The 72,089-nt window shown below is 33.3% G+C and overlaps 1 protein-coding gene across 1 annotated transcript; it reads right to left on the minus strand.

The window, feature by feature from the left end:
- Positions 1-34,716: 34,716 nt before the first annotated feature.
- On the minus strand, positions 34,717-49,418 carry LOC129308520 (uncharacterized). Its single transcript, XM_054949664.1, has 15 exons — positions 49,263-49,418; positions 48,875-49,051; positions 48,734-48,785; positions 48,536-48,643; positions 43,865-43,949; positions 42,871-42,925; positions 41,988-42,386; positions 40,392-40,451; positions 39,363-39,461; positions 39,168-39,278; positions 38,741-38,812; positions 38,505-38,621; positions 37,936-38,085; positions 37,561-37,661; positions 34,717-35,209 (listed from the first exon to the last, which is right to left on the minus strand). Exons 1-15 carry the CDS (start codon positions 49,323-49,325, stop codon positions 34,879-34,881), a joined length of 1,980 nt encoding a protein of 659 aa, XP_054805639.1. The 5' UTR covers positions 49,326-49,418; the 3' UTR covers positions 34,717-34,878.
- Positions 49,419-72,089: the final 22,671 nt, after the last annotated feature.

Raw genomic sequence — 72,089 nt, forward strand, 5'->3', positions numbered from 1 at the left:
TCCAAGGACTTCGTATAAAAGGAATACCCACTAATATCATAGGCACTCTAATGTATAACATCAAAGTTAGGACCTCCTGCCAACCATTTAACTATATCAAGAACACTACTTTTATTCAAAATTTTCTACTTGAACCAGTCTACAAAAGTCCTATTATACTCTTTCAATAACTTTTTTTTTTAGTCATTCTCATTTGATAATTTTTTTCCTTTAGAAGTTCTTTATGAGAAGATATGTACAACACACAACAACAACAACAGCAAGCCTTTATCCCACTAGGTGGGGTCGGCTACATGGATTGCAAGACGCCATTATGCTCTATCATTTATCAAACTTTTAGGAATATTATTAATTAAGAGATCACGTTCAATAACTTCTAAGAGTGTTCTCTTAGGCCTTCCTCTACCTCTCTTAATCAGACTCAAAGTTATATGTTCCACTCTTCTCACTGTGCCTCCCTTGGTCTTCTTTGTACATGCCCAAACCATCTCAACCGATTTTCTACCATTTTTTCCTCAATAGGTGCCACCCTCACTTTTTCGCGTACGTGCTCATTTCGAATTTTATCTTTACGTGTATGTCCGCACATCCATCGTAACATTCTCATCTCTGCTACTCCAACTTTATGCTCTTGCTGTCCCGTTAGAGCCCACATTCACTACTATATAATATTGCCGGTCTGATAGCAGTGCGATAAAACTTTCCTTTAAGTTTATTAGGCACCTTACGGTCGAAAATAACTCCTTTAGCTTTTCTCCAATTAAACCACCCAGCTTGAATTCTATGTGAAATATCTCCACTGATTTCGCCATCATTTTGAATAATGGCTCCCAAATATCTAAACTTTTCTACTTGAGGTATAATTTGATCTCCCAATTTCACTTCCAAATTATTGTTGAATAGTCCTTTACCAAATTTACAATATAAATATTCTATCTTACTTCTACTCAGACGAAAACCTTTCGACTCCAATGTCCTCCTCCATAACTCAAGTTTGCAATTAACCTCTTCTCTTGTCTCTGCTATAAGAACTATATCATCCGCGAAGAGCATACATTTGAATTTCCCCTTGAATATGTTTCGTCAAAACATTTAAGATCAAGTTGAACAAATAAGGACTCAGGGATGATCCCTGATGTAGTCCAATCTTTATAGGAAAATCCTTTGTTTGACCACTAGGCGTTCTTATACTAGTTTTTACCCCCTCATACATATCTTGTATGGCTTTAATATAAGCAATCCGTACTCCCTTTTTTCTAATGCTTTCCAAAGCACTTCTCTTGGTATACGGTCATAAGCTTTTTCCAAATCAATAAAAACCATGTGTAGATCTTTATCTTTACAACGATACTTTTCCATTAATCCCCTTAGTAGATAAATCACCTCTGTAGTTGATCTACCTGGCATAAAACCAAACTGATTCTTAGAAATACTTGTCTCAATCTCAACCTGTGCTCAATTACTTTCTCCCACAATTTCATTGTGTGGCTCATGAGTTTAATCCCTCTATAGTTAGTACAATTCTGAATATCTCCTTTATTTTTATAAATAGGAATTAATGTACTTCTCCTCCACTCATCAGGCATTTTCTTGGACCGTAAAATCACATTAAATAACTTAGTTAACCATCTCACCCCTTCTTCACCTAAACATTTCCACGCTTCGATAGATATACAATCAGGTCCGTTGGCTCTACCATTTGCCATTTTCTTAAGAGCTTCCTTTACCTCCTTATCACGTATTATTCGATAGAATGACAAATTTTGTTCTCCTTCACCAGTTACTAAATCCTCCAAGTTACTAGATGAACCCTCTCCATCATTAAAAGTTTAGAAAAGTAAGTCTTCCATCTATTTTTAATTTCATCATCTGTAACTAAAGTTCTTCCCTCTTCATCCTTAATACACCTTACCTGTTCTAGATCTCTTGATTTTCTTTCCCTACTCTTGGCAATCTTATAAATATTTTGCTCTCCTTCCTTCGTCTAAGCTCTTATAAAATTCTTCAAAAGCTTTAGAACGAGCTTCACCACAGCTTTCTTAGTTTCCTTCTTAGCCATACGGTACCTCTCCCAATTTTTCTCATTGTTACACAAATGTATGGCTTTAAAACAGTTCTTCTTATACTTGATTTTGTCCTGTACACTATTATTCCACCACCAAGACTCCTTATCTCTCGGACCAGAACCTTTTGATTCTCCCAAAACTACTTTTGCAACCTCCCGTATCTTTTTAGCCATATCCTCCCACATGATGTTAGCACTTCCCTGAGATTCCCAAATTCCTTTATCCAAAAGATTTCGCTTGAAAACATCTTGCTTCTCACCTTTTAATTGCCACCACCTAATCCTTGGTGCTACTACTTGTCGACGTTTTTGGATTTTACTCAAAATACACACATCAAGGACTAGGACCCTATGTTGTGTCGTTACATCATCTCGGGGATCACCTTGCAATTTTTACAAAGTCTTCTATCTGTGTTCCTAACCAAAAGAAAATCAATCTGTGACCTTGAGGCTCCACTTTTGTAAGTGATGAGATGCTCATCTCTCTTCTTGAAACAAGTGTTGGCAATCTTAAAATCATACACCAATGAGAAATCAAGAAGAGTTTGTCCTTCATTGTTTAGCTCTCCAAAACCAAAACCACCATGCACCCTCGCATACTGACCAGCTTCCCTCCCGACATGCCCATTAAAGTCTCCTCCAATAAAAATCTTTTCACTCTGTGGTATACGTCGAATCAACCCCTCCAGATCCTCCCAAAATAATTCCTTAAGACTGGCTTCTGTCCCGACTTGTGGCGCATAAGCGCTAACAATATTAACAGTCTCACGTCCAATTATCATTTTTAAGGAAATAATTCTGTCTCCAATTCTGCTAACTTTTACAACGTTCTTCTTCCACTCCTTATCTATAATGATGCCTATTCCATTGCGTGCACTTACTTTTTCTGTATACCAAAGTTTGAAACCTTGAATATCCTTAGCTTCTTCTCTACGCCATTTTGTTTCTTGCAGGCAAAGGATATTGATTTTCCTTTGAATCATAACCCCTACAACCTCTATAGATTTACAATTCAATGTCCCAACATTCCAAGTACCAAATCTAATTTTGCTCTTATGGACTAACTTCTTTAGCCGCGTGCGTCCAGAATGACGCGGTAGCCCTTGCTTATTTAACACTACATTCGGGCGTCGATTCAGCGGCTCTAACTCACTTATCACTGTGCTCGAGCCATGCAGCACGTTACTTACGGGCAACGACCTAGCATTAACATTATAACGTCTATTGTCCATGTTCATGATAGATTCAATAAAGTTTTACATTGGCTGTTGATGGCCTAACACAACCCTCCTCCTTTACTCGAGCTTGGGACCGGCTATAAACATAGGCGGAGTTTATGAGAAGATATGTAATCTTTAACTTCATCAATATTATTCAAGATATATAAATGTACTTCTTGTAATTCATTATGATTCATGCTCCTCACTAATACTCTACGTGTGCCTTGACCATATTGCCTTTTCTCATGACAAGATTTAGGAAGTTCAATTGATTCTATACTTGACAACTAATTAGAATAAAACTCCATAGCTTTTTCAACAACATATTTCTCAGCTATCGATGCTTTGGGTCGAAGTGGATTTTTGACATACCCTTTTAGTATTTTCATGTATCTCTCAACTAGGTACATCCATCATAAATAAATAGAACCACACAATTTTACCTCCCTTATTAGATGCACTATTAAGTAAACCATAATGTCAAAAAATGTAGGAAGAAAGTGCATCTTAAGTTGGTACAGGATAGTACAAGCTTATTGTTCTAACTCTTCCAATTTATAGGGATCAATAACTTTACTACATATAGCATTGAAAAAGAAACAAAGTCTAGTTATTGTAAGTCTTAAATCTTCTTTCAATATACCTCAAATAGCCAAAGGTAATAGCTCTTCATCAAGACATGGCAATCATAAGATTTTAAGCCTACCAGTTTCAAATCTTTCACAGATACAAGCTTCATAATATTTAAAGAATACCCTAAAGGAACTTTGATTCCATGTAAACACTCACAAAAACATATTTTCTCAGATTTGCACAATGTATGAGAGGCTGGGGGACAATAAGTTTGTTTACCTTCTAGTCTTAGGCGTAAGTCTTCCTGTATTCCTATTTCTTTCAAATCTAGTCTTGCATTCACATCATCCTTAGTCTTACCTAGTATGTTCATAAGCATTCTAATAATAGTATCACACATGTTTTTCTCTATGTGCAAAACATCAATACAATGTTTCACTTAAGATTGCACTAATATGGGAGGTCAAAAAAGATAGAACTTTTTTTCCATATGCTTTTTGCACCAGTATTATTTTAAGTCTCACCAAAGACAATAGTAATATTTTTCACCCGTTCATACACTTAATCCCCAATCAAAGCATCCGAAGGATCATTGTGCTCTTGGTGACCATGAAAAGCTTTCTTCAATTTACGATACGAGTGATCTCGTCTAAGAAATCTCCAATGGCCAAGTAGACTATCTTCCTTCCATGTTGAAGTTGATGGTAGTTTGTGCTTTCTTCATAAATTAGACAAGCTTTATGACCTTTCACACTATAACCATACAAATTTTCATATATAGGAAAATAATTTATAGTATAAAATATTAAAGCACATAACATAAAATTCTCCTTTCAATTTGCATCAAACACTTCCACACCTACCTCCCACAACACTTTCAAATCTTCAATAAGAGGTCTTAGGTAAATATCAATATCATTTCTAGGTTGTTTTGGTCCTAAAATTAATATGGATAGCATCATGTACTTCTATTTCATACATAACCTAGGTGATAGATTGTAAATCACTAAAAGAATAGGCTATAAACTATGCATACTACTAAGACTACTATAAGGATTTATTCCATTAGTAGAAAGTATGAGCCTCTTGCCATATTTAGGAAACAATTAATCAATTTTCTTCTACTGAGGAGAATCAGTTAGATGTCGAAGTTTTCCATCATATATCCTCTCATTTACATGCCACATCAAGTTCTTCACATCATTAGTATTTGCAAACAAATACTTGAACCTTAGTTTAATTAGAAGCTACCATATGACCTTTGTAAGAGCCTCCTTCTCTTTGTACTATGGTGCCTTAGATTTTGGACACTTCTCCTCCCCTTCAAGCTCTTTTTTTGTACAACACACAATCATTAAGACATGTGTGTATTTTTTTATACTTCATACCTATTGGATACAAGATCTTCTTAACATCATAATAATGATTTGGTAGCGCATTGCCTTTAGAAACATTATTTAAAGTAACTCTAGCAACCATGTGAAACTTTGGTTACTCCACCCAACTCTTGTCATTAAGGTAACTAGTTTTAACACCCCAAATAACAAACTAAAATTAGTGCACCCTGCGGATATAGGCTTCTCTGTATCAGTGCACAAGTTATCATACACATGTGCTCATTTAAAAGCCTCTTCCCCAATATCATGAATCATGTCCTCTAATCGATTTTCATTCATTTCTACTTCATCATCAAGATTATAAACTTCCACACATTGAGATGTGTTACCATAATTTTCCAATCGTTCACCATGCCAAATCCATATCGTATAATTCTTGTAAATCCCATCACAAACCAAGTGCTCTCTTATTTCAACAACACCTAGTCTCCTCTCATTCAAATAATTAACATGAGGATAATAGAACCTCTCATTACTGTCATCAACATTTTCTTAGCAAATTCTAAAAATTCTTTCACCCCATTATCATACTCATCACTCGTTCATCTAGCATTCATCCAACTAAACTCCATTTGTCACCTCCTAAAGAATATAACTAATATTATGACCTTCAAACTATTTCAAGAAACTAAATTCCTAATTAACTTAATATTTGAAAAAATTTGGTAGAGTCTCCCCTAAAAATTAGATCTCTTAAGAATTTAAAAAAAATTAACAAGAGAAAATTGATAATTTTAAACCTAATAAATGATCACATGCAACAACCTAAGGCCTTATGAAGCCACTGACAGTACTTCTAGCAATAATCAATATCATTAAAAGCTAATTTAAGTAATTTAGAGGAAAGAATGAATTTAAAAGAAATTTTGACAGTCTCCCTAAAAATTGGACTCCTAAAAGTTTTAGAAAATTTTACATAAGAAAATTAACAATTTTAAACCAAATAAATGATCACATGCAATAACCTAAGGCCTTATGAAGCCACTAACAGCACTCCCAGCAACAATCAATATCATAAAAAACTAAATTTAAGCATTATAAAATTGAAAAATTCATATTTCAAAAAATTAAGAGACATACCTTGGGTGGCAGCTTCAACAACGGCTGGCACTGAGAGAGTGAGGATGGGAGAAGGAGTGGTGGTGGATAGATGGGCAGAGATACTAAGGAGGGGAAGAGGGAGGGGGAGCAGAGGGGGAGAGGTAGGGGAAGGGGGGCTGGGACAAGGAGGGGCACAGAGGGAGAGGGGGAAGGAGGAGCTGAGGGGAGCGGGCTGGGACAGGGCGAGCCAAGGGGGAAGGGGGTTGGGACTGGGAGGGAGCATAGAGGGAGAGGGGGAGGGGGTTGTGATAGGGATGGGGCACCAAAGAGGAGGGTCGCGAGGGAGGGGAAGGGAGAGGGATTGCTGGGTAGGGAAAGGAGGGGCGGTAAGAGGGAGGGGAAGGGGACTCTAAGAGGGAAAGGGAGACGAAGGGCAGGAGGTGAGTGGGAGGGGGAAGGGTCGGGGGACGCAGAGAGGGGGGAGGGGGAGGAAGGAAGGAGGAGGAAATGAGAGAAAGAGAGGGGGTCAAAGCAGAGCAAAAGAAAAATGAAGGGGAAGGAGACAATGTAAGTTTATGCGAGAGGAAAAGGGAGGGTAATTTAAAAAATTTTCTACATCGGGTGAAGAGCCACGCATTGTAGAAAATACATATTCTACATTGGGTGGATCCTTACCTAGTGTAGAAAATAAACTTTCTACATCTGGTGAAGGCCACCTGATGTAAAAGCTGTCAAATACTTCAATATAACTACATTGGATAAAGGGCCACTGCTTTAACTTTTTATACCGTTTGCCTTCCCATCGATGTAAAAAATACCCCATAAATTTCATATTTTATACTAGTGTTAGTATGTTTTAAAGTTGGACTATAGGTTTTAGATGAACCCTATCTTTAAATTTACACATTAGGAGTATTGTAGGTTATAAATTAGTGTTGTCTAGTTTCATGGAAGCTGAATAAAATTAATGGGATATTGTTAGGATGTTGGTTTAACCAACGATAAAGATTAAGGATTGTGGGTAACTTGATTAGGTCAAGAAATTCCTATGTTAGAGTTAATAATTAATTATTATCATGTAATTATGTATATTATAGTTTGTTGGAGTTTACTTGAACTTGAGGAGGCTTGAAAAGTGGTGTAAATCCATAGCAACCTTTTTAGTAACAAAATGGTTGGGGTGACAAGATAATCTACCTTATTTGTAGACTTGTTAGATCATATATGAGGTTTTATAAATTGTGCATCTAACTATGTAATTATATGCATGTATACGTATATGAGTGATAAATGGCTTTTTTTATATATTTTTATCCTTTTAATTTAGACTTTTAAATATTTATTTGAGGCTAATTGAGTTTAATTAGATATTATTTAATTTTACTAGCCAATCTTCAACTTTTTAATTTTAACAACCTAAATCTTAAATTTAAAAAAATAAATGATATCTTTGATATTTTTGCACAATTGCTATTTTATTTTATTTTATTTGTACAGATTTTTTAGATTTAATTTGGATGATATTGATGGAGATTATTTTGGATAGAAGAGTATAGGGTATACTTGAAGATCAAGCTAAGAATCAAATTTTAAAAGCTTTATGTTAATTATTTACTTTTTTTATCTTTTAATATATTTTTCATTTATGGTTATTAAGGGTAGTTTTGTCATTTTAATTAAATTATTAGGTTTATATTTGTTGTTAGATACACATGAGGTCGCACATCACTTTTAACATGGAAAACAAGAATAGCGTTGGTGGTGGAAAAATTTAGAGAAGAGCAAAGACGTGTGCAATCGCAAACCTCTTTATCTTCTTCAATTTCAATTTCCAGCCTATAATGGCAATGCTCATTTCATTTTTTATTGGTATGATTTATAAGTTTTAAGGTATCGAGAATTTTTTTTTTTTTTGATGTAATCAATTACAAACCATAATCTTAAACTATAATCAAAGTCTTTAATGTTCTGGAAAGGTTTTATTTTAATTTTGTTCCAATCTTTCTCCCTACTTTTGAATTTTATACTTTAATTGCTATTATTGATTAGAGTAGTTTCAAGGTTTTGCTTGACATATAATGGATTGATATTGTAACATAAGAGCAATTTGGCTTGGATTGAGTAATTATTCATGCTTTGTTTCTAGTATGATTAATATAGAAATAGTTGTTAGGTTATAGGTTAAGGGAGATTTCAATTAATTCATAAGTTAATTTCTTATTTAATTTTTGAATGATGATTCAAGAAATATATATTAAAAATAATAATAATAAAGTTAAATAAAATTAATTTATTTTGTAGGTGAGGAAGATTACATTTAGGTGATTGGGTTGTAATTGATTGCGTTATTTGTGCTTGGTAATTTTCTTAGTCAAGCTTGCTTTATTTATTTAATTTTAATTTATTTTTTAAAAATTAATTTCACAAAAAAATACCCCCTATTATTTAGCTTTTTATAATCTTAATTCATTAACTCTTAAAGAGATGACTTATGTTACATCCTGAATTTCTAATCCTGTGTTAATGACTGATTAGGGATGAAATAGTGATTTAATACAGGGATTGTAGTTTTAATAGTGAAGTGATATATTGACTCATTGGGATATTATATGAACATATGAGTAGAAGAGTGGGGTCCTGAAGCAAAACGTGTGAGCAGAGTGAGGATTTTCTTCACTATGCCATACACCGCAACAAGTGGCAAATGCGCCGTGGCCTATAGAGCAGAAATTAGATTAATAGGGATGTGTCCAGCTCAAAAAAAAGGAAAAAACATGGGAGGAGAGGTCTGGTATGGAGAAGAGCCAAGGCTATGCTAAGGCAAGCTAAATCAGGAGCAAGGACGGTGTTTTCGACTCGTTGCTTTATCGGGTAAGTCACGTACTGCCTTAACTTTCAAATCTACCATACTTTCTCTTAGTTTTAACTAATGAGAAAGTGAATTCAAGAGTTTTAAGAAGTTGATTTCTCACCCAATAGCAATAAAATGTTCTCTAGAGTTAAACTAGTGCTTTATAACTTGTTAAAGTCGAAACGATAAATTTTGAAGCTTTAGGCAAGAATTGCCGTAATCTAGAGAGAGAATAGTGAGAGAAAAATTTGCTAGACAATGTTAAAGCTTGAAATGAGGGGTGATTAGTGGTAATGCGCATATCAAGTGTGAAATGTGGATTTGATAGTAATTAAGTGTTTAATTATGATAATTGGCACTTTTGGTCAATATAGGAATTGACTCTGAATGTCAATTCTATGTAGATTCTAGTGTGTGATGCATGAATTATCAGAGAAGAGCTTAAATAGGGTTGAAGTTACATGGATAACCCTTTTTATCGAATAGAAGGGTTGAGATAACTATATAGTTTATTATGTTTATTAACTATTATAACTGTGTAGCAGTGAATGTCAAATGTTTAATTATAATTTATGAGTTTTTAGTATGAACTCTACATTGTGAAATGAATTTGAAAAGTTATTGATCTCAATGGATATATATATATATATATATGTTGTGAAAAGATGTATAAGTTGTGAAAGAGCGTGATCATAGCGGGTGGGAGTTCACCCAGGATATGTGGGATTATGTGTGTATAGAGATTTATGAGGTAAAAATTCATATGGTTGGGCTAGTACCAAAAGACATCTGGTACAGCATTTTACGGGCTATTACCATGGGTGATCCGGTACAATATCTTATGGGACTGTTACTATGGGACATTCGGGTAGTCTGGCAACTCCCTAATACCTGTTAAGGTACGGTTAGGGGTCAACGACACCTCTATCACAAGTGTGAAGAGGGAAAACCATAGTCTGTAAGTGGATTAGATTACCTTTGGCTGGGTGTTTCAACCACCAAAAGTGAGCTTGGGTCAACAAGTGATTGATCTAGAAGAGCCTATGGTTTCGTGTCGGGGACCTTTGGAGGATTGGTGGATAGTTGATCATGCTATAGTGTAAAAGTGTTTGAAATGTGATTTATATGCAAAAATGATAATTTAGTATTGATATGTTTTATATATATATATGTGTGTGTGTGCTATATAATATTTTCAATTACTTTGGCATTGTTATTTGTGGTAATAGACATTTAATGAGCTATATTTGGTTATTGAGATTTTATCTCACCTGTGGTTATTTACATTTTTCAGGTTCTGGTGCTAATAGGTCAAAGGTAAAGGATATAGGCTGAGTTGACATCTCTTGCCTAAATCTTTATAGGATATGGTGTAATGAATTTAGTCAATATTAGTCTTGTATATGTAGTTGCCATAGGATTTATACATGTGCATAAGATATGATTGTGGTGTGATTTGTGATTTTGAACTCCCTAGCCCTTGTATGTGTGTGAATAATGAAATGACTAAAAGGGCTAGTAGATGGATGTAATTATGTGTATATGAAATGGGTAGAGATTTTATAGAGTGATTTGGCCATATATGAGACTAGAAAAGTGAAAATGTGATTTTGGCCTAAAGTGTGAAATGGGCAGACTATAGGCCAAAATTATGTATTTGTATTATATTGCGCATGTGTATGGTCAACTAGTTGTATTTTGTCTATTTGGACTTAGTCAAGGCCTAAAAAGTGACTAATGACAATTGGTTTCGAATTGAGACACTTAAGTGAAAAAAATTTGATAGAAAATGGTCAAAGTGCACTTTAATGTTTAATTTTTTATAGAAATATTAGATTGGGATGAAATAGTGTCATTTGTTAGATGTCAAAACAAGCTTCGTGTGGGCGCTTAAGCCATTCCCAATCGAACTTCGTATGTGAAAATGGCGCGCATCTAAATTTCATATCAGAAACTGTCATTTGATAGCAAATTTAGGTGTGAGTGCTTCGACGCATGTACTCACATGCCATGTAACATCCTGAATTTCTTAATCCTAAGTTTAGAGGTTAATCAAGGGTAAAGTGAAAATTAAAGTGGGATTAGAGATTCGGATGATTAATTGGTATTTTGACTTGTTTGTGCATTGTATGAACAGATATGGATGATAGCAGTGCATTTCGGGTCGTCGAGCAATTCCGCATGGTAAGAATAAATCCCACTGTGCCACATGCCGCGGTGCATGGACCAAAAATTCACTTTATAAGTCATGAATTTCAAAAAATTTTAGATAAGAGAATTTGAAAAACACACAAAACAAAGATAGGAGAAGGGCTGGGGAGTTAAGTCATTTTGGAGTGTTGAAAGGTGATTCAGATTGATAACTTGCCAGGTAAGCTACATATAATTCTTCCATTCTATATAAATTTCTTTAAAAATAAGTTATAGAAAAATTGAATCAATGGAATTTGAGGGGTTTGTTTCTTGTTCAGTAGTAATAAAAAAGTTCTTGGAAGTTAAATTAGAGCTTTGTGACTGGTTTAAAGCTGAACGGTAGAGCTTTAAACCTGGAGGCTAATTTTAGCCTTTAGAGAGAGAAAGTTAGGGCAAAATCTAATCTAAGTGAAATAAGACAGTTGAGTGGTACAAAGTAGTAATTGGGTAGTCATGAACTTAAAATGGATAAATGAAAAAGAGTATATGGATGAATATAGCCCTAAATAGTTAAAATGAGTTTTTGGTCAAAATGGACCAAATAACTAAAATGTGCCAAATGTGTTCAGATTGGCATATTGGGCGAGTGAGAAGAAAAAGGAAGCTTGAGATAAGCTTGTACGATAGTCGAAATCCATGGGTAACCTTTCTAGTGACAAAAGGGTTGAGGTAACTAAGTAACTTCCTTTGTTTGACTATTTATTGTAACTATATGCTAGTATGCTATGTAATGCATGAACTGGTTTTGAATTAAGCATGTTTTGTGGCATTGAGTGATCATGTGTGTAAAATGCTTTTGGTTAAAATGAGTATTGAAATTGTGTTTGTAATGTAAAGTGATATATATATATATATATGTTATGTATAAGAAAAAGTAAATGTGAAAAGGGAACCTTAAATTGCTTAAGAAAGCATAATCTGAGTAGTGAGAGTTCACCTGAGTATAAGGGATGATAAAGACCATATGGCAAGGTTTCCTTAGTATCCTGTTAGGGTATGATGTTGGAAACAATTCTCCTTATGCCTTAAAAGGTGCTATGTTGGAGAAGATCTCCTAAGTGCCTATTAAGGTACTCTGTTAGAGATGAGAGATTCCTTAGTATCTTTTTGATGCGGGTTGGAGTTAACGATGCCCCATTGTGTGTGTTAGGAAAAAATCCTAGTCCGTATTGTGTGTTAGAACATCTTTGGCTGGGTGATTCTACTATTGCAAGTGAGCTCAACACTAATGAGAGTGTACATTAGTCTGAGATGAGCCTATGGTTTTACGTTGGGTGATTTAGAGGTTTGGTTGGTAGAGATTATGTTAGTATTTTATGATATGATGAAATATCTTAAGATAGCATGGAATCCTTTGGGATTGATGAAAAGTGAAAAATGAAATGTGATATGATGTAACTACTACTTTGTGAGATTTTAATGGTATATTATGTTTACTTTTATATTATTGCATGTAATAGTCAATAGGAGAGAGTTATCCTGTTATTGAGATTTTTATCTCACCCTGTGGTTACATGTTTACTGGACCAGGAAGTGATCAAGCCAAGGGAAGAGAGTCTCGATTAGCTTGAGTTGTGAAGCCGTGTGCTTTGAGGTTGTGTAATGAACTGAAATGAAATAATGTATATATAAGCATATATGGGTTGCCATAGGTTGCATGCATGTATTGAATTGAGTTCTTGTGAAATCAAGCCTCAATTATGTGTATATGTGTTGTTTGAGATAAAAGGGGCTTTGATTTGAGTATGTTTGTGTTGCAACGATTATGTGTTAGTGAATCTTAAGCTAAAGGACAAATTATGGGGAAATGAGTAATTTAGGGGCTAAGATTGTATTGTGGATACGATTACATATGTATGAGTTGAGAAATAGCCGAGTGAGCTAAGTTATGCCAAAATGGCATTGTATGTTAAGTTAGCGAATTGTGAAATTGGCTATAAAAGGGTGAAATTTCAATATATGATTATGATTGTGATTACTCATAAATGATGTGAGTAAATGGTAACACCGTAATCTTCTTCTATATTAAGTGGATATAGGAGGAGTTTACATTTTAGTATCAGATTCTCAGTTTTTGAGACCTGATTGTTATTCATGCATTCTTTTAAAAATATAACAATTTATCTTGTTCATTACACAACTTTTTCCCTGATACCCTTTGTGTCGTATTTTTGTCCTTAGGTGGGGAGAAAATAGTATAGTATAAGAGGCACTTGTGCGAGAACTGCATTATCTAAATGGGTTGTAGAGGAAGAACAAGAGTCGAAAGTTCAACGGGTTTAGCCACCAAGGGATAGATGTGATGAGCTAATGGAAGAGCTTAGGGATGTGGTTGCCAATAAAAGACAAACTGTTAGGGATCATGAAACGATCCTAAGGGGTAGAGAGCAAGAAGAGAGAGTTGAAGCTAAGAATATCCTACTGCAGGAAGCACATAGTAGACTTAGACTATCTTGGAATTCAGGTAGTGGATTAAAGATTCTTGGCACTGATCCATCCATTAATCGTGTTTAGAAGATGTTTGTTCGGCTCAATCTATTGACATTTGATAGAAGTATGAGGGAAGGTGAAGCAGAATCATGGATAGAATGAATGGAAACCATCTTTAAGGTGGTAATCTGTGCATCAAAGTAGAAAGTTATCTTGACCACGGTGCAGTTGGTTAGTGCTGCTAAGAGATGGTAGGAATCTGTGAGACCAACTAGTGGTATTTGTTTGAACTGGGATGAATTCAAGAGAATATTCTTTAATCAAAGCTTTCCAGTCTCATTCAAAACTGAGAAGTAACTGAAATCATCATATAACATATATATATATATATATATGTAGTATATCATAACTAAATTATCACTCTCTCATATAAATCATATTTCAAATACTTTTACACCTTAGCATGATCAACTATCTACTAATCCTCTAAAGCTCCCAGACACGAAACCATAGGCTCTTCTATTAACCATGCAATGCCCTCACTAACATTGCCATACGCTCCACTACAAAAATCACTAATTACTTCTAATCTTTGAGTTAAAATTGTTGAAAACATTGAGATCCTAATAAAATATTTCTAGAAAAAACTTAATAATTATTTGGGTTATTCAACCCCAAACACAATTACATAAATAGCAGAAGCATAAGAAATTGGTGCATCAAAAGTCAAGAAAAACATATGCACCACTTAAAAATAAAGTGAAAATTTACACTGTGCACCAAGGCTTGCACCACATGTGCTGCGGCATGTGGCATAAAGGCCACAATACTTGCTCTGTGCCGTGCGCCATGGCATGCGAGTACATGGTGCCGGAACGCACACACCTGAATTTGCTATCAAATGGTAGTTTTTGATAAGAAATTCAGATGCGCACCATTTCACATATGGAGTTCGATTGGGATGGTTCAAACACCCAACAAAGCTTATTTTGAAATCTAACTAATGACATTAGTTTCATCCCAATCCGATATTTCTATCAAAAATTGGAGTGTAAAATGCACTTCAACCATTTTCTATCAAAGTTTTGCCACTTAAGTGTCTCAATTGGAAACCAATTGTCATTAGCCACTTTTGAGGCCTTGACCAAGTCCAAATGGACAAAATACACCTAATTGACTATACACATACATATTATAACACACATACACAAATTTGGCCGATAATTTGCCCATTTCACACTTTGGGCTAAAATCACATTTTGACTTTTTTAAGTCTCATATTAGGCCAAATCACTCCATATAATCTCCACCTTTTTCATATACACAAAACATACACATCCATCAAGCCCTTCAATCATTTCATCATTTACACACATACAAGGCTAGGGAGTTCCAAATCAAGACATACCATAATTATAACTAATGCATATGTACAAATCCTATAGCAACTTATACATACTTTTGGCTCATAATTCACAAATCATTACACCATATCTTGCAAAGATTTAGGCAAGAGATGTCAGCTCAGCCTATATCCTTTCCCTTAGACCCACTAAGACCATAATCTAAAAAATGTAAATAACCACGGGTGAGATAAAAATCTCAGTAACCAAATATAGCTCATTAAATGTCTATTATCACAAATAACCATACCAAAGTAACTGAAAACATTATATAGCACATTTATGTATAACATATCAATACTAAATTATATTTTTCGCATATAAATCACATTTCAACACTTTAACACCACAGCATGATCAACTATCCACCAATCCTCCAAAGCTCCTCGATGTGAAACTATAGGTTCTTTTGGATCAACCACTTGTTAACCCAAGCTCACTTTTAGTGGTAGAAACACCCAGCTAAAGGTAATCTAACCCACCTAAACACTATAGTTTTTCCCACTTCACACACTTATGATAGAGGTGTTGTTGACTCCTAACCGCATCCTAACGGCACTATGGAGTTGTCAAACTGCCCAAATGTCCCATGGTAACGGTTCTATAAGATGCTGCACAGGATTACCCATGGTAACAGCCCATAAAATGCTATATCGAATGTCCCATAGTACCAGCCTAACCATATGGATTTTTCACTCATAAATCTCCATACACACATAACCCCACATATCTTGGGTGAACTCCTACCCCCTATGATCATGCTCTTTCACAACTTTTACTACTTATACACCTTTCCACAACACACACACACACACACACATATCCATTGAAATTAATAACTTTTCAAATTCATTTCACAATGCACTGTTCATGCTAAAACTCATAAATTCATAATTTAACATTTAACATTCACTTAGTTATAATAGTTATAAACATCATAAACTATATGGTTACCTCAACCCTTCTATTCATGAGAAAGGGTTACCCATGTAACTTCAACCCTATTCAAGCTCCTCTCTCATAATTTGTGCATCACATACTAGAATCTATACAAAATTAGCATTCAGAGTCAATTCCTCTATTGACCAAAAGTGCCAATTATTGCAATTAAACACTTAATTACTATCAAATCCACATTTCACACTCAATTATGCACATTATCATTGATCACCCCTTGTTTCAAGCTTTAACATTTTCTAGCAATTTTTCTCTCACTACTCTCTCTCTTTAGGTTAGGGAAATTCTTGACTAAATCTTTAAAACTTTATCGTTTCAACTTAAACTAGTTACAAAGAACTAATTGAACTCCAGAGAACCATTTTATTACTATTGGGTAAGAAATCAACTCCTTAAAACTCCTGAATTCACTTTTTCATTAATTAAAACTAAGAGAAAATAGGGTAGATTTGAAGGTTAAGGCAGCATGTGACTTACCCAATAAGTAACGAGTAAGAAACACCGTCCTTGCTCTTGATTTAGCTTGCCCTAACATAGCCTTGGCTCTTCTCCACACCAAACCTCTCCTTCAACATTTCTCCCTTCTATTTTTCAAGTTAAACACATCTTTATTAATCTAATTTTTGCTCCATGCACCATGGCGCATCTGCCATCTGCCATGATGCATAGCACAGTGAGGAAAATCCTTACTATGCTCACACGCTCTACTTTAGGAACCCGCTCTTCTACTCATATCTATTCATATAACATCCCAATAGGTCAATATATCACTTCACTAATCAAAACTCTAATCCTTATATTAAATCACTAACTCATCCCTAATTAGTCATTAATACACAATTAAAAATTTGGGATGTTATAGTTTTGCCCTCCTTTTTTAAGAATTTTGTCCCCAAAATTGGAACAACCATTAACTCACACTTTGAGCTTGAACGTATAGCTGAGGGTATAGCTGTTTATCTTAGCTTCTATCTCCCAGGTCGTATCACCAGGAGTTATACCTTTCCAAAATACTTTCACCAGTTGAATAGTCTTATTTTTTAATTGCATATTTTTGACATCCACTATTCATTTTGGTTCTGCCCTATAGGTCATATTTTCTTGTAATTCTACTTCTTCAGGCTCAATAATATGAGAAGGATTTGGTTGGTACTTCTTGAATTAAGACATGTGGAACACATTATGAAGCCTAGATAACTGTGAAGGTAATGCAATTCAATAAGCAACTAGTCCGATCCTCTCTAGGACTTCAAACGGACTCATGAATCTAGGAGTCAATTTCTTGACTCTAATTGATCTCCCAATTCTTATTATAGGCGTAACTTTCAGAAACACGTGATCACCTATCAAAACTCCAATGGTCTCCTTTTTCGATCAGCATAGCTCTTTTGCCTACTTTGAGTTGTTAATAACTTTTGTCATATCAACTCAATCTTTTGAGTAGTTTAATCCACAATATCTAGCCCTATATGCTTTTTTCACTCAGTTCGGTCCAACACAGAGGCAATCTACACTTTCTTCCATATAAAGCTTCATATGGAGCCATTTGAATGCTGGAATGATAACTATTATTGTATGCAAATTCAACCAGTGGTAAATAGCTATCCCAACTACCACGCAACTCTAACACACAAGATCGCAACATATCTTCTAGAGTTTGAATGATTCGCTCCATTTGTCCATCAGTCTGAGGATGATAAGCTGTACTAAACTTCAAAGTAATACCCATGGCTCTCTGTAATGCTCCCCAAAACTTGGATGTAAATCTCAAATCTTGATCAGAGACCATTTCCTTAAACATTCCATGTAAACATACAACCTCTCGGATATAGGTCTCAACCAACTTCTCTAGAGAATCACTAATCTTGATAGCTAAGAAGTGAGCTGACTTAGTCAATCTATCAACAATCACCCAAATAACATTATGTCTCGATTGAGTTCTTGGCAATTTAGAGATGAAATCTATGGAAATGCTGTCCTATTTCCCCTTAGGTATTTCTAATGGCTGTAGTGTCCCAACCGGCATCTGATGTTTAGTTTTTACTTTCTGGCAAGTCAAACATTGTGCTACAAACTCTGTCACCTCTCTTTTCATTCCTGGTCACCACCAATAATGCTTAATATCTTGATACATCTTCGTAACTCTTAGGTGAATAGTGTACTTACTGCAATGTACTTCATTCAGAATCACCCTTCTCAGATCTTCATCGCTAGGCACATAAATTCTATCTTGATAAACTATAAATCCATTATCATTGAAGCTAAAATCCATAGCCAGATTTGATTCAACTTCTTCTCAAATCTTAAGAAGATACTCATCTTCTAACTGCATCATTCTCAATTCCTTCTAAAAATCATTACTGATCACAGTAGTATAAGCACCAACTAAATCTTTCAATAGTGTATCTTGTTGAGAATCAATGAAAGACTCCATTAGATTGTGTTCTCGGATCATTATACTGGCTATATGTAGCGTATTCCTACTCAAAGTATCAACTACCACGTTAGCGTTCCCCAGATGGTATTTTAACTCAAAGTTAGTCTTTAAGCAATTCTATCCATCTTTTCTTGTCTCTTATTCAATTATTTCTAGTCCATTAGATACTTTAAACTCTTATACTCACTGAACACGCTAAACACTAACCCAAACAAATAATGACGCCAAATCTTTAGCACAAAAACTACTGTTGCTAGTTCTAAATCATGAGTTAGGTAGTTCTCTTCATGTGGCTTGAGTTGTCTTGATATATAAACACGACTCTTCCATCTTGCATTAGTATGCAACCCAAACCTCTTAGGAAAGCATCTGTATATGGTAGTCTTAGATTCAGAATTATTAACACAGGTGCAATAGTTAGTCTCTCCTTTAGCTTTTGAAATACAATCTCATGCCTGTCATCCCAAATAAAAGGATGATCTTTTCAGGTCAATTTTGTCAATGGGGAAGCAATCTGAGAGAAACTTTAGATATACCTTCAGCAATATCTAGCTAATCCTAGAAAACTTTGAATTTTTATAACTGAACTAGGCCATTCCCATTTCAACACAATATCAACTTTATGAAGATCAACAGAATCCTATCTACTGATCCTACATGGTTCTCCAAAAAACTCATACTTGCTGAGCTTGGTGTAGAGTTTGTTCTCCTTAAGAATTTAAAAGACAATCTTAAGATATTTTGGCATGTTGTTCCTCATCTTCTGAATAAACTAGAATGTCATCGATAAAAACCACAACAAATTGGTCTAAATATGGTCTAAAGATATAGTTCATGTAATCCATGAAAACTGCAGGTGCATTGGTCAAACCAAATGGCATGACAAGGAACTCATAATGCCCATAACGCATACGAAAGGCTGTCTTAGGTACATCTTTCTCTGATACCTTTAGTTGATGATACCTGACCTCAAGTCAATCTTGGAAAAGACTGAGGCTCTAGCCAATTGATCTAACAGATCATTGATCTTGGGTAAAGGGTACTTATTCTTTCACCGTCACCTAATTCAACTATCGGTAGTCGATGCACAGTTGCAAACTACCATCCTTCTTTCTTACAAACGATACTGGCGAACCCTAAGGTGATACACTCAGCCTGATGAATCCTTTGTCAAGCAAATCCTCAATCTACTTCTTCAATTCATTCAACTCTAAGGGTGACATTTGATATGAGGCTTTAGAAATTGGTTCTGTACCTAGAACCAAATCTATTAAGAATTCAACTTCTCTTTTTGGAGGTAATCCAGATATCTCCTCAGAAAATACCTCAGGAAATTCACTTACTACTCCAATCTTCTCAATACCACCGTCATATATACTGCTGGTAGCACAAACTACTATGTAGGCATCACACCCTTGTCTGATTAGCTTTTCAACTTGCGCAACTAATAGAACCTAAGTCGCTCAGTAGAGCTAGCCCCTGCTAACGACACCAGTAAAGACACTAACTTCTTGGCACAGTCTAGCATAGCATTATTAGTTGCTAGCCAATCCATGCCAACTATCACATCAATTCATTTCATAGGAATGCAAATCAGATTGATCATAGATGCTCAATCCTCAAATACAATCTTAACTCTCTGACATGCTTTGCTAATAATACTTGAGAGTCTAGAAGGCATAGTCACTTTAATTATCATAGGTAACTCTTTCAGTTCTAACTTCAGTCTATCTACACATTCTTTTGAAATGAATGAATGTGTAGCTCCCTAATCAAATAAATCTTCAATTCTATTACCACAAACATAAATAATACCTTTGATCAGGTTCGGAGACACTCTAGTCTCTTCTTATGTCATAGCAAACACTCATCTTGGAATCGTAGCACACTACTCTGCTATCTCAATTCCACCTTCAAAAAAATATTTGACAATATGGCCCGGCTTCTCATACTTGAAACAGGACCAACATTTTCCCACATGGAATGTGCCACAGACACTATATTGGGGTGACCTTCCAGTGCTAAAAGTAGGAGCTGGTATGTTCAAGGCTTGCCTTAAAGGCTATTAAGGCCCATTTCTAACCCTATACTCCTCTATATAGATCATCTCTGAACTGATCAAGTCTGAGAACTTCTACTAGAGCTCCTCTTCAATACTCTCTCTCTCTAGATTAGGGCAATTCTTGCCTGAAGCTTTAAAACTTTATTATTTTGACTTAAACCAGTTACAAAGCACTAGTTTAACTCCAAAGAACCTTTTTATTCCTACCAGGTAAGAAATCAACCCCTTAAAACTCCCAAATTCACTTTCTCATTGATTAAAACTAAGAGAAAATAGGGTAGATTCAGAGGTTAAGGCAATACGTGACTTACCTAATAAGTAATGAGTCGGAAACACTGTCTTTGCTCCTGATTTAGCTTGCCCTAGCATAGCCTTGGCTCTTCTCCACAGCAAACCTCTCCTTCCACGTTTCTCCCTTTTATTTTTTGAGCTAAAAACGTCCCTATTAATTCGGTTTTTGCTCCATGTATCATGGTGCATCTGCCCCTGCTGCGGCATGTGGCACAATGAGGAAAATCCTTACTGTGCTCACATGCTTTGCTTCAAGACCCCACTTTTCTACTCATATGTGTTGATATAGCATCCAATGAGTCAATATATCACTTCACCACTCAAAACTCTAATCCTTACATTAAATACCTAACTTATCACTAATTAATTATTAACACAGGATTAGAAATTCGGGATGTTACAAACTACTTGTTAACCCGAGCTCACTTTCGGTGGTAGAAATACACAACCAATGGTAATCTGACCTACCTACAGACTATGGTTTCCCTCTTCATACACTTCGATAGAGGTGTCGTTGACTCCTAACCACACCCTAACGGGCACTAGGGAGTTGCCAGACTGCCCAGATGTCCCATAGTAACAATCCCATAATATGCTGTATCGAATTACCTATGGTAACAGCCCATATAATGCTATACCGGATGTCCCATGGTGTCAGCCCAACCATATCCCAACCATATGAATTTTTCACTAACATATCTCCACACACACACATCCCCACATATCCTAGGTAAACTCCTACCCCCTATGATCATACTCTTTCACAATTTCCACTACTTATACATCTTTCCACAAATATATATATACTTCCATATCATATATGTATATATCCATTGAAATTAATAACTTTTCAAATTTTATTTCATAATGCTAAGTTCATGCTAAAAACCATTTCAATAACAATCATGCATAAAACTCATAAATTCATAATTTATCATTCGATATTCACTTCTACACAATTATAATAGTTAATAAACATAATAAACTATATAGCTACCTTAACCCTTCTGTTTGATAGAAAGGGTTACCCCTGTAACTTCAACCCTATTCAACTCTTCTCTCAAAATTCACCTGTCACACACTATAATCTACAAAAAAATGGCAACCCAAAAATTTCTTTATTGACAAAAGTGCCAACTATCATATTTAAACACTTAATCACTATCAAATCTACATTTCATACTCAATTACACACGTTACTATTGATCACCCTTCATTCCAAGATTTAACATTTTCTAGCAATTTTCTCTCACTACTCGCTTTCTAGATTAAGGAAATTCTTGCCTAATGCTTCAAAACTTTATTGTTTCAACTTTAACCAGTCACAAAGCACTAGTTTAGTTCTAAAGAACCTTTTTATTACTATAAAGTAAGAAATCAACTCCTTAAAACTCCCAAATTCAATTTTTCACTAGTTAGAACTAAGAGAAAATAAGGTAGATTCAGCGGTTAAGGTAGTATGTGACTTACTCGATAAGTAACAGGTCAAAAACATCATCCTTGCTCCTAATTTAGCTTGCCCTAACACACCCTTTACTCTCTCCACTCCAGATCTCTTCTCTCATGTTCTCCCTTCTGTTTTCCACAAGCTGGACACATCTTATTAATATGATTTTTGCTCTATGCGCCACAGCACGTGGCACAGTGAGAGAAATCCTCACTCTGCTCACACACTCTGCCCCAGGACTTTACTCTTCTACTCATATTTGTTCATATAACATCTCAATAAGTCAATGTAACACTTTATTACTCAAAATCTCATTCCCACATTAAATCACTAATTCATCCCTAATCAGTCATTAATGCAGGATTAAAAATTTAAGATGTTACAGCTATCACATGACAATAATAATGCTATCAAAAATGTGCAATATGCCATGACGCATTGTACTTGAGCTGCAGTGCATAGCATAAAGACAAATGTGACATAGCACACATATGGCAAGTTGTGATGCATGTATGGTTTTCTACATTGTTTTATTGATGTCAAATTTTATTCAAATGTTTTAATTCTTTTTGGATTCTTATGCTTTTGCATATTATTTACACTTTGATTTGTACTTGTAAAGATGTTTTGTTATGTTGGAAAACTTTGAAAACTTGGGATCCTATTTTGTAAATTTTGCAAGTTTGGTAATTTTTTAGGATAATCCCTTAATTACCTTGAATTTAAGATTATTTGGAGAATAGTAATAGAGACCTTACATCACTACACACTAATCATGCACTTCCAACCTTTTAAAACATATCTATTGAGGTCAAATTGAGCCTATAACCCTAAGGCTTGACCATTAAATCTCAAACTAGTCTCAAAACCTTAGTTTCACACTCAAAAGCTCTTTTACAAACCTTTTCTTAGAATTTAACCCCTTAAAGCTCCCCTGTGAACACTGTATTTTGTCCGGACATTTTTTAAATTTTATAAAAATAATAATAAATAACCCAAAAAAATATAAAAAATACAAAAATAAAATTTAATCCTTTTTAAGATTATGTTTTCAAAAAATATTTATTTAATCCAAAATCAAATTTCTAAGTCCCTTAATCCAATTTTTGAAGTTAATAAACATAATTAAAAAAAAGAGTTATGAAAAATTAAAATATATAAATTAAGTTTGCCCCTTCATTCATGCACACAATACAACACAAAGAAAGAAATAAAAACAGCACACACGAACACTTTTGATTAGACCAAACAGGAGGGAGTAGAAGAATTTAACTATCAGATTTGGTCCTTCATTCAGGTGTCATGCACATTACAGCACAGGAAAAGAAAACAACAAAGAAACAGCACACACGAAACACAAAAGGAAAGGAAGCAGACGCATGCAGGAGAAGATAGAACAGAAAAAAAGAAAGGAAGCATACACACACAGCCAAAAGACTCAAACCTTTTCAGCAAGATCATAGGAGACGTGACAGAATAAAACAAAGGGGGAAGCACACACACACACACGTGAGACCGAACAAACACAGTGAACACACAAAACACATGCACAGCACGTAAACTCTTCACACGCAACTCTCCCTGCTTCTGTTTTAAAACAGACAAAATGGGACTGAGAAGAGGGGGGAGAGCCAGACAAACAAAGAGAGAACAGAAGAGGAAGAGAGAGATTGAGAGGGAGAAGGACGGAAGGAAAAATAGAGCCTAACAAACATAGCATGCATGCACGAAGAGGGAGAGGAGAGCCAGACAGATAAAAAGAGGAGACGGAGAAAAGAAAAAATGAGAAGAGAGAGAGACGAGAAGGAGTCTGAAAGAGACCGAAAAACTGAGAAAAAAACAGAGCAAAAGAAGGGAGGTGAGAATGAACGAGGAAGAGCACGAGAACGAGAGAAATAGATCGAGGAAGAGCAGCTGGACAGTGATAAAAAGAGAGAGATAGAGACGCAGAAGAGAGTAGGAGGCGGTGGAACGTTTGAGCGAGAGAGAAGAGAAGGATAATGGTGACAGAGAAGGGAGAGACCAAAGGAGTTAAAAACAGAGCATGAACGTGAGAGAAGAATAACAGAGATTGAGAAAGAGAGAGATTGAAGGGAGAAAGTATAACAGGGACCGAGAAAGAGAGTAGGAGGCAGTGGAGCGTTTGAACGAGAGAGAAGAGGGAGTTTGAGGACTTGAAGAAAAGGAACAGACAAGAGAGAACTGAGAAGAGGGAGAACAAACACACGGACAAAGACAGAGAGTAAGTAACACAGAGAAAAGTGATGAAGCCAAGGATAAGGGCTGGACGCAATAGGATTCCATCTTCTTTCACCTCACACATGAAATACGACACTGTGAGATCTAGAGTTGAAGCTCAAGAGGATGGTTATGGATTTAGCATCGATGGATTGGCTGCGTTTGCCACTAATTGCAAGTAAGAATTACTTCTAAGTCCTTGTTTTAAAAATATAAATTTTGCAGTTCTTTTTTTTTTTTTTTTGAAACCTTTGGCTTCATTGACATATTGCTTTTGCCACATTTGTTATGCATTTCCTTTGAATTGTTATTCATTTATGAAACATTATGGTTTACATCTTAACGTGACACAAATAGAGTGCAATCAACTATCATGGATTTCAAAGCTTTGACAAAATTTTAGTGCGTTTGCTTAAAAGTGAAATGAAGTTTTTCCACTGGTCTGTTGAATATATCTACTACTGTTTAGTGCTATTACGCATATTTGGTATAGCTTAATGTGGTTTTATTAATATCAGAATTTGCGTTTACTCTTCACACCACCCTTTCAAAGTTCACCTTGTGAGATTTAAAAAAAAAATCTCCACAAGCATTTTGAATGATCACATATCGTGAAAATCAATAAGATTTTACATGTATGAGATTTAATTTTGTATATAATAATGTGGGTTTCAAAGACTCATCATTAGAATTAATTTTCTTTTTATAATAAATATTTAAGTCTCACATGAGATTTCAAAAATCTTTGTGGAGAATTAAATTAATTGTCTTATCATGTAGGATAATAAATCCTCGCAAATATCATAATTCTCAAATTATATGAATTTTGTAAAAAAAATAATAAACATTTTTTATAATATTAATTAATTAAATTAATAAATTTAAATTATAATTATATTTACCAATTATGTCTTTTGGTCATATAAGATTTTTGAATGTTTATAGACCTTTAGAATAATTATCTTACCGTGAAAGTCAATAAGACTTTGCAGGTATAGCAATTAAGATTTCTATATTTAAATATGAATTATACAATTACGTATTAAAATACATTTAAAATATATAATATTTAATCCTTTATGGTGTGAGAATTTTGAATCTCCGTAGATATTTAGGATAATCGTATTACCGTAAAAGTCAATAAGGCTTTACAGGTATAATGATTAAAATTCTATAAAAACATATATATGCATGCTTGAATAAATTATTACTAACATATAAATAAATTTAATTCTTTTATTGTGAGAGATTTTGAAATCTCCGCAGATATTTAGAATGATTGCATTATCGTATGAGCCAATAAAGCTCTACAGGAACTGCGATTAAATTTTTAATCATAAAATATAAAAAAAATTCTTAAACTCTTTTCTTTTCTTTATTCCAAAAATTTAAAAATAGAGGAAATAATTAAAATTAAATCACTTTTTGCAATTTAAAACACACATATCAAAATTTTAGAAATTATTTTATTTGCAAATTGGTGAATTAGTTCTAATTAATTTCTCTTCAAAAAAATATTTTCACCAACTTCCAAGCCCGAACTACGTGGACTTTGATCCCTATCACAGGGTACGTAGGCCTCAGAGTCAGATTCTGAGTTAAGTCCTCCCCGTAAATAAATAAACATTTCTAGCTTAATTCTTATTTTTTTATATCAAACACATAAATATAAAAGGGATAATTAAAATAATTTTAAAACCATATTTATATAGCACAACAAACTTCAGGTAACCATTCTCGCGAACGGGTGTTGTGGGGTGCCTAACACCTTCCCCACACTTAATCGACTCCCGAACTTGTTTTTTGTTTTCGCAGACCACCCTTATTCACTTTGAAATGGTTTCCCGAGATTTCCCTCAAAATCTTGGTGGCGACTCCCATTTCTTCGGTCTTCCTTTCGAAGGCCGGAACCTCCGCTCTCGTGCCGTCTGCGTCGCATTTTCCGGGTGCGACATCCCCAATTCAATTTCTCTATATCTAAATCGAAGAAAAACTAGAGTAGAATTGAAGTATAGGGAGGTACGAAACTTAACCAGTAGGCAATAGGTCAAAACCAACCCCCAGTACTTTAGAACTTGATGCCATAGCATAGCAACCCTTCCTTCTCTTTCATTGTGCATGTTTTTCCTTTTTCTCTTCTACTTTACGCACTAATTCACATATCATTTATCTTAAGTTTGTTTCATGTGTCGTGACACATGCCACGGCGTATGGCATAAAGCATAAAATCTCATTGTTGCTCATGCACTTTACTCCAAACTATCATTGCATCACCTAATCTTATCTATTTAGCAATCCAACTGGTCAAAACAATAATTCACTATCCAAAACCACTATTAATCCTCTAATCACTAATCCTAATTAGTGATTAGTTTTCTATATTAAAAGTTCAAGATACTACACTATACTTGAAACCAAATCACCAGGCCAAAGGTGAGTTAGCCTAAGCTATTAGCCACTCATTAAGTCCAATGAGGACTTACCACATGGTATGAAATCTATGAACAAAATCCAACAAACATATTTCAAAACCTGATAAGTCATGCATGTTACAATTATATCCAAACAAGGAAAAGCATATCTAAACTTTTTTTGTAATTTCAAATATGCAAATGTACAACATATATAATATACATATATATCATCCCAATTGGAAATTAATTTTCCAAACACAATGAAATTTCATACAATCAATCACGCACACACACCATCGCACATTAATAATGGTTACCTTTGCTCTTTGCTAATAGAACTCTCCAAACGTGTAGACTATCACCACCAACTATATATATACCACAATCTACATTCAATGTGACACTAATTATTGTTAATACTATGCCAATTATAACTAATCAAAGTGTCTACATACTAAACACATTATAATCCTAAGGTTAGGTTAATTGAATCTTATTAACCTAAACACTTCCCTTACAGTTTAACCAACAACATAAACCCATTAACCATTATTATACCTCTAAATTATGAATTTAAGCTCTATAACCCAAAATTATCATTAAAGTTTATTTTATTTTTAAGTAAAGTTAATACATTAATCACATCTCCTTGTTTTGATGAGTTAGTTAAGTGCCTTATAATAAAGATTGGAAAAGATAATTATCACATCCATGTTCTCAAAATAGTCATTATATTTTCTACTGTCACATATCTGTTTATAATGCCTTTCAAATCCATTGCTAGGTTCTATTCATAAGTAAGGCACCTCATAAAATTTATATGCTAGTGATAATTTTTATAGACTTTGAACAATTTTTAATGCATTATATTCTAAATATCAAAATGGTGCCGTGAGTTCTCTCATTCATAGAAAGACAAGGATGGATTTGATACATTTGACTTTTATGGAAGTGGTAAATAAAACAATATTGAGGCTTCAATATCAAAATAGAAAGAGACTTATCAAGTTGACCAAATCAATCATAAAAAAAATACATGTAAGATATCTTACAATGTTTATTTGTCTTGTTATAAATTTTGTTGTCTTTTTATTTTTTAATTATAGATCAAGTCTTTTCTATCTAGAATTAATAAAATGAAATGATTAACAATATCTCCAGCAAAAGCCTATTTTTCCATTCAACCTTTATCAAATAAAAAGTGAGTCAAGAACATGGAGAAAGTGAGTCAAGAAAACTCAAGGACAATGTGAGATTGCTTGGGAAAACCTACAGGTTAGTCGGGTAAGAACAGGTCTTCCAGATGGGACATTGCCCCAGAAGGGAAGAACGTCAAGAGCCCGGACAATTCTAAGGTAATTTAAGACCGCCTAGTAGAAACCCAAAACATAGACAACTAGCAAAATGTAAAGAAAAATAGCAAATGACCTTAGGGATAGGATATTGGCTTGGAAGGGTTGATAATAATAAGGCTAGATGGATCTAATATGGTCTGGAATCGTCTGGAGGAGTCATTTGGCAAATTCGACTTCTTCATTAAGTACTCAGCACCCCTAGGAGCAGGTGAACCATTCGTGGGGAAACGGCTCACCTTTGGCACCATTAACACCATTAAAAAGAATCACAGAGCTTCCTTCAAAATCAAAAGTCGCCAAGGGCTCGGACAAGTTCGTAACACCACCTAGCAACTATCGCCTCTGAAATGGAAAGTCGTGAGGCATAAAAAGTTCCCAACTTCCTTCACCAGGACTTAGAAATTATGTCTTCAATGAAAGTGATCTGCACAGAAACACCTCGAGTGGTAGAAAATTGAGGTACAGGAAAGCCTCGACGTTCAGCAGGAGGCTAACAAGTTCAGAAGCAAGTCCACAGAGGATTAGGATGAAGGGAGTAAGAACAAAAATCAACGTGATAGAACCATTCACATTGGGGAGATACCTTTTAACCTTTGTGTGATAGTGATACCACCACTCTGACACTATAAATAGAAGATAAAGACACAGAAGAGAGTAGTCTACATTCAACCAAAGACTCGCATTTTACTTTTTTTAGCCTTTAAGTTTATCAGTTAATTTCTAGTTTAAACTTGTAATTTCTCGTACTTCAATAAAATCAAACACTTATTCTACCAAAGCCTTATATCTTTTTTACATCCGAGTAAACTATGATGAGCTCAGGACCTTTTTTATTATCAATTGAGACTCAGTGTCTCTGATATGCCTGGTATTTGTTATTCACCATGAACACATTACAATAATTCTCTCTATTATGAGGTCAATTATGTCGATTGAAATTTCACATTTTGTGATAGCCTCCCACTTTATAAATAATAGTGGATGGATGAAAAGAAAACTCACTCCTACACTCTCTTTCTCTCTATGGTGCATCTGTTGTACATCAAAAATTGGACTCTAGTAGTACTATCTATCATGGGTAGTCAAGTAGACTCTACAATGCTTAGATCTAATAAGAGTTTGTCTGTAACTCTTTTTTTAGATTATTATTTATTTATAATATCATTCATAAGAATTTTTCAATTGGAGAAACACTCTCTCCTAAATCTGAACACAAGCATTGTAGCTCAAAATTTCATTGGTAACCTAACAAAAAATCAAAGAAAATCTAATGTCAAGATTAAAGTTAGGAATAAAAGTCGAGCCTAATAGGGTTGCCTGTTTAAGCTTGTTTTTATAAGGGTTTGGCTTTGGGCTTAAAAAACAACATTTTGTAAGGAAATTAGGCTTTTCAAAGCCTGCCCATCCCTGATAAACCCTTAAATAATAGACTCAAGCAACCTTTTTAGGCTTTTAGGCCTTTTTATCCCTTCAAAAATAAAACATTTTCAATTATTAAATTGAATTTAAATTTTAAAATATATATTTATACTTTGAAATTCAATTATTTATTTTAAATTTTTAAACATTATAATTTATATTAAAAAATTGAAATTTTATAACTGAAATTTTTAATTTTAAAAAATTTTAAAATAATAAAAATAGCTTACAGGAGCGACTCGAAGTTCTTTAAATGTGAATCGAGCTTCAAAAAACAACTTTAAGGTAACTGGGTTTATGGGTTGAGTATAGAAGGTCATGACCTATATGGGCTTGGCTTACTCGTTTTATCCAACTCTAATAAAGATCAACTCCTAAGCTTTTATTTCCCAATTTGAACGTAAATAGTTACAGCTCAAAGAACAATAGTACAGTGGATAAGAACTCAAATTTCCAAGTAGATTATATTAGTGAAGCAACAGCGATCGGTAGGAGGTTAATATAGATAAGTAGACATAGCCGTGCATCATTGAAGCCGTCTATGCCAGAGTCACAGTATCGTTGTCCTGCTGTATCTATCATGGTGTCATCTCAAACTTGCATGACATTCAATTAATTAATAAAAAATACTCTTTTTATTTAAAAATATAAATATTTTTTAAAAAATTAAATATTTAAAAATATAAATATTTTTAATCTTTTGAGATGTAATTATTATCTTTTTTTTAAGTGCCCTTATTGATAATGACTTTATATTTATTGTAGGGTATTTAATAAGGATAAATATAAAAAAATAAAGTTAGTTAAAAAGTAGGTAACTAATTTATTGGAGAAGAGATTCAGTTAAAAATGTTTTATATTTTTTAACGAAGGGAGTACTAATTATATATTTATATAAATAAAAGTGCATAACAATAATATCTATTTTTTTCTTTAAAACTTGTTGGACTTTTTGTATTTGCATGCTAAAAGAAGTCTTACATTGCTCCAAATTGAGAATGACTTAACGTTTATATATTAAAATAAGAATTTGAGCAAATAAATGGACTATGAAAAGAAATAGGCTTGCGCACATAACAACGGCCAATATAGTTGAGATCTGCCTATTTTGCCTTGTGTGCGTGAGTTAGATGCAATGTGGGACACTTTAATCATCATTAATTACCTTTAATTTCAACATTCAAAAACTGTTTTTATAAATTGTCATCAGCTTGTATTTAATCATCTTTACTTGTCATTAAGCTGTGGTTGTTTTTTTCATTCGCTTTTAAACCACCCGTGACTTTTGGGCTGGCCTATATAAACATGTGCTCGCAGCTTGTTTGAGCACATACGAAGGAATTTCCTATTCTTCATTGTTTGAGGTGGCTCTAAGTTTTTTGAGGATCTTAGTTGCTTCTGATAGTTTGGGGTCCCAATCCCCCATTGTGTAATTTCTTTTGATTTTTAGCGCTTTGCCCTGTTCCTTATCAAAAAAAAAAAAAATCTTGAGCCTTCAAACTCTTTTCTTCCTCCTCAAGTTCTTTTATAATTTTGCTATTATGTCACACTACTTATAATATATATATATATAACTAAAAGTGCATGCATAACAATAATATCTAATTTTTCTTAACAATTATGCCCCATTTGAAACAGGGGATCAGAAGAGTTTTGAATAGAAGTGGAAGGGAGATAATAAATATATTTGGTATGGTAATGGAAGTGATATAAAAAATTTTTATTTAAGTGAGCAATAAAATTGAGTTCTCGTAGAAATATGATGGAATTGATTAATTCAAACAAGCACCAAACATTAGATTCATTAGATGATTGGGTTTGTAAGCAAGTAAATTTCAAGAATTCCACTTCCACTTTCACTTAGAAGTATAAACTTGTATTTATAAATTTGGGAAAATTGCACTTAGGCCCAAAGGAGAAAAAGTTGCATTTAGGACTCAATGCATTTTGAAATTGTTCTGTAGGCTCAAGAGCCCTTTTTGCATATGTGTTTTAGGGAAAAAAAGACACAATTACTCTTAATAAGAAAGAAAGAACTTTAGATTCACTACCAATAGATAATTACTTATAATTTGTGAACATAAAGTTGTGAGTTTGTAAATATGTAGTTGTAAAAATATGAACTTGCTATCATAATAAACTTGAATTCTGAATATATGAAGACATATATAAAATTTAAATTTTGACTTGTGAATAAATTAACTTAGTTCTTGTGAATATTCGAACATTTAATTGTAAATTTATGAAATTAGCCAAGATGAACTTGTCAATTCAAAATAAGAATTCTACTACCAATGAACAATTACTTGTTAATATATGAATCTAAAATTATGAACTTATGAATATATAATTGTAAAAATCTCAACTTGATGTCACGATAAAATTTAGCTCTAAATATATGAAGTCATAGATTTTAAACTGAGTTTGTGAATAGATGAAATTATACTTGTAATATTAAAACTTTAAATTGTAAATTTGTGAACTTGGTTGACACAAACTTATTATCCTGGCCTAAAAAAAAATATCCAATAACAATATAATGGACAGATACTTGTTAATATATGGCCCTAAAGTTGTAAATATATAAACATCTTGTTGCTGTCTTTTCTCATTAAGGGCAATAGTGTTTTTTCTTAATGAAATGTATTTGCAAAAAGGGCTTTTGGACCTGCAGAATAAATTCAAAATGTGTTGGGCTATAAGTGTAATTTTATTTTCTCCTTTGAGGCACTAGGTGCAATTTTGCTATAAATTTGAATTAATTTTTAAAGTATATGTTGAATTGCGTTGGCCCAAAAAAGCATGTTCGTTACTTCATTCAGTGCATAAAATTTTACATTGAGATGTTATTATAATGGTAAATAATACAATTTGTAATAATTTTACTATATATAGATAATTAAATATTAATACCGGTAACCCTCATTTGGCCATCAACATTTTCCTATCCTCCAGTGTTCTCCATCTTCAAGATTATTGATTCTTGTAACCTAGTTTAATTAAGTTAATATCCATGATAGGTAAAATAAATCTTACAAAAGATATTTCACAGACAATTGACTCCATTCAAAAACTTGAAGAGATTATAAAATATCAAAATCAAAAGCCCAAACAACTCATGATATCAAAGAATGGCTCATTGCACAATTCAAGAGTCATCAACTCATCCAAATCATTAGTCATTCCAGCTATAGTATTAAGTCCAAAAAGTCATCGAGTTCAAAATACAAGTCACAAGTAACGATCTAGTGCCACAGGCTATTTACCAATACTAGTCTTGAGTAACAATTTATAAGCAGTATTTTAATCAAAAGCGAACAAACATGAATGTGTTCTTAAATGACAATATACTATACTATCCAACACATGAAATAAAACTAGGACGAAATTACAAGAAAACTAGAAACCTCAGGCCTCATGGGTCCTCGCTTGATAACCGTTAAACCCTTCACCTTAAAATATTGATAAACGTAGTGAGATATGCCTCAGTAACTAGTATTTAATTTAAAACACTATGCAAGAATGGATTATAAGTAATAAAATAGGGAAAAGAGTTAATCAACAACAATAATCATAATATAAATATGCATGATAATTCATTAACCTCCCTTATAATCTCCTTTTTTTTTTTATTGAACTCGCGCTCTAAAATTCAAACAACAGGCTTCTTCCACCTTATTGAATTTACATCAAGTTTTTTAATTGAGAGACGTAGTCTCACTAATGGCTATAGAGCTTATAATTGGACCATGAGTTCCTTTTCATATACCATTGGCAAGAAAGGTGTCATCATAAGTCCCAAAGGCTTATACAATCCTCCGACCAAGGGCCAACCACTGAGCTCCATTGTGGTGGCAATCAATACCATTATATTTAAATTTCTCAACATATCCATAAATTCTCCAAACAACTCCGCACATATCAATGCATACAACAATAACATTCCAAAACGTGTGCGCGTATGTGCGTGCGCAGGTGTGTGTTATAAAAGTACATGCTAGTTATCATGAAGTTTGTGAAGTCCTCATGGACAGACTTTCTCTATTTTTATATATATGATTTTTAAAAAAAAAATTATATATCTCTAAATATTTAAAGTGACATGATATTTTTAAATAATTAAACAATTTTATCCTTATTTAAAAATAAAAAAAAGAGAGATATTAATTGCATGTTTTACCCACAACCACCATGATATTAATTAAAATTATTAGGGACAAAATTGTGAAATTATTGTGATTTAACGTAATTTCAATTAAATAACAGACTTTAATTCATATGCAAGATTCATTAAAAACACTTTTTATAAAAAAAGGGGGAGTATTTAAAATTATTGCAATTAACGTTGCATACAAATCAAACTTAAGGAATTAGAAGTATCAGAAAAAAGTACAAAGACAAATCAAAACACACTGAAAAGCATAATTACCAGTAATTACATTTTTCTCAAATATTCAGATTTTCCACAAAAAACATATAAAAGATAATAACATTTTTTTTTAAAAAAAAAAACATCGCCTCTCGTATCTCGATAAAAGATAATAACATTTAAAAAAAAAAAACATCGCCACTCGAGATTTTATCGTATCTCGACCACATTTAAGATTATTTTATTAACCATGTTAGAACTTGTGGGCTGTCCTTTTTTTTTTTTTTTTTACGCAATAACACCTCTCCTCTAATCGATTGGCGTCACATGCTTCAAGCAAAGAAATCATCAATGTGAGTCGAAGCCAAAGGCAAGTAATTTACAAGCAACCCCCTTACGCAAGTAAAAACATGAATTAGGTGCCCATTTAATTTTTTGTTAGTCAAAAACTATTGTTAAAATTGCATTTAGCAAAAGTAATTTGATAAAAACATTTTTCAAAAGTTCATTTAATGAACTGAAAATTATAAAAACTCCTAATTTTTCCACTGTAGTTTAAGATCTACTTCTAAAATGGGCTTTTTAAAGGATATTCAAATCCATACAATATCCGGAATTATTGTCAAATGCATTAAATTTACAGGCCCCTAATAATAGTTACATAGAAGCAAATTTTTATTTGATGTATCACTGAGAAACTGTATACAGTTATTTTCCTACAATACTTCATCATCATCTTGCTGAGAGTATAACAAGCCATCATCAATTGGCAGCGAGGGAGGGGTTCCCGGTGGTATACAGGCCGCGCCATTCTCACCGGCACATATACAGAGAGCCTCTGCATCTCTGAGAGTAGCATCAAGGTCAATGTGACCACTTAGCTCATTTATGAACTTCAAGATTGTATCGAAGTCCATTTTTTCTCCTATTATCTTATTACGGTATCGTTTCAAGATTGCCACACATAAATACAGATGCAAGTGCTCAGAAAGATAATATGTCCACAATACTTCCCATAATCGCATTGTCTTTTCGTACTCAAACTCCCTGTAATGTGAAACAAGAATTGATTAATTTTACCTTGTTTAATAAGAAATCAGTACTGCAGATACATAATTAAGACAATCCAATGCAAGACTACACCAATATTCAGCAGCAAGATATTGAAAACCAGATAGGTTATTGAACTAGTTAAAGGGTGCTTTTTCATTGACTGATAAAAAGATCAGTTAACCTACCATAATTTTTCTTCACAAATCAAGAAAAATATGGAGATGGCTCCATGTGCTCTGATTTTATTTTTATTCCAATCTAAGAGTACTACCAAAATGTTTCAAAGAAGGGTTATTCTGACGTAGATTTGCTTTTGATCTAGATCAACTTGAGTTAAATGGAGTCTTTATTGAGCTTAAATTAAATTAAAGAATAAAATATGAAACTTCATACACCTTAAAGTTTATCTCTATATGAATATTTATATATTATAATATTTAATTTAATAATTTTTTTAATACATTAATCTTATTACTTATCAATAGAATAATTTAATAGAAAAAATAATTCTAATACTAATCTAAATACTCATCTAAAAATAATTCTAATACCAATCTAATGCCTTCTTTTAATATCTAATACTAATAAATAATCTAAGCAATGTAATAAAGAATCTAAAATAAAAAATATTCTAATATAAATTAGAGATTTTGAATTCTAGAAATTCAAAAATTGAATTTATTTTTATTAATTTAATAGTTAAAACCATAGTTAAATTGTTATCAAACTAGTCATAAATAAAGCATTTTATTAAACGGGTTAAGATACTAATTTAATGGCTTATTGATTTGACTGTACTAATTGACCTAGATTTCCATACTACGGTCAACAGAACTACGAACGTGGAATTCCAATATCCACATCAACTTCAACTGGATTATTTTGTAATCATTTGACTATGGTTCTTTCCATAATATTCCTAAAAGCTTGATAAATGATAGGGCACAATAGTGTCTTGCAATCCATGTAGCCGATCCCACTTAGTGGGATAAAGGCTTGTTGTTTGTTGTTGTTGACTATGGTCCTTTCACTGAATGGTTTTGCTAAATCAAAGTCCCTATTTCTAGTCAACTCGACTGACTGCCACAATGTTTACACCCTAAATACATTGACAGTGTAGATGTGAACAGATGAGCCTAATTTCAACTGAGAAAATTAAACACAGTGACCAAATTGATAAATGATGTAACCTTTCGAAAGTTAAAATGTCTACAAGACTTCAAGCACTTTAGTGGTCAAATAATGTCCCCAACTCCAAGAAGAAGAACAAAAACAACTTGTCTAAGGTTGATATACTCCTTGAGGACTTTTTCTTTTTAAGAAAAAAAAATAAAAAACTATATTACACTGACAAAAGGAATACACTTCAGATAAATATGAGAATTAATTTTTTTTCAAAGAATAGCTACACTGACTGTTTGACATGGTGGCTGTATATTAAATATGATGGCTGTGATAATAGGTAGTTGCTTCTTATATTTAGCCCCAAAAAAATACTCAATTTATTTTTACAGAGGGGATCGAGAGGAAGTATATGTGAAACTTATCATGCAGCCTAGTTGGTGTAAGGATCTTCTAGAATTCTTTGTCGTAAAGTCTTAGTTTGGTGGGAGAGATTGATACAAAATGCGTAATGTGTAACTGTGACCCACTTCCTTTTTTGTTCCTACTCCATCTTTCTCTCTTCTCTCAAAACTTTACAAAAGCTTTATCATATACATATATATATATATATATATATATATACATATTATAACTACGATAAAGGACCCAAGCTGCATAATGGGACATTCTTCTAGGAAAGGAAGATTATCCTCAACAAATATGCAATTCTTATGAATTATCTCGGAATAACATTTAGAGCATAATCATTTTTCAAAAGATTAGCATGCAAGATAAAATTGTAGTTTTGGCTTCAATCTACCACTCACAGGCCACATATCGACTCTTCAGCAAGTCATTTAATTTAAGCAGAACCATCGAGCAAGAGATGCAGGAGACAATCATCATGAAGGAATAACATTCTTGGTTTTATTTATTTTTTTTTTTTCCCGAATAGAAAGCCATGGAGAAACCGTGCGAATGGACATCTTAAGTGAAGGAACAATATTCAGGATAGAGCTCCCAAAGAAAGCACCCCCAAAAACAGCAGATTTGCAAAGGAGCAAGCAGAGATTGCAGGAAACTTTAAGGTACATTTGTCAATTAAATGAAAGCAAAACTGTCTTTTTTGCACTGGTATGGTCAAACAATTTTGAAATCATACATGGAAAAAAAAAACAAAAAGAAAAAACAGAAGAATTCATTTCCTAGAAGAACAAATATAGAAATTAATATAACCTTACCTTTTAAATTGAATCAAAATCCAGCGGAAACAAAAGAAGTAATTTAAACAGTCGTGCTGCTTGAAATAGTTATGCAATGAACCATCCAGCAACTCCACCAGCTGCAATATAAAAACACAATATTTGTAAGGCATGATGATTATTTTTAAGAGACGATTTCTTCTTAAACAACTTGGGAATCTTGGTAAACCGGCTGACAACAAATCATGCCAGAGCCAGCTGCACAACTTACTAATAAGTACCAAAACTTTACTCATTTAAAACAATTTTTATTATTTATAAATAAAAGTCTCGACAATATATCAAATTTGTAATCTGTCTTCAAAAATACGAAAGAACATCTGTTTAAGCCTGTAAAGAGAGAGAGAAACAGACCTTAGATAAGGCAAAAAGTTGAGAATGCATGCCATTTTGGTCACGATTAAAATTAGGTCCAAGACGTTCCATTAAAGCAACAAAACACCAAAATGCCTCTGATTCATCATCCATCACATATAATATAGGGGACAGAAGATCACTCATACCCTGTAAAACATCATATAAATTATGGATATCTCGTGTTGAAACAGAAGGGAAAAAAATGTGCAGAATCTTTGTGTAGATTGCTGGTAGTTATTATGCAGAAGAATACCAATCCATATATATTCAAGATCAGGGCTAATAATAAGACATTTAATCCCTATAATTCAGCCCTACATTCTGCAGATCAGAAAATATTGCCCTTAAAGATATCCTTTAGTAATATCATAAGCAGGAAGACCAAACAGAGATTCTGAAAAGCATTTTGGAAGATACCAAACAGGATTTCTGATTTTAAACCATTTAAATAATTAAATTGTTTTCCTATCAAATGACCACTGAGAAATATTAAGAGAAAAATGGTGCTTAAATAACTTAAAAAGAAGCAAGTTCAAGCCCAGAGTCCAGCATCAAAAACCATTCACCTGACAATAACCGAGATCAAAGTTGTAGAATGAATATGTCATTAGTATGTCATGTAGAACATTCACATTTGGATTATCATCCCCATCATAGAAACCAATTGATCTGTCAGTCCTAACCTTAATAATAAAGAGACAAAAGAAACGGTTAAACATTATAACTAGAAAAGGCATCACTTCACATTTCTTTTGTAGAAATTCCAATAATTCAGAAACATTTGCACTAGTTTCCAGATTACCACATCTTTCTCAATAAGGCCCTTCCTTTCCCTGAATTTTGTGAATCTTTTAGCTTGTGCTGACGAGATGCTCTGCAGAGAAAATTAATTTCATGTAAAAATTTAGTTGAGGAAACTGAATTCCAAGGCTCTTGTTTAATCCAAATGCATATAATATACATTGATTCAAATTACTAGAAATGAAAGACGGAAAACATCAAAAGGACTTGTGACATCTGAAAGGCTGGTACCAAAGATGTTGTAGACCAGATCATCAAATCAAGATGACAACATATTATGATTGGCAAGACAAAAGAACATTAGGCTGGCCTCTATTCAATCAACAGAACTTCCCTTTTTAAAATTTAGAAAGATGTGTACAACTGAATAGTAAGAATGCAGATAAGAAAGTGAATGAACAAAATGCACACAAGGACCAAAGGAAAACCTTCCACTGGTTTTTTACTGTCTCGTACTCCAACTTCTTGACAGACTTCAGATATTCCCTCTCAGCATATGTTGAATCATGTGGATGGTATCCCAACAGCAAACCCCAAACCTATTAATATGAGAAGACACCATAGTAAAATTAGAAACAAAATTCTTAGCTAGGAACACATTACACAAACCAAATAAAACAAACCTCCTTCCGTAATTGGTGATCAAGTCCACCATAAAATATCCTCTTTCTCAAAGCCTTTAAATCTGTAACTCGGCCTTCAGAATCAATAAAAGTAATCCACTGCAAAAGCATGACCCTATAAGCATTACGCAAATGACATCTGCAAACTTTCAGAACAACGTTTGCAGCATTGCTTAATGAAATAGCATGAATGACTTCCCCATCATTTATCATAAACAGACACAATAGCTGTAATGAATGACTTCCACATCATTGACCATATAATCAGACACAATCTCTGTAGCTTTATCTTTGGCTTCTATGGAGATACAGCAATGAGTCAGCAGTCAGTTGCAAGGTAACAAAAAACAACTGGCATATAGTAGCATGAAATAAATTTGTTCCAGAGTTGCATCATGAGCAACAAATCTTTGCCTAAGTTTCATAGAATACTTGAATTCTAAGTTAAGGCTAGGTAAGTTCTCATTTAGAGAGGAAAAAACATCTTACAGTAGCATGACACTAGTAATTATTAACACCTCCAAATTTTTTAAAATGATGGAAACAAAATATAAATAAGATCAATAAATAGAACACACTTGGGGATTATGTGTCGATTGAAATTTCATCCAAAACATATTTTGAAGGTCTGTCATGTCATGACAAACAGATATGCATGATTCCTGATGAAATGAATAGATGGCTAGGTTATGGGCGAGTGTAAAAACTAGTGGGCTGAGCCCATACTTTTTTCAAAGGCGCTTAAATCATTTGAACATTATACAAAAATAAAATGAAGAGAACATCTTTAACAAAATTATGTCAACCAAGAAAACACAATTAGACTCCTGGTGGACTTGGCATAATTGCCACTTTGACATAGTACATCCACCATTTGATCCCCTACTTATGTTGGAACAGTTTCATTGAGCCATTTGCACACCAAGCATCATATGATAAGATTAAGATGGATAAGCATTTCCAAGAGAGGGGCAAAAATCCAAGGACTCAATATAATTGAATAGTGTCTTATAGTAAAATAGCTCATACCTCTTCATAGCCTAGAGGGGGTTGGCGTGGTTTTCCCCAAATAAGTGATAATTCATCAAACTGTAAAAAGAGAAACAAAATAAAAATCATTGACATTATATACTTTTTAAAGGGCAAGAAAGATAGTGGGTGCTTAAGTAGGATGGGAAACTTTACCCCAAAAGCCAACTATTGAGATGGGAGAACCAACCTACTTAAATACCCCATTGAGTATCCCATACTACTCAATGCGAGACTTGGTATCTCATACTACCAAATCTCTATCAATTGGCCCCCCATGAAAAGCTGACATCCCTGTGGCAACACTTCATGGCACTTAACTCGGCTTCCTGTAGATTAAAACCTTCCATAGGTAGCCCTCTCTAGAACAACCGACAACTAGGCTTTGATACCAATTGATAGGTACCTAAGTAGGAAGGGGAATCCTATCCCAAAAGCTAACTATTGAGGTGAGAGAACCAACCTACTTAAATATCAGATTGAACATCTGATACTATTCAAAGTGGGACTTGTTATCCCATACTATCAAGTCTTCATCAAAAGAGAAGTTACCTAACTATTTTGGAAAAATGAACTCATAAGTATAATAGCATATATGGCATGTACACAAATGTTATTATGAGAACCTAGACCAACTAAGTTAATTACCACTACTTCTGATCCCTTGTGACAGCTATACATAAATACCTAAAAGCCCATATATTTGTTACAATAAGGGCATGCAATTTACATATAATTTATCAAACATTTAGGTAAGTTTATGTTAGGCATATTGAGTAAGTAATAGGAAGTACTTATGTCTGTTCGAATAAGTTATTAACACAAGGGAGCAAGGTAGTAAGAGAAGAGTCCTACCTAACACATTAAACAGCCATGCAACCAGAGGGGGAGCTAGTTTTGACAATTAATAGAATACTGAGTTTCTTTCTTTTTTCTCAATTATTCTATTATCTCTACGTTTTTCCACTTCATCAATCAGTTTAACCAGCAAGTTTTCTTGTGGGCTTGACTGTTCATCAAGCTTCATCCAATGAGGATATCATTTTCATATTGACAATGAATAGATTTTCATTTACAATCTCATCCTCAATTCCAAAATTCCAAAGGTTGTTCCAGGCATAACATTGATCAACAAAACCTAAGCTGTCTGGATGAAATATATAGCTTTCTCAACAATGTCAAAAGCGTTTCCCCTCTCCTAGAAAAGAGGATACCAAACTGACTGCTTTTATACACCCAACAAGAGTAAGATATCCTAAAATGAACATCCACAGGGTAAAGGATAATGAGTGGGCGAATTGACAACACTATTTTCTAAAACAAGAGATAGTTGGATTAATAAGGAAATTAATATAAAACAGTTAAGACATAAACATATCATTGTAAAGTATAATAAATAAAAGTATATCCTAAATTATAATGTCATTCTATCCAAATCTAGTACTACTTCAGTTGAGTGAAGATGTATAATAATATCTGAAACAAGACACAATTTGGGGAGCGAGGATCAAACATACTGTGTAAGTTTTACAAAGTGTCCTGTCATCATGATAATAGTGATTTGATATTCAAACTAAGTTCGCAATAAATGTTTACCTCTGAATGCAAGGCAGCAGGACTTTCATGAGGAACTTTTCCTGTAACACTGGAAGATTTCTGGGGATAACCAGGGACTGCTGGAGTGTGGATATTGGTTCTTCTGTAATTGAGATCATATCCATTACTGTGATGATGTTCACTGAATAATTGTGATGTTGTTTCACGGGCAAATTTGGTCACACGGGAGAACTTCTCCAAAACTTGAATAGAAAGATCCCGAGGATCATGAACTTTATTTCTTGGTCTCCTGTGAGAATGAAAAGCACCAGCACCTGCACTTCCATCACTGACGCCACTCCCTTGGTTCTCATCTAAAGTGGACTCATCAACTGATGTACTTGAAGGACCACATGCAAGAGGAATGGCTCTGGGCAGCTCCAAAGAAGATAAAGTTTTCTGAAAGTCCATCCAAACATGAGAATCTTTAGTGAGCAAAATAATAGAGCATAGAATTCAAGATCTCTTACTTCACAATATTTCTAAAAGTTTGGTTGATGATAGAGCATAATAGCATCATACAATCCATGTAACCAACCCCACCTAGTGGAGTAAGGATTGTTGTTGCTGTTGCAATTGCTACAATTGGTGTGTATAGAATTCATTTGCATAAATTGAGACTTCATAAGCCTCAGGGGAAATTCCAAACTTAAAGATTTTTCCTTCATGCTCCCATAGTGGAAGGTGACATATATTTCTCTGAAGTCTGAACCATCACTAAATACTTTGATTACAGGGACTAGTAAGATGGACACATTACTCATGACATGTATCTTTAGTTACATATGCATTTTTTATACATGTTGATACTGCTGCACAGGATTAGGCATCAGTGATCCAGTCTCTAAAACTAATCAAATAACTTCACTTGAATATTGCATACCTGCAAAGGACCTTGAAAATCATTGACAAGAAATAGATTTACATCATCTGCAGATCTGGAAAAATCCAGCATAATGGAGGAAAATATTAAAAATTTCTGCATTTAGAACTCAAGAAAGCTCAAAACAGAAAGATTTTGGAGCAAACTCGCAATGTAATTTTTAGTCCAATTCAAAGATGGAAATGAATTAGAAACTGAAAGCACATAAATTGAATTAGTACATAAATGAGTGAATTAAAGCATGTGTAATAGCAAAAGGCTAGTGGGTATCCATAAAACTACAGTACATAGATGGCCGGTTTTGACCGACATGATAAACTGCAATGCAGTTAACAGGATGTCATGAGATATGTCATAGCACCAGGTATCAAGACTGGTTAAGTCTTTCATATAATTTCATGACATAGTCATATAAGAAACTTCATAATGGCAATCACAAGCACAATGAAGATTCATGAATTTCATAAACCAGAATAAAAATATCAACTAAAATCCTCAGGAAAAAAAATAGGAGCAACAACTTACCTAAAGTGATCAGGAAGAGACAAGGGAGAAAAGTTAGCCTTACAAAAAGAATGAAGATACTATTTTAGCACACTTGATGTACTACCCAAAAAAAAAAACACCTACCGATCGCTATGATTTGCCAAACTTGCTTATCTTTAACAAAAACAGAAAGAGAAAATTACTGAAAAGTGAATAAACTAGTAGGAAGAAGCTCACCAACTAAAACAAGAAAAAAGTGCAAAAAATTAATTAAAAAAAGTACACTAAGTCACACAAATGGTTACCCTAAGGGATTTAAAACATGCTTCAATAATCAATTTCAATCTTGGAGATGAAGTGTTATATTTCTTTTTTTTTTCCCCCAAAGAAAAACAAAAATCAAGACTTTTAAGGCAATCATTTAAATGTCTCATGAATAGACTGGTGGTAAATGATTAATAAATACAAAACGCAAATGGATAAGCAAGGCAAAAAGTCAGAAACCAACCTCATAAGAACAACATGTTGCTTAATTGTAGCAAGGAACTCTTTAACTCCTCCACTATAGAAATACAGAGGAGGATATGCAAGTCCTGCAAAAAACTTTCATCTGTTCAATGTTTAAATTTATAAAACTTAACACCAAGTATTGGCTGGGTGTGTGAAATAAAATTGAAACATATTTCTTATGAAGTCAACATAGGCCTATATCTTTAAAACACTAAGATTAGTGTGTTAAGGCATATGCATAGAGATGCTAAACAAGTAAAACAGAATTTTCAGTGTCACGTGCTTGAGTGCACTACTAGCTTTATTGAAAAACCCAATGAGGATATATATATATAACACTTGCACAAGTGAAATTAAATCAAATGCTTTCAGCTCAAAGATAATAATAATAAAATAAAAAAATAAAAAATCAAATGCTCTCAATTAGTATAACTGAATCCTACAGATTCAGGATAGAAATCATTTGTTAGTTTTACTTCCACTTAATGTCAAAATAGTGTTTGGTCAAGTAAAAACATATATCGCATACTACAAAGCATATTACCTATTTAGATAGTATGGATGCAGCAATTTCCCACTGTATCCTATGTCAAAAATGTATAAGACATACGCCTTCATCTCATATACAAGCCCTGTATTTTTTTTTTTTGCTTTAAAAAAAAAAAAAAGTGGCCTGCATGTTTTATATAGTGTAAAAGCATGCAGATGAACTTGATTTTCATTGAAAGTGTGAAGAAATCCATCAAATCATCACTGAAAATGATGTAATGCAGATTTGAAATGCACTAAAACCCAGCAAGAGAACACCACATATGTCAAAATGGCTCTAAAACATGTCAAAACGGTTCTTTTAATAGTATGCTAATTCTCTCGCCGAAACTAGTGTCACGTACAAACATCTTTCGGGACCAAAAAAAAAAAAAAAGGTGTCCTGTGTCCATGTATAATAGTCATTGATATGAAAAGTTTAGTATAATGCAAACATAAAGGTCAAAGAAGTATACAACCCACATCAAGGACCTTTCGGGATTTATAATTTTTTCCTGTACAGATAAAAGAAGCAACCTTTCCAAGCCCCAAAACCAGTAAAACATAACTGCTCTCATAGAATAGGTCATACACGTTTTTGTAGTTTGCGCAGGAAATTTATTGTAATGTTTGTGCCAATTTGAAAGTTGATTGATACAAATTTCATGCTGCCACATCGGTTATTTTAATGAAGTGCCCAACGGAATTGAATCGCCCACTGTAACAAAAATTCATTGACAGTCATCGCCTTAAACTTTCTGTGCATGTAGTTATGAGTGGATTTATCATGTAGGTAACAAACTAACATTGTCGATGAATTTTATTTTATACAAATAACACAAATGATGAGTGCCATCCTATTGAAGAGACTTGACCGAGGAAAGATAACTCTTACAAGGTAGAAAACATATACAACAACAACAACAAAAAGCCTTTATCCCACTAGGTGAGGTCGGCTATATGAATTGCAAGACGTCATTGTGCTCTATCATTTATTAAGCTTTAAGAAATATTATTAATTAAGAGATCGCGTTCAACAACTTCCAAAAATGTTCGCTTAGGCCTTCTTCTACCCCTCTTAATCGAGCTCAAAATTATATGTTCCACTCTTCTCACTAGTGCCTCCCATATTCTTCTTTGTACATGCCTAAACAATCTCAATCGATTTTCTACTCTTTTTTCCTCAATAGGTGCTACCCTCACTTTTTTGCATGCGTACTCATTTCGAATTTTATCTTTACATGTATGTCCACACATCCATCGTAACATTCTCATATTTACTACTCCAACTTTATGCTCTTGCTGTCCCGTTAGAGCCCAACATTCACTACTATATAACATGGCCGGTCTGATAGCAGTACAATAAAACTTTTCTTTAAGTTTATTAGGCACCTTATAGTCACAAATAACTTCTTTAGCTTTTCCCATATTAAACCACCAAACTTGAATCTTATGTAAAATATCCCCATTGATTTCGCCATCATTTTGAATAATGGCTCCCAAATATCTAAACTTTTTCATTTGAGGCATAATTTGATCTCCTAATTTCACTTTCAAATTACTATCAACTAGTTTCTTACCAAATTTACAATAAAAATATTCCGTCTTACTCCTAATCAGACAGAAACCTTTCGACTTCAATGTCCTCCTCCCTAACTCAAAGTTTGCAATTAACCTCTTCTCTTGTCTCTGCTATAAGAACTATATTATCCGCAAAGAGCATATATTTGAAAATTTTCCTTTGAATATGTTCTGTCAAAACATTTAACATCAAGTTAAACAAATAAGGACTCAAAGATGATCTCTGATATAATTCAATATTTATAAAAAAAATCCTTTGTTTGACCACTAGGCGTTCTTATAATAGTTTTTAACCCCTCATACATATCCTGTATGACTTTAATATAAGCAATCCGTATACTCTTTTTTTCCAGGACTTTCCAAAGCACTTCTCTTGGTATGGTCATAAACTTTTTTTAAATCAATAAAAACCATGTATAAATCTTTATATTTACAATGATACTTGTCCCTTAGTAGATAAATCGCCTCTGTAGTGGATCTTACCTGGCATAAAACCAAACTGATTCTCAGAAATACTTGTCTCCAATTTCAATCTATGCTCAATTACTTTCTCCCATAATTTCATTGTGTGACTCATGAGTTTAATCTCTATAATTAATATAATTCTAAATATCCTTTTTATTTTTATAAATAGGAATTAATGTACTCCTCCTCCACTCATTCAACATTTTCTTGGACCGTAAAATCACATTAAATAATTTAATTAACCATCTCACCCCTTCTTCACCTAAACATTTTCATACTTCAATAGATATACAATCAGATCCGTTGGCTCTACCATTTGCCATTTTCTTAAGAGCTTCCTTTATCTCCTTATCACGTATTACTCGATAGAATAACAAATTTTGTTCTCCTTCATCGATTACTAAATCATCCGAGTTATTAGATGAACCCTCTCCATCATTGAAAAGTTTGAAAAAGTAAGTTTCCCATCTATTTTTAATTTCATCATCTGTAACTAAAATTCTTCCCTCTTCATCCTTTATACATCTTACCTATTCTAGATCTCTTAATTTTCTTTCCGTACTCTTAGCAATCTTATAAATGTTTCGTTCTCCTTCCTTCATCTCAAGACTCTTATAAAATTCTTCAAAAGCTTTAAAGCAAGCTTCACCCACAACTCTCTTAATTTCCTTCTTAACAATACGGTACCTTTCTCAATTTTCCTCATTCAATTTTCCCCATTGTTACACAAATGTATGGCTTTAAAACAGTTCTTCTTATGCTTGATTTTATCCTATACACTATTATTCTACCACCAAAACTCCTTATCTCTCAGACCAAAACCTATTGATTCTCCCAAAACTATTTTTGCAACCTCCCCGCATCTTTTTAGCCATATCCTCCCACATGATGTTAGCACTTCCCTGAGATTCCCAAATTCCTTTGTCCAAAAGACTTCCCTTAAAAATATCTTGCTTCTCACCTTTTAATTGCCACCACCTAATTCTTGGTGCTACTACTTGTCGACGTTTTTAAATTTTACTCATAATACACACATCAACGACTAGGACCCTATGTTATATCGTTACAACATTCTTGGGAATCACCTTGCAATTGTTACAAAGTCTTCTATCTGTGTTCCTAACCAAAAGAAAATCAATCTGTGACCTTGAGGCTCCACTTTTGTAAGTGCTAAGATGCTCATCTCTCTTCTTGAAACAAGTGTTAGCAATTTTAAAATCATACGCCAATGAGAAATCAAAAGAGTTTGTCTTTCATTGTTTAGCTCTCCAAAACCAAAACCACCATGCACCCACGCATAGTGATCAGCCTCCCTCCCGACATGCGCATTAAAGTTTCCTCCAATAAAAATCTTTTCACTCTGTGGTATGTGTTGAATCAACCCCTCGAGATCCTCCCAAAATAATTTCTTAAGACTGGCTTCTGTCCTGACTTGAGGCGCATAAACGCTGACAATATTAATAGTCTCACGTCTAATTATCATTTTTAAGGAAACAATTCTGTCTCCAATTCTGCTAACTTCTACAACGTTCTTCTTCCACTCCTTATCCATAATAATGCCTACTCCATTGCGTGCGCCTACTTTTCCTGTATACCAAAGTTTGAAATCTTGAATATCCTTAACTTCTTCTCCATGCCATTTTGTTTCTTGCAGGCAAAGGATATTGATTTTCCTTTGAATCATAACCCCTACAACCTCTACAGATTTACAATTCAATGTCCCAACAATCCAAGTATCAAATCTAATTTTGTTCTCATGGACTAACCTCTTTAGCTGCGCATGTTCAGAATAACGCGGTAGCTCTTGTTCATTTAATACTACATCCGAGTGCCGATGCAACGGCTCTATCTCACTTATCACTGTAATTGAGCCATGTAACGGGTTACTTATGGGCAACGACCTAACATTAACATTATAATGTCTATTGTCCATATTCAAGATAGATTCAACAAACTTTTACATTGACTGTTGATAGTCTAACACAACATTCCTCCTTTATCCAGGTTTGGAATTGGCTATAAACATAGGCAGAGAAAATATACAATTAAAAAAAAACCCACGTCGAAGTCTGTTAGATTGACAGGTGAGGCTAACCTGAAGACAGAACAATAATGATATATTGCCACCCAAGTGGCGGGGCATGCCTCCGGATGGATCTTACGTCAGAAACTGGAACCGCCCTTATGGTGTAAAGATTTTTGTCTACACAAGTAATAGAACAAACTTCAAGGTATGTGTCTATGATAAATTATATATAAGCCGACTGAAACTATACTATAAAAGTCAGCGTACCTTTCTCCGACAGCTTTGCAGTTGAGCTGTGACCTATATATGGTATCCACGTCTGTAATAAATAGAATCGACAACTACTCGGAAATGGCCACAGATAACAACGGTACCCTTTAAAATTGTGCGTACAGAATTAGTTATTACCATAAACAAAGAAGAGCTTTGCTTAATCAACTTCAGTCTTCCGCTTATCCTCTCGGACGCAAAATGAGACGGATGAATTGCGACGTTGTCCCTCGTATAGACCATCTCAGCACCATCCGGCTCCCTAGACGAGCTCGATTTAGCACTGTCGCTTCTTAGCATCATGCTTGCTGACCCCTAATTCAAAATTAAAACCCCCAAAATTCCAAGACTTAGTTGAATTCACAAACATACAACAGAAAATAGAAATTTGTTCAGTATAACTCGATCATATAACTCTTTATAGACTGGAATTCGAGCAAAGAAACCAACAACCCAACAAAAAAATAATAATAATACTGTCGAAATTTGGCACCGTAGTTGAGTTGTTAAAAGACAACAATCTTACTTGTTGAAGTGACGCAGCGTAGTCCGCGTCGTCGGACAAATCGTGCAGCTCGGGTTCTTGCATGGAGAATTCGCAGATATCTGCGAGACTAAGAAATCAGTTATCAGAGTTATCTTCGAGACGAAGGAATATCCTGTTGCGTGACGCCGCGTGAGAGATGAACTAGTTTAAAAGCAGGTAGCTTCATGGAACCTTGACCGTTGGATTTCAGTGGCTGAACAAATGAACGGTCAAGATTGTGTTAATCCTTACAATTATCGACTCGTAACGAAGTAACTTGTATGTGATGAACTAACTAAAGCGACGCGCGGGCGTCAGTGTCAACCGGACGAAGCATTTACGGGTTTTTGACTTTTCGTCAACCCGCATATCCATTTCACTTATTTAAGAATCAGTGTCCTGATGAAAAACTGTTTTTATGATTGAATCAATTTAAATTAGAGTTAAGTTATTATTAAGTTAAAAGTTAGAGTTAAATGGGGAACTGGAACGGTTTTTTAAAAAATAAGACAGATTTAAATATAATATTAAAAAAATTTAAAATTTAAAAAATGAAAAAATTAAAAAAATAATTCTTATTAAAAGCCAACTTTATTTTTAAATAATTTAAATATATAAAATATAATTTAAAATCATTTTTATAAAAATGTTGACAATTATATATACAAATACAAATACTTTTGAATCTATTTATATTTAATTTGACCAAGATCTACTTATATTTGATAACTTATAGAATTATAATTTATAATATTATTAATTTACAGTCATATTATATCATTTTATTAACATCCTATATATATTTTTTTATATTTATTTATATATACATTTAATATTATTTTTATTTAATTATTACATTATCAATTCGACCATTAATCTAATCCAATTAGACCATATAAACAATGAACTATTAGCCTTTCAATTTAATGTCCGATCAAGTTTTGAAAACATTGATCCATATCCATAATCCATAATATAAATAGATTAGAAAATATATATATATATATATAGCAATTAAGTCCTAAAATATCAACTTTCATCAAGTTCATAAATTTATAAAGTATTTTTACTTTTCAACTATTCATAAAGGAATGCTTGGTATCACAATTTTTTGTTTATGCAAAATTCCCATTCAACAATTAAAAATAGAGCAATAGTGTCCTTACTGTTAACAATTTAAAATGGAGCAATGTTTTCCTTCACAAAGGCCATGCGTCACAGCAAATGCATTATCCACCATAACGCATGATACAGAGAGGCAATTCTCTTTCTATGTCGAGCATCGCAACCAATGACATATATGCCACAACGCACAGCATTGTATCATCAAAAATACCAAAATAAACAATACTTTTGAACTTTAGTACACCATAACTTTCCCTACACACATTGAAATTGAGTTATTTAAGTGTCCATAAGAAACTTATCACATATTGTAACCACTAGCTTTGATTTGACACAAGAATTCAATCATATGAGAGTTATACATAAAAACGCATGATGGTCACAAAACACTCTTTCTCCCAAACAACTCTCATTTTCTCAACCCCTAAAGTCAATACTAGACATTGGAACACTTGACCAACTCACATACAAACCAATGACTTGGGCATAACATAACATCACCAATACACGAGCCAAACCACTAGTTTGATTATAGCCACCTAATAAAACTATAAAATTTTTTTAACAAAATAGCTCTATACTCAAATCATAGTCTCTATAACATCAAAAAGATTCCTTCTTCATGTAATTACAAACATGAATATCAAGGATGATAATTGCATGACTGCCACACAAGTTAAATAGAAATGGAATCACATGCTCATATTACAAAATGGATGCCCTAAGTTTTGTTAATATACAATATGACATATTGAAAGCATACAACTTATGAACTCCACCAAACCCTGGTAGAGAGTATTAATTTCACACCAAAACCTCACTCTGCCCTCCCTTTTTGTTCTATCACATGAACCAAAATTTAATTATTGATTTCACACATTACACCACTATTGACATGCCATGTGTCGTGTAACATTTTAAATTTTTAATCTCGAAACGAATTAATAGTTTAGGGTAAATTAATAAGTTAGTAGATTAATTATGTTAATCATGATTTTGAATTGAGAATTGATATTTTGGGTGTTGGACAATTGTGTGATCAAGATAGAAAGGAAGTAGAGCGATCTAAGACAAAGTAGGTGAGTTAGAGTGAGAAATATCTTACTGTGCATACTATGGCTTATGGAGTAGAATTTTAACTTTAAAGAAGGGATCAATTCATGATTTTTTAGAGGAGAAGGGGAAAAGAACAACAGGGAAAGGCAAACAAGAGTTGCTCTATTTGGGCAAATAAGTTCGGGCACCTCGGAGATAATGCTAACCTATCATTTACTAGGTAAGCTTAGTATCTTCTTATTCTCCTTTTCTACCCTCGTTTCTCTTGGTTTATGATAAAGAGAAATTGCATCAAGGAGTTTTGAGGGGTTTCTTCTTTTGGTCTAATAGCTAAAAAAAGGTTATTCAAAATTAAATTAAGGATTTGCAACTAGTTTGGTAGTTAATGGTTGATGACCTTTGAAGTTTTAGGCTCAATTTTAGCTTTAATTGTGAGGTTTTAAGAGTGTAGAAATCTTGTATTGATAATAAGGAGGTTAATGGAAGTTGTAGACAATTACAGAAGGTGGTTAGGAGTTGAAGTTCCCTAACAAAAGAGATTAGAAACTTAAATTAGTTTAATTATATTAATAAGTACTTGTATTAAACTAAAATTGGCATACAGTGCTTAATCTTTGTCGATTGTTGGGGCTCAAGTGTTTATTGAAAGATTCAAAATGAAAAGGGCAAAAGTACCATAAGTAACACTTTTTGATAACAAAAAGGTTGAGATAACTAGATAATTCGATTTATTAGTTGGTTTAACCTTTGTAAGTGTGTGCAATAATGGATATAATACTATTGCTTTTCCTGAAGTGAATTTTGCGAAATGGAATAAAGAAAAGGTTTTTGAGAAAATAGTATGTGTATATATATATATATATATATTAGGTGTATATGTAACTAAAGTTAGATATACATATAATATAGAAATAGGAATATGATTGCATTATATGTGTGAAAGTCATGATTATGATAGTAAGGGTGGGAGTTCATCCTAGGTGGAATAGTATATAAAATTCATATGGTTGGCTGGTACCATGGGATATCTAGTATAGCAACATGTGATAGACTATTACCATGGGACATCAAGGTAATCATGAAATGGTTAGGAGCTCCTTAGTATTGAAAGGGTGTGGTATGGGAGTATACAACACCTTGATTACATGTAATAAGAGAAATTCATATTTTAAAAGTGAGATACAACACATTTGGCTAGGTAGCTCTTCCATGGAAGATGAGATCACATCAATTTATACAAAATTGGTTAATGAGTATACTATGGATTTAGTCAAAAGTAGATGCGGAGATTTGGTTGGATAGTATGATCATGCATGTGGTGTTGATGATATAACTATGAGTATATGTATTAGCATACAATTAATAATGTTTTAATTACTTGTTTATGGTTTTACTTGTTAATAGGTAGTTTTGGATTATTTTGTTTTTTGGGACTCTATCTCATCCTATGATTATTATCTTACAAGTTCAAACATTAATAGAAGCAAAGGGAAAGACTTAGGCCAAGAGTAATGACACTGTTATTGTATTGCTATGTTTTGTGATATGTAATGGATGTATATAAATTAAATTTTTATAGGTTGCCATGGGAATGCATGAACATTTTAGGTTGCATTTTTATGATTACGTTGTATGGTGTGTATCTTAGCCCTGAAATATGTAATAATGTGATTAATGTGATAGGAGGGCTAAGATACTAGTATAAGTGCAAGTTTATATGTTTTGCAATGTTATGATGTGTGGAATTTGGCCAGGATATGGTTTTTTATTTAAATATGTGAAATGGTCCTATGTAATGTGATTTAAGGTGTTTGAGAAGCCAAATTGTAACGAAAATACATGATTGATAATGTAATTGTTCTCTTAGGTGAATATTGTCCTATTAGATGTGACTAAGTGTAATGGAACAAGTTTGAAAGTTAAGATGCTTGAGTGTGGTGAAATATCATAAAGTGATTATTTTGTATCTAGATGTTCAATTTTCAAGTGAAATATCGAATTAAAGTGAACCTTATATCGTTAGTTAGATAATGAAATAAGTTACGTATAGGCAATTAAATCACTCTAATCAAACCTCTTAGGTGAAAATGGTCTACATCAGAAGTTCATTCCAAATAATCCATCATGTTGCCACAACACAAGTGTGCTTGTTGCGGTGCATGACACAAAGCGATAATGTAATTATCTATACCATATACCATAGCATTTGACACACATGCCACTGCATCTGTGTCCTATAGGCAAAAATTACTTTTTTTGCCCTGTTTGCTAATGTGTTGTGATTATACATTCTTGATAGCTTCTGTTGTGCATAAAAAACATATTATTTTAAGTTTAAAACAAGTTTTTAAAGGATTTTAGGATCCTGAATATTTTTGAAATATATTTTATATTATTTCACTTTGATATTATTAAGGTAAGTTCTAGAGATTAATGAATCCTAATTATATTTATTATGAGAATGTGGTTACAGTTTGGTAATGTCAAGGCAGACATTATATGTTGCAGCTCATGATATAGAAATGTGAATTCTTCCTCAAGCCCCATCTGTGAACACCGTATTTTGTCCGGTATTTTTTTAATTTAATAATAATAATCAAAAAATATAAAAAATGTAAAAATAAAATTTAATCCTTTTTAGGATTATATTTTCAAAAAAAATCTTTAATTAATAGGGTTTCATTTTATTTAGATAACCTTTTGTGGGTTAGGATTTTATTTCTCTTAGTTCATTAAAATAATCAAAAATATAAAAATACAAAAAATGAAATTTAATCCCTTTCTAAGATTATATTTTCAAAAAAAAATAATGATAATTTAACAAAAAAAAGAAAAGAAAATTTAAATCTTGAAAAAGAAAATCTCTCCTAAATTATCCTAATCATTCAAAATATTGGGAGTCAACTTTTGAGAGCTAACTTTTCTCTCTTTAAATCTTAATTTTCATTATATATATATATATATGTATGTATATATATATATATATATGTACATCTATGTGTGTGTTAATTTAATTTTAAAAAAAATTAAAAGAAAGAAGGCTAGATGAAATAACGTAGCTGATACACTCAGAGAAATAACGCAGAAAAGCAACTGAACACAGAACGCATGTATGAAGAGAAGATACAGAGGAAAGTAGACAGCAGAGCAGAAAAAGAAACTAGATGCGGAGAGAACAGACTCGGACCAAATGCAGAAGCAAAAAGCAAAAAGAAAACAGAAACAGAAGAAGCAGAGGCGTGCGAAAAACACACAGAAAGGTAGCCATGCAAAGACACACGCTCACGCAAACGGAACAACAGAGAAAGCAGATGTTATAGTAGGGAAAAAGTGAGAAGAAATAGAGCAGAAACGCAACACCCACATGCCAACTGAAACAAGCACAGAAAAATGCAGAAAAAGGCAAAATAACACAGCTACACGAAAATGGAAAAGCAGAGCATAAAAGAGAGAACAGAGCCAGAGATGGAGGAGGAGGAGAAACTAGAAGAAAAACAGAGTACAGAGGGAGAGAAATGAAATGCAGAAAAAACAGAAAAAGAGAGCACGAGAATGAGAGCAGAAAACCGAGGAAGCTTCAGCGATAAATCATAGAAGAAAAAAAAAACAGAAAAGGAAGAGGAGAAAATCGAGAGGGAGAGACCGGGAATGGATCGAGAAAGAAGCAGAAACAGAGCAAAAAAGAGAGACCAAGGAAGAGAAAAAAAATAGGGAGGAAGAGAGAAATGGAGACAGGCCGAAAAAAAACTGAGAAAAAACAAAGCAAAAGAAGAAGAAAAGAGAACGAATAAGAAGGAGAACACAGACAACCTTCAACGCAAGAGGAAGATCTAGAGAGAGAAAGCAAAAAAACAGAGGAGAAACGAAAGAAAAAAGAGACAGCAGAAATACGAGGGAGAGGCGAATCTGAAGGTGTTCAGATATGCATTAACATTCAAACACATGAGTAAAGGGACGAAGAGATCAACAGCACACTCATAGAAAAGAAGAAAACACAGAAACAGAGCATGCATGTGCACGTGGGTACTGAACGAGATTATATTCTTCTTCTTCCCTCCGTTAAATGGGTTCGGCTGCCAGCAATGCACAGTTTCTAATTTGGTCCATAAGTTGGAGGAAGTGATGTGGCTTTGAAGTACATCTTGAAGGAGCTTAAGGACTTGTAGAAAGATCCATGGACTTCGTTCTGCACAAGTTCTAATACAGGTTTTTCGTAACTTCATGCAGCCTTATATTATAACATTTCCTAGCCTCAATGTATGAAGGTGATAGATATATCTCTACAGATTTGATTTTGGCTGCCTGTAATTAAAACTTAGACATACTTTACAAATTAGATTCTGTTAAGTTAAAAATCTTGATTACATAATGAATGTGTTTTTGAATAACTCATATCATAAAATAAAAAAAATAAAAAATTCATCATAGTAAAAAAATTTTAATCCCCACAAAATAATCCTCTATCATGGAAATCAATAAGATTTTGCTGGTATGAGGATCAATTTTGTAGGTATTTATATGAGTTTCAAAGGCCTATTATTAAAGTTAATTCTCTCTTTATACTAAATATTTAAGTCTCATGTGAGATTTCAAGAATCTTTGTAGAGACTTAAATTAATCACATTATCGTGTAGGATAATAAATCCTCGTAGATATCGTTTTGTAAATAAAATAAAAAAATAAAATTTTTTTTATAATTTTAATTAATTAAATTAATGAATTTAAATTATAATTATATTTACCCATTATATCTTTTGGTCATGTAAGATTTTTAAAACTCCGTAGACCTTTAAGATAATTGTACTACCACGTGAGTCAATAAGGCTTCGCAGGTATAACGATCAAGATTTTTATATTAAAAATATGCGTTATATAATTACGCATTAAAATATATTCATGCGTTTTATATTACGCATTCATGTGAGATTTCAAGAATCTTTGTAGAGACTTAAATTAATCATATCATCGTGGGGATAATAAGTCCTCGCAGATGTAGTGATTCTTAATCTCTATTGTAAATAAGTGATTTTGTTAATAATCATATAATATATAATTCAAGAAACTTAATTAACCAAATTAATGTATTTAAATTGAAATCACATTTACCGACTATATCTTTTAGTCACGTGAGGTTTTTAAATCTTTGTAGACTTCTAAGACAATCATATTATCGTATGAGTCAATAAGACTTTGCAGATATAATGATTAAGTTTTTAAAATATGTATATAAATTATATATTAAATTAATTAAACTAAAAAGTTGTATTTAATAAATTTAATTCCTTTATCGAGTGAGATCTTGAAATCTCCGCAGACATTTAGGATAATCATATTATCGTATAAGTTAATAAGGCTTTATAGGTATGATGATTAAGAACCTTTAAAATATATACACACACACTTAAAATATTTTTTTAACACTTAAAATATACATAAGAATAAATAAATAAATTAAATTGCCAAACTCTTCTATCGTGTGAGATTTCAAAATCTCCGCAGATATTTAGAGCAATTGCATTACCGTATGAACTAATAAGGTTCTGCAGGTACTGCAATTAAAATTCCCAATCACAAAAGATAAAAAAATGATTTTAAACCATTTCCTTTTCTTTAACTCAAAATTCAAAAATTGAGAAAATAATTAAAATTAAATTACCTTTTGCAATTTAAAACACACATATCAAAATTTCAGAAATTGTTTTATTTGCAAATGGTGAGTTATTTCTAATTAATTTCTCTTCAAAAAATATTTTCACCAACAAACTTTTAAGCCCGAACTACGTAGACTTTGATCCTCATCACAGGGTACGTAGGCCTCAGAGTCAGATTCTGAGTCAAGTTCGTCCTCCCTTGTAAATAAATAAACATTTCTCATATAATTCTTATCATTTTTATCAAACATATGAATACAAAAGGGATAATTAAAATAATTATAAAACCATATTAAAAGAGCACAACAAACTTCAGGTAACCGTTCTGACGAACGGGTGTTGTGGGGCGTCTAACACCTTCCCCACACTCAATCGACTCCCGAACCTATTCTCTGATTACGCAGATCATCCTTATCCTTCATTTAATCAGTTTCCCGAGATTTACCTCAAAATCTTGGTGGCGACTCCTCGTTCGATCCGGTTCCCGTCGCAAAGGCCGGGACCTCCGCTTGCGCGCCGTTCGCGTCGCATTTTTCTGGGTGCGACACCATCTATTAGGCCCAAAATCCTATTTAGGTCTTTGACACCTTAAAATCCTAGTCCTAGGCCCAATTCCGTGTATGATTACTGTAAATTCCACAAAACACCACGAACTTCACCAACACATCACCAACCAAACAAAATACAAGCAAGAGAGAAGCAATAATCTTTACATCCTACTTCAAACATAAATAGTTATGTTATTTTGAAAATGTGAGATCTTAACTTAAGTTAAAAAGACTCAATATAGGCATTGATGCACAAAAAAAAAAACTTAAAAAAGCATAAATACCTCAACCTTAAAATAGGATTTAAACATTCATTTTTCCTTAAAAGTATCATGCATTATAGCATGTACCACATGCATCATGGCATGTGGTATAGAGCCATAAATCCTCACTCTGTGTTATATGCCATAGCTTGCCACCATGCACCGCAAAGCACGTATCAATTTTGTTGTCATACAACGCATATAATGCAAACTTCTATTGTGCTCTAATTTCACATATAATGTCTGATTAGAGTGATTTAATTGCTCACATGAAAGTTTGTAAGACAAGCTAACTAATGATCTAATGGGTCAAACTTGATTTAGACACTTGGGTGCGAAAAAGTACTTTTCTTTTAAAAATGAGCATTTCAAGCATTCAAATCTCATCTCTTACTTTATTAGATCATTTGGGGCCTTGAACTAAGTTCGAAAGAACTAAATACACTTGATTGACACATAATATCACATATAATACATCATATTCTCATTTAGTCCCTCAATGCCACTTTTCATCAAAGTAGACTTACGTCAAATTTCCACAACATTGAGTTTAAACAAAAACACTACTAAACATATATACACCTTATCACAGAAACACATACAATATATTAGTGGAACAAGTTAAAACATTCACAATTTCCAAATATTGCTACTTAAACAAATACCTCTAGATTTACACAAGTACCCACACCTTAGACACTACAAGCTAAGAGGATACTACTCACCACATCTCATAAAGTAAGATTTCACATAATAGTATACACATACATACTTGCTTATAACAGCATCTAAGCCTTTCACCACATAAGCACATAATCATATAATTAGCAAAGATGCCACAGAATAATACAAGCAAGTCACCAAAATAATATGTATATATGTTTGCATCCTAGTTGGCAACTTAAACTCTATTTACAATTATACATTCATTACACCTCGAATACTAATTAACAAGTAAAATTATGCACAAGGGATAGAGTGGCATCATTTTCACAATAAATATAGTATTGATAATGTAATGCACAAATATCAATAGATGAGCATGTTACAATGGTATCCACCAAACCTCCAAATCTCCTTACTAAACCCCTAAGTTATATATAGGACCTCTCTAGTCTTTCCAAGCTTACCATTAGGTTCTACACCCAACTTGGCTACCTTTGGAGAAATTAATTCCCCATAATTCTCTAGCCATCTCCGACAATGGTCCAGTGTAATGCCTTTATTGACATTACCATACAAACCACTACTCATATTGCTAATCAATCTAAAATCATTTAATTTGAAAGTTTTGGGATCCTAAAGAAAATATTTCTAAAAATCATTTAATAATATATTTAAGTTGTAAAATAATACACAGCAAAATATTACACAATGGAAGTAATATATCTTAGCATCTCAAAATCAACAAAAAAACATGTGCAATTCAACTTAATCAAGTTAAAATTGGGACCGTGCACTATGGCTCATGCCACATATACCACAGCATGTGGTATGACCGTAGCTGCCCACTCTATGCCATACATCATGGCACGCACACCTAATTTTGCTGTCACACAGTAGTTTTCTGTTGTGAATTTTGTATGTGCGTCATTTTCACATTCGTTGTTTGATTGGGGTGGTTCAAGCACCCACATGAAGCTTATTTCATAATCTAAATAATGGCACTAGTTTCATTTAAATTCAATATTCCATTTGAAAATTGGATACTCAAGTGCATTTTGACCATTTTAAATGAAAATTTACTACTTGAGCATTACCAATTGAAATCGTATGTCATTAGCTGCTTTTATGGCCTTGACCACATCCAAATAGACAATATACACCTGATTAACCAATCATATCAACAATATAACACACATACATATTTAGCTTGTAAACTACCCATAACATACAAATTGAGCAAATTCTCATTTTTCATTCTTAATCTCATACCAGGCTAAATTTTACATACACATCTCACACACTACCATGTCATAACCCTATATGCTCAATCACTAGCCCGCATAGCCATTCTCACCATTTATACATATAAACACACAAAAGGGGCTAGGATTTCAAAAAACTCACACATACACACACAAATTCTCAAGTTATGCGTAAGTATTAGTTCATATGGCAACTTATATATAAACTATTACTATTATACTTAAATTTATTACACATCTTACAATGGGCTTTGTAGAAAATCCTTTATCCCTAGCCCAAATCCTTTCCCTTCATACCACTACTACCAGAACCTGAAAAATGTAAATAATCATAGGTGAGATAAAAGTCTCAGTAACCAATATAGTTCATTTAATGTCTATTATTATAGATAACCATGCCAAAGTAACAAAACAAAAGTATAGCACATACATGTATCATAACATAGCTTAACTCATCACTTTCATACATAAACTATTTTCACATACTTTTACACATTAGCATAATTATCTATCCACCAATCCTCCAAAATTTCTTGACATGAAACCACAGGTTCTATTAGATCAATCATTATTGACCCAAGCAAACTTTTAGTGGTAGAAACACTCGGCCAAAGGTAATCTAATCCACTTATAGACTATGGTTTACCTCATTTCACACACTTGTGATAGAGGCATCGTTCACTCCTAACTGCACCCTAACAAGCACTATGGAGTTGTCAGATTGCTTAGATGTCCTATGGTAATAGTCTTATAGTATATATAATATGCTATACCAGATTTCCTAAGGTAACAATCCATATAATGCTGCACTAGATGTCTTATGGTGCCAACCCGACCATATGAATTTTTCACTCACATCCCCACACACACACATTCTCACATATCCTGGGTGAACTTTCGCCCCCCATAATCATGCCCTTCTACATAATTCACTACTATTTCATGTTTGCATACCATACACTTTTAATCATAACACACACACACACACACACACATAATTATTTATTCAAAGCTAGAAATTCTCAAACATTTTTTTTCATAAATCAATTTCATGCTCAACTTGCTTTTAATACCAAATCATGCATAGAAACTAATAAAACCACAATTATACAATTACTTCTTCATAGTTATAATAGTTAATAAACATAATAAACTATATGATTACCTCAACCCTTTTATTCAATAAAAAGGGTTACCTGTGTTCCAACAACCATATTCAAGATCCTTTTCATTATTTATATGTCATATGCTAGAATCTACACAAAATTAGAAAACTAAAGCCAATCTTACTATTGACAAAAGTGCCAATTACCACAATTAAACATCTAATCGCTAACACTTCCACAATTTATACTTGTTCATGTGCACGATGACCAATCACCACTCACATCATGTATTAACTTGGTCACAATCAAACTTCCTCTTACTACTCTCTCTCTAGATTAGGGCAAATTATGCCTATAGCTTCAAAACTTTATCGTTTCAACTCAAACTAGTCACAAAGTACTAGTTTAGTCCTAGGGGACCTTACTATCATTATAGGATAATAAATCATCTCCTTAAAACTTTTGAATTTAATTTCTCACTAGTTAAAACTAAGAGTGAGATAGGGTAGAATGGGATGTTAAGGTAGTATGAGACTTACCTGATAAGTAACAGGTCAAAAACGTCACACTTCTTCTCAGAATTGCTTGGCTTAGCAGAGAATGGCTCCTCCTTCGTAACATCTTGAATTTTTTAATCTTAAGTTTAGAGGTTAATTAAGGGTAAAGTGGAAATTAAAGTGAGATTAGAGATTCAGAGGACTAATTGGTATGTTAACTAGTTTGTGTGTTGTATGAATAGATATGGGTGATAGGAGTGCATTTTGGGTCAAAGCAAGTATGCGTGGTGAGAAGAAGTCTCACTGTGCCACACGCCACTACTTATGCTTCATGTGCCGCAGTGCATGGACCAAAATTTGCCTTCATAAGTCGTGAATTTCAAAGGAGAGAAATTGACAAACATATGAAATATAGAGAGAAGAAGGGCTAAGAAGATAGGTTAAGTCATTTTGGAGCGGTGAAAGGTGATTTAGATTGGTAATTTGCCAGGTAAGCTATGTATAACTCTTACCTTCCATTCTACACAAATTTATCTAAAAATGACTTATAGGGAAATTGAATCAGTGAAATTTGAGGGGTTTGATTCTTACCCAATAGTAATAAAAAGGTTCTTGAAAGTTAAATTAGAGTTTTATGACTAGTTTAGAGCTGAATGGTAGAGCTTTGAACTCGAAGGCTCAATTTTGGCCTTTAGAGAAAGAGAGAGTTAGGGAAAAAACTTAATTTGAGTGAAATAAGACCGGTTAAGGTGATATAATATAGTAATTGGATATTAATAGACTTAGAATGAATAAATAGCAAAAAGTTTACGAATGAATATAGCCTTAAGTAGTAAAAATGAGTTTTTGGTCAAAATGGACCAAATGACTAAAATGTGCCAAATATATGCAGATTGGCATATTGGATGCGCGAGTAGAGAAAGGAAGCTTGAGATAAGCTTGTGTGATAGTTTAAATCCATAGGTAACCTTTCTAATGACATAAGGGTTAAGGTAACCAAATAACTTTCTTTATTTGACTATATATTGTAACTGTATCTTAGTATACTATGTAGTGCATGAAACAATTTTAAATTGAGCATGTTTTATAGCATTGAGTGTCGCACCCGGAAAAATGCGATGCGGACAGCGTGAGAGCGGAGGTCCCGACCTTCGCGGCGAGAATCGGATCAAACGAGGAGTCGCCACCAAGATTTTGAGGTAAATCTCGGGAAATCATTTAAAAGGAGAATAAGAGTGATCTATGAAATCAGAGAATAGGTTCGAGAGTCAGTTGAGTATGGGGAAGGTGTTAGGCACCCCACAAGACCCATTCGTCAGAACAGTTACCTGAAGTTTGTTATGCTCTATTAATATGATTTTAAAATTATTTTAATTATCCCTTTTATATTCATGTGTTTGATATAAAAATGATGATAATTGAGTGAGAAATGTTTATTTATTTACGAAGGGGAATGGACTTGACTCAAAATCTGACTCTAAGGCCTACGTACCCTGTGATGGAGATCAAAGTTCATGTAGTTCAGGCTTAAAAGTTTGTTGTTGAAAATATTTTTGAAGAGAAATTAATTAGAAATAACTCACCAGTTTGCAAATAAAACAATTTCTAAAATTTTGATATGTGTGTTTTAAATTGCAAGAAGTAATTTAATTTTAATTGTTTTCTCAATTTTTGGATTTCAAATTAAAGAAAAGAAAAGGGTTTAAATTATTATTATTATTTTTATATTTTATGATTGAGAATTTAATTATAGTACCTGCAAAACCTTATTGGTTCATACGATAATACAATTATTCTAAGTATCTGTGGAGATTCTGAAACCTCACACGATAAAAAAATTTAGCAATTTAATTTATTTATTTTTAAGTGTTAATAATAGTTTGCTTAAGTATGTATATATATTTTTAAAGAATTTTAATCATCATACCTGTATAGTCTTATTGGCTTATAAAGTAACATGATTTATCCTAAATATCTGCAGAGATTCTAAAATCTCACACGATAAAGGAATTAAATTTAATTAATTGATTTAGTTAATTATATAATATACATGAATATATATATATATATATATTTTTAAAAAAACTAAATCGTTATATCTGTAGAGTCTTATTGACTCATACGATAATATGATGATCTTAGAAGCTTACAGAGATTCAAAAATCTCACATGACTAAAAGATATAATCAATAAATATGGTTACAATTTAAATGCATTAATTTGGTTAATTAAGTTTCTTAAATTGTATATTATATGATTATTTACAAAAATTATTTATTTATTATAAAAATTGGTAATCAATACATCTGTGAGGACTTATTATCCCTACGAGGATGTGATTAATTTAAGTCTCTATGAAGATTCTTAAAATCTTCCATGAGACTTAAATAAATTATTAATTTAGATTATAAAAGGACAATTAATTTTAATATATAAGTTTTGCTCTCATATCTGCGAAATCTTATTAATTTACACGATATGAGATTATCCTAAATATTTGCAGAGATTCAAAATCTCACACGATAAAAGGATTAAATAATTCACTTTGAATATATTTTAATGCGTAATTATATAATGTATATTTTTTAGTATAAAAATCTTAATTGTTATACCTGCGAAGCCTTATTGACTGACACGGTAGTATGATTATTTTAAAGGTATACGAAGTTTTCAAAATCTCATATGACCAAAAGATCTAATTAGAAAATGTGATTATAATTCAAACTTATTAATTTAATTAATTAAAATCATAAAAATATTTCTTATTTTATTTACAAAATTCATTTATATATTTACCATACAAATTGTGAATCACAATATCTGCGAGAATTTATTATCCTACACGATAATGTGATTAATTTAAGTCTCTACGAAGATTCTTGAAATCTCCCATGGGATTTAAATATTTAGTATAAAGAGAGAGTTAATTTTAATAATGGGCTTTTGAAACCTATATAAATACTACAAAATTGATCTTCATACCTGCAAATCTTATTGATTTACATGGTATGAAATTATTCTAAATGCCTACGGAGATTCTTAAAATCTCACACGACAAATAGATAATCGAAATATTTGCATTTATAGTTGGTGCATAATATGAGTTTAGCATTCAAAGGAATAGAGAAAGAAACTATTTTGACACTTCACTCCTCTTTTAACTTGAAGATATGTTCCTCAAGATTTTTCAAATTGGTTTAATGCTCAGATATGACTTTTGAAGGAAAATGATGAGAGTAGCGGTAATAGCATCTAACAATTAAAATTAACAAGTTCCATATACCATCACCACCATTACTTACCTAATTTATTTCCCATGAAAATCAAAATAAAGTTGATGTCTTAAAATTATTTGTGAATAAACAATAATCCCATATTAGACATATGCATACTCTTAATTTTTTTTTTCAAAATAATATGATCAATTGAATGCATGAAGCAGGCATATGAAATTTTAAAAGAAGAACAAAATTTTAAACAAGAAAGAGCGTACTCAAGATGGCCTTGGATCCCTATTAAGTGATCACTGAATCTAAACATTTCAATCCCTATCCTCCTTAACCATGCAATAATCTCTGCCTTCGCCGGAAGTTCTCTTACCTCATCTCAATGGCATTGGATTATGGAGAGCTTTGATGGTAGCATGATAGACGTCGGAGACAATGGTGATAATGATGATAAGGTTGTGCTTCTCACACCGATGTCCCAACCAATGTGAGATCACCTAACCTTCCCTCCCAATGCACAACATAGCATCTGGTAACCGAAACAAATGCTGAGGATTTCCTTCTTCATGGAATTGAGTTTTTGAATAAGAGTGATGAGGCCATGGCTCCAGGAGTCATTTCTGTGAGTGTCGTTGTAGCTGTTGGTGAAGATGAATCCGTTATATAGGTTGAGATCACCATGTTCCTTGGTATTTCTTCCTCACATACTCGGAATCCTCTACGTACAGCAACATTGCATGCAAACCTACACATATACAATCATATTACAATAAAATCTTAGCCCTTAAATTACTCATTTCATCATAATTTATCCCCTGACTTAAGATTCACTAATACAAAATCATTTTAATGTAATATACTTGAATTATAGCCCTTTTGTTTTAAACAACACATATACACATAATCGGGTTTGATCTCACAAAATCTCAATTCAATACATGCATGCAACCTTATGGCAACTCACTTACACACACACACACATATATACACACACAATCTTAGTTTAGTTCATTACACAAACTTAGAGTACATGGCTTTACACTCAAGTCACTCCAAACTCTCTTGTCTCGCCCTGATCACTTCCCAATCCTATAAACATGTAACCATAGGGGTGAGATAAAAATCTCGATAACAAAATAACTTACTCCTATTTACTATCACATGCACCAATATGGAAGTAAACATAGTATATTATTAAAACCTCATAAAGTAGCATTTATATCACATATCTCATTTCCTTTCTCAACTTTTTCTCAATCATAAAGGATTCCATGTTATCTCAACATATTTCATCATATCACATAATATGCTAGTGTGATCTCTACCAATCGAACCTCCAAATCACTCCAACACGAAACCATAGGCTCATTTTAGACTCATGTACACTCTTATTAGTCTTGAGCTCACTTGCAGTGGTAGAATCACTTGGCCAAATATGTTCTAATGCATAATACGAACTATGGTTTCCCCTAATACACAGATGGGGCATCATTGACTCCAACATCGTATCGCAAAGACACTAAGGAATCTCTCATCTCTAACACCGTACCTCAATAGGCACTTAGGAAATCTTCTCTAACACCACACCTTTCAAGGTACTAAGGAGAATTGTTTCCAACACCGCACCCTAACGAGTACTAAGAAAATCTTGCCATATGGTCTTTATCATCTCCTACACTTAGGTCAACTCCCACCCCTATAATCATGCTTTCTCAAGCCATTTAAGGTTCCTATTTACCATTTCACACTTTCTTACACATAATATATAAAATTAATACTTTACATTGTAAAACACACATTTCCATGCTTATTTCAACCAAAAGCCATTTCACAGAACAATCACTCAATGTGAACACCGTATTTTGTCTGGACATTTTTTTTAAATTTAATAATAAATAACCAAGAAATATAAAAATACAAAATGAAATTTAATCCTTTCTTAGGGTTATATTTAAAAAAATAATTTAAGAAAATAAAAAAAATCTTGTTTAAGTCTTTTAAAATCTCTCCTAAATTATCCCAACCATTTAAAAATATTGGAAATCAATTTTGTTCAGACTTAAATATTTTTAAATTTCTCTCCTTAAATCTTTATGTTCTCTATTTAAATATATATATATATATATATTTTAAAATTAAATTTTCCTTTCTCTCCTTTAATCTAATTAAAAAAAAGAAGCATTAAAAAGAATGGCAAAACATACACAATCAAAGCTCCTTTGTCTCAAACAACACATATACACATAATCGGGCTTGATTTCACAAAAAAGACAGTTCATTACATGCATGCAACCCTATGGCAACTCATGTACACTTATATATACAATTTTTAGTTCAGTTCATTACACAATCTCAGGGTACATGGTTTCTCAACTCAAGCTGGTGTAGACTCTCTTCCCTTAGCCTGATCACTTTCCGATCTTGTAAACATATAACTACGGGGGTGAGATAAAAATTTTAATAACAGAATAACTTATTCCTATTAACTATCACATGCAACAATATGAAAGTAAATATAGTATACCATTAAAACCTCATTAATAGTATTTTCATCACATATCACATTTCATTTTTCATATTTTCATCAATCCTAAAGGATTTTGTATTATCTTATGATATTTCATCATATCACATAAAATACTAGCATGATCTCTACCAACCAAACCTCCAAATCACCCTGACATGAAACCATAGGCTCATCTCAAACCAATGTACACTCTCATTAGTCTTGAGATCACCTGCAGTGGTAGAATCACCCAGCCAAAGATGTTCTAACGCACAATACAGACTATAATTTTCCCCTAACACACACAATGGGACGTTGTTGACTCCAACCCATATCATAAAGATACTAAGGAGTCTCTCATCTCTAACAAAGTACCTTAATAGGCACTCAGGAGATCTTCTCTAACACCGCACCTTTCAAGGAACTAAGGTGAATTGTTTCCAACACTGCACCCTAACAGGGTACTAAGGAAACCTTACCATATGGTCTTTATTATCTCCAATACTCTCAGGTGAACTCCCACTACTTAAATCATGCTTTTCCAAACCATTTAAGGCTCCCTTTTCACAATTTAATTTTTTTTCTTATACATAACACACACATACACACACATCTTTACATTACAAAACAAATTTCAATGCTCATTTCAATCAAAAGTCATTTTACACACACAATCACTCAATACCACAACACATGCTTAATTCAAAACCATTTCATGCATTACATAGTATACTAACATACAATTATAATAAACAGTCAAACAAAGGAAGTTATTCAGTTACGTCAACCCTTCTGTCTTTAAAAAGGTTACCTATGGATTTTCACTATTATACAAGCTTATCTCAAGCTTCCTTTCTCTACTCACTCGCCTAATATGCCAATCTGAATATATTTGGCACATTTTAGTTAATTGGCCTATTTTGACCAAAAACTCATTTTGACCACTTAGGGCTATATTCATTTGTAAACTCATTTCCATTTATCCGTTTTAAGTTCATGACTACCTAATTACTACTTTACACCACCTCAATCAGTCTTATTTCACTTAGATCAAATTTTTACCCTAACTTTCTCTCTCTAAAGGCTAAAATTGAGCCTGCAGTTTTAAAGCTCTACTGTTCAGCTCTAAACTAGTCACAAAATTCTAATTTAACTTCCAAGAACCTTTTTATTAGTATTGGGCAAGAATCAAACCCCTGAAATTTCACCGATTCAATTTTTTCTGTAACTCATTTTCAGATGAATTTGTGTAGAATGAAAGGTAAGAGTTATATGTGGCTTACCTAGCAAGTTACCAATCCAAATCACCTTCCACTATTCTAAAATGACTTAACCTATCTTTTTAGTCCTTCTCCTCTTTCTTTTTCATATGTTTCTTGCTCTCCTTTAAAATTTTTAAAATTCACGACTTATGAAATGTATTTATAGTCCATGCATCGCGGTGCATGTAGCACAAGCTGCGACGCGTGGCACAGTGAGATTCATTCTCACCTCGCGCACTTGCTTTGACCCGAAATGCACTCCTATCACCCATATATACTCATATAAGACACAAAAAAGTCAAAATGCCAATTAACCATTTGAATCTCTAATCCCACTTTAATTTCCACTTCATCCTCGATTAACCTATAAACTTAAGATTAAGAAATTTAAGATGTTACAATTCTCTCCTCTTTTAAGAATTTTCCCTCAAAATTCATCAAAGACATAATATATACCTATGGAAATAGGTAAGGATATTTCTACTTCATTCTATCCTTTGTCTCCCATGTAGCATCACTAGGAGCTATGCCTCACTAGAAAACTTTAACTAATCATATAGTCTTGTTCCTTAACTGCTTCTCTTTTACATTTATGATTTGCTCTAGCTTAGCCTTATAGGTTAAATTCTCCTAGAATTCAATCTCGTTTGGTTCTATTACATGTGAAGGATCAGGTTAATATTTCTTAAGCTGCGACACGTGAAACACCTCATACACACCCGATAACTATGGTGGCAAAGTAATCCTGTAGGTAACTGGTCAATTCTCACCAGAATCTCAAAAGACCAATGAATCTAAGAGTTAATTTCTTGGCTCTTATCGATCTCTCGATTCCCATCACTAGTGTAACCCTCAGAAATACATGGTCTCCCACCAGGAACTCTAATGGCCTTCTACACCTATCTGTGTAACTCTTTTGCCTACTCTGTGTCGTCAACAGCTTTTTCTTGACTAACTCAATCTTTTGAGTTGTCCGATCTATAATATCCGATCCGAACATACTCCTTTTGTTTAACTCCATCCAGCAAAGAGGTGATCTACATTTTTTCCATACAATGCCTTATACAATGCCATTTATATACTGGAGTGATAACTGTTATTGTAAGCAAATTTAGCCAAAGGGAGATGGCTATCCCAGCCACCTTTTAACTCCAATACACAAGCTCTCAACATATCCTCTAAAGTCTATATGGTTCATTTTGTCTACCCATCTGTTTGTGGATGATAAGCTGTATTGAATCTCAACTCAGTGCCCATGGCACGCTGTAAAGCTTCTTAAAACTTAAAAGTAAATCTTAGATCTCTATTAAAAATTATACTCTTCAGCACACTATGTAATCTTACCGCTTCTCAAATATAGATCTCTGCCAGCTTTTCTAGAGAATCACTAATCCGAATAGCTAAGAAATGAGTTGATTTAGCAAGTCTATCAACTATAACCCAAATGGCATCATGTCCAGATTGAGTTCTTGGTAACTTAGTTATAAAATCCATAGAAATGCTCTCCTATTTCCACGTAGGAATATCCAATGGTCATAACATTCCTGCTGGTTTTGGTGCTCTATCTTAACTTTTGACAGGTCAAACACTGAGTCATGACTCCGTTACATCTTTCTTCATACTAGGCCACCACCAATATTGCTTCACATCCTAGTACATCTTTATAACTCTTGGATGGATCATGTATTTGCTACAGTGAGCCTCATTCAAGATAACTTTTCTCAAATCTACTTTATCAAGCACACAAAATCCTATCCCGATAAACCACAAAACCATCATCATTGAATCCAAACTTAATAGCTTGATCTACTTCAATCTCTTCTCTAATCTTAAAAGACTTTCATCTTCTAGTTGTGCCATTCTCAATTCCTTCCAGAAATCATTGCTAATCTTAATGGAATAGGCACTAACCAATGCCTTCAATGGAGCATCCTGCTGCGACTTGATGAACAACTCCATCAATCTCTATTCCTTGACCATAAGACTTGCCATATGCAACGTCTTCCTGCTTAAAGTGTTAGCACCACATTAGCTTTACCCGAATGGTATTTCCAATTCAAAGTTATAATCCTTAAGAAGCTCCATCACCGTCTTTACCTCATATTAGTTCCTTTTGATCCACTAAGTAATTTCAAAACTCTCATGGCCACTAAAGACAGTGAACATTGCACCATACAAATAATGGTGCCAAATCTTTAGAGCAAACACCACTGTTACAAGGTCTAAATCATGTGTAGGATAATTCTCCTCATGTGGTCTCATTATTGTGAAGCATAGGCTACCACTAGACTATCTTGCATCAAGACACAACCAAGACCTTTCAAAGATGTATCTGTATATACCTCGTAAGGTATCCTTAGATTAGGGATAATCAATACTAGTACTGTGTGTTAATTTCTCTTTCAACTTCCAAATGCCACTTCACACTAGTCGTCCCATATATAAGGCTGATCTTTTCGAGTAAGTTTAGTCAAAGAAGAAGTTATCTGGGAAAATCCTTAGATAATCATCAATAATACCCAGCTAATCCCAGAAAACACTACATCTTTGTAACTGAACTAGGACATTCCTATTTCAATACTATATCAACCTTATATGGATCTATTGAAAATTCCATCTGCTGACACCACGTGTCCCAAAAATCTCACTTCTCTTAACCAAAACTCACACTTACTAAGCTTAGCATATAATTTTCTATTTTCAAAATCTGTTGTGTATCGTTCCCAAATGTCTTACATATTGCTCCTTATTCTCAGAATAGATTAGGATGTCGTCTATGAAGACCACTATAAACTGATCCAAGTACGGCCTAAAGATTCAGTTCATATAATCTATGAACATTGTTGGCGCATTGGTCAAACCGAATGGCATAACCAAGAATTCATAATGGCCACACCTAGTTCTAAAATGGATACAACTACGCACTAACTCTTAACTGGATTACCCTGACCTCAAATCAATCATCATCCTTGGCAGAGGATACTTGTTCTTCACAGTTACCTTGTTCAGTTGTCGGTAATCAATGCATAGCCATAAATCTTCATCCTTCTTTCTCATAAACAATATCGATAATCCCCAAGGTGATATACTTCGTTGATAAATCCATTCTTTAGCAAATCTTCAATCTACTTCTTAGCACAAGCTAATTCAGATGGTGGACATTCTATAAGGAGCCTTTGATATTGGTTCGGGTCCATGAACCAATTCATTACGAACTCAACTTTCCTTTCAGGGGTAATCCAGTCATCTCCTATGAAAATACCTTTGGAAACTTGCTTAGTACTCCAATCTTCTCAATTACACTATCATACACCATGCTGGCTGTAAAAATACCATATACGCATCATAACCTTACTGAATCAGCTTGTCAGCACTCACTACTAATAGAACCTTAGGTTGCTTTGAAGATTCCATAGCTGCGCATAACACTAGTAAGGAAACTACTCTTTTGGCACAATCAAGCATAGCATTATTTGCTGCTAGCCAATCTATGCCAATTATCACATCTATTTCCTTCATAGGAATACAAATCAGATCGATCTTGCTGAAAACTCTATCCTTAAATTGAATCTCCACATTCTAAAGCTTGACTTGTAATACTAGATGATCCAGAAGGTGTTGTCACTTTAATGAGCATAGGTAATTCCTATAAAGATAA

The sequence above is a fragment of the Prosopis cineraria genome, unplaced genomic scaffold (genome assembly GCF_029017545.1).
Source record: "Prosopis cineraria cultivar Desert tree isolate PC_DT_omini unplaced genomic scaffold, ASM2901754v1 PC4, whole genome shotgun sequence".
Lineage (NCBI taxonomy): Eukaryota > Viridiplantae > Streptophyta > Magnoliopsida > Fabales > Fabaceae > Prosopis > Prosopis cineraria.

Excerpts from the sequence above, each read along its gene's own strand:
- LOC129308520 (XM_054949664.1), bottom strand. The coding sequence starts at position 49,325 with ATGCAAGAACCCGAGCTGCACGATTTGTCCGACGACGCGGACTACGCT. Across the intron at positions 49,052-49,262 it reads ACGCTGCGTCACTTCAACAA|GGGTCAGCAAGCATGATGCT; the intron begins GTAAGATTGTTG and ends ATTTTGAATTAG. Across the intron at positions 38,813-39,167 it reads CAGTAAAAAACCAGTGGAAG|AGCATCTCGTCAGCACAAGC; the intron begins GTTTTCCTTTGG and ends TTTTCTCTGCAG.